The sequence below is a fragment of the Xenopus tropicalis genome, chromosome 2 (genome assembly GCF_000004195.4).
Source record: "Xenopus tropicalis strain Nigerian chromosome 2, UCB_Xtro_10.0, whole genome shotgun sequence".
Taxonomy (NCBI): domain Eukaryota; kingdom Metazoa; phylum Chordata; class Amphibia; order Anura; family Pipidae; genus Xenopus; species Xenopus tropicalis.
This window is the reverse complement of record NC_030678.2, coordinates 180326868-180398956: the sequence shown is the minus strand read 5'-3', so window position 1 is coordinate 180398956 and position 72089 is coordinate 180326868. Positions and strand designations below refer to the sequence as shown.

At 53.2% G+C, this 72089-nt stretch overlaps 2 protein-coding genes across 6 annotated transcripts; one reads left to right on the top strand and one right to left on the bottom strand.

Annotated features, from left to right (window-relative positions):
• Positions 1-19553: 19553 nt before the first annotated feature.
• On the bottom strand, positions 19554-36838 carry timm10b (translocase of inner mitochondrial membrane 10 homolog B). Its single transcript, NM_001102846.2, is given in 4 exon segments — positions 19554-20232; positions 27132-27227; positions 28243-28501; positions 36817-36838. Coding segments are annotated over 3 exon segments (345 nt in total). The 5' UTR covers positions 28273-28501; positions 36817-36838; the 3' UTR covers positions 19554-20013.
• On the top strand, positions 28532-64809 carry arfip2 (ADP ribosylation factor interacting protein 2). Of its 5 annotated transcripts, none has more exons than XM_031897456.1 (9): positions 28532-28860; positions 41210-41315; positions 49196-49304; positions 50760-50822; positions 58667-58782; positions 58972-59193; positions 60415-60572; positions 60753-60927; positions 63907-64809. In XM_031897456.1, exons 2-9 carry the CDS (start codon positions 41217-41219, stop codon positions 64060-64062), a joined length of 1098 nt encoding a protein of 365 aa, XP_031753316.1. In that variant the 5' UTR covers positions 28532-28860; positions 41210-41216; the 3' UTR covers positions 64063-64809. The 5 variants fall into 5 exon arrangements, with proteins under 5 accessions (XP_031753316.1, XP_031753317.1, XP_031753318.1 ...); XM_031897457.1 differs by lacking the exon at positions 28532-28860 and adding an exon at positions 36896-36974; XM_031897455.1 differs by lacking the exon at positions 28532-28860 and adding an exon at positions 36933-37034.
• The last annotated feature ends 7280 nt before the right edge of the window (positions 64810-72089 follow it).

Here is a 72089-nt window from a genome sequence, read left to right as displayed (position 1 = left end):
GGACTGATATGGTTCCCTAGGGTTAGGGTTAGGGACTGATATGGTTCCCTAGGGTTAGGGTTAGGGATTGATATGGTTCCCTAGGGTTAGGGTAAGGGATTCATATGGTTCCCTAGGGTTAGGGTTAGGGATTGATATGGTTCCCTAGGGTTAGGGTAAGGGATTCATATGGTTCCCTAGGGTTAGGGTTAGGGATTCATATGGTTCCCTAGGGTTAGGGATTGATATGGTTCCCTAGGGTTAGGGATTGATATGGTTCCCTAGGGTTAGGGATTGATATGGTTCCCTAGGGTTAGGGACTGATATGGTTCCCTAGGGTTAGGGTTAGGGACTGATATGGTTCCCTAGGGTTAGGGATTGATATGGTTCCCTAGGGTTAGGGTTAGGGATTGATATGGTTCCCTAGGGTTAGGGTTAGGGACTGATATGGTTCCCTAGGGTTAGGGATTGATATGGTTCCCTAGGGTTAGGGTTAGGGACTGATATGGTTCCCTAGGGTTAGGGATTGATATGGTTCCCTAGGGTTAGGGTTAGGGATTGATATGGTTCCCTAGGGTTAGGGTTAGGGATTGATATGGTTCCCTAGGGTTAGGGATTGATATGGTTCCCTAGGGTTAGGGATTGATATGTTCCCTAGGGTTAGGGTTAGGGATTGATATGGTTCCCTAGGGTTAGGGATTGATATTGTTCCCTAGGGTTAGGGTTAGGGACTGATATGGTTCCCTAGGGTTAGGGTTAGGGACTGATATGGTTCCCTAGGGTTAGGGTTAGGGATTGATATGGTTCCCTAGGGTTAGGGATTGATATGGTTCCCTAGGGTTAGGGTTAGGGATTGATATGGTTCCCTAGGGTTAGGGACTGATATGGTTCCCTAGGGTTAGGGTTAGGGATTGATATGGTTCCCTAGGGTTAGGGATTGATATGGTTCCCTAGGGTTAGGGATTGATATGGTTCCCTAGGGTTAGGGTTAGGGATTGATATGGTTCCCTAGGGTTAGGGATTGATATGGTTCCCTAGGGTTAGGGTTAGGGATTGATATGGTTCCCTAGGGTTAGGGTTAGGGATTGATATGGTTCCCTAGGGTTAGGGTTAGGGATTGATATGGTTCCCTAGGGTTAGGGTTAGGGATTGATATGGTTCCCTAGGGTTAGGGATTGATATGGTTCCCTAGGGTTAGGGTTAGGGATTGATATGGTTCCCTAGGGTTAGGGTTAGGGATTGATATGGTTCCCTAGGGTTAGGGATTGATATGGTTCCCTAGGGTTAGGGTTAGGGATTGATATGGTTCCCTAGGGTTAGGGTTAGGGATGATATGGTTCCCTAGGGTTAGGGATTGATATGGTTCCCTAGGGTTAGGGTTAGGGATTGATATGGTTCCCTAGGGTTAGGGATTGATATGGTTCCCTAGGGTTAGGGATTGATACGGTTCCCTAGGGTTAGGGTAAGGGATTCATATGGTTCCCTAGGGTTAGGGATTGATATGGTTCCCTAGGGTTAGGGTTAGGGATTGATATGGTTCCCTAGGGTTAGGGTTAGGGATTGATATGGTTCCCTAGGGTTAGGGATTGATATGGTTCCCTAGGGTTAGGGTAAGGGATTGATATGGTTCCCTAGGGTTAGGGTTAGGGATTGATATGGTTCCCTAGGGTTAGGGTTAGGGATTGATATGGTTCCCTAGGGTTAGGGTTAGGGATTGATATGGTTCCCTAGGGTTAGGGATTGATATGGTTCCCTAGGGTTAGGGATTGATATGGTTCCCTAGGGTTAGGGATTGATATGGTTCCCTAGGGTTAGGGTTAGGGATTGATATGGTTCCCTAGGGTTAGGGTTAGGGATTGATATGGTTCCCTAGGGTTAGGGTTAGGGACTGATATGGTTCCCTAGGGTTAGGGTTAGGGATTGATATGGTTCCCTAGGGTTAGGGATTGATATGGTTCCCTAGGGTTAGGGTTAGGGATTGATATGGTTCCCTAGGGTTAGGTTAGGGATTGATATGGTTCCCTAGGGTTAGGGATTGATATGGTTCCCTAGGGTTAGGGATTGATATGGTTCCCTAGGGTTAGGGTTAGGGTTAGGGATTGATATGGTTCCCTAGGGTTAGGGATTGATATGGTTCCCTAGGGTTAGGGTTAGGGACTGATATGGTTCCCTAGGGTTAGGGTTAGGGATTGATATGGTTCCCTAGGGTTAGGGTTAGGGATTGATATGGTTCCCTAGGGTTAGGGATTGATATGGTTCCCTAGGGTTAGGGTTAGGGATTGATATGGTTCCCTAGGGTTAGGGTTAGGGATTGATATGGTTCCCTAGGGTTAGGGATTCATATGGTTCCCTAGGGTTAGGGATTGATATGGTTCCCTAGGGTTAGGGTAAGGGATTCATATGGTTCCCTAGGGTTAGGGATTCATATGGTTCCCTAGGGTTAGGGATTCATATGGTTCCCTAGGGTTAGGGATTGATATGGTTCCCTAGGGTTAGGGATTCATATGGTTCCCTAGGGTTAGGGATTGATATGGTTCCCTAGGGTTAGGGTAAGGGATTCATATGGTTCCCTAGGGTTAGGGTTAGGGATTGATATGGTTCCCTAGGGTTAGGGTTAGGGATTGATATGGTTCCCTAGGGTTAGGGTTAGGGATTGATATGGTTCCCTAGGGTTAGGGTAAGGGATTCATATGGTTCCCTAGGGTTAGGGTAAGGGATTCATATGGTTCCCTAGGGTTAGGGTTAGGGATTGATATGGTTCCCTAGGGTTAGGGATTGATATGGTTCCCTAGGGTTAGGGATTGATATGTTCCCTAGGGTTAGGGTTAGGGATTGATATGGTTCCCTAGGGTTAGGGATTGATATTGTTCCCTAGGGTTAGGGTTAGGGACTGATATGGTTCCCTAGGGTTAGGGTTAGGGACTGATATGGTTCCCTAGGGTTAGGGTTAGGGATTGATATGGTTCCCTAGGGTTAGGGACTGATATGGTTCCCTAGGGTTAGGGTTAGGGATTGATATGGTTCCCTAGGGTTAGGGTTAGGGACTGATATGGTTCCCTAGGGTTAGGGATTGATATGGTTCCCTAGGGTTAGGGTTAGGGATTGATATGGTTCCCTAGGGTTAGGGATTGATATGGTTCCCTAGGGTTAGGGTAAGGGATTCATATGGTTCCCTAGGGTTAGGGATTGATATGGTTTCCTAGGGTTAGGGTTAGGGATTGATATGGTTCCCTAGGGTTAGGATTGATATGGTTCCCTAGGGTTAGGGATTGATATGGTTCCCTAGGGTTAGGGTAAGGGATTCATATGGTTCCCTAGGGTTAGGGTTAGGGATTGATATGGTTCCCTAGGGTTAGGGTAAGGGATTCATATGGTTCCCTAGGGTTAGGGTTAGGGATTGATATGGTTCCCTAGGGTTAGGGATTGATATGGTTCCCTAGGGTTAGGGATTGATATGGTTCCCTAGGTTAGGGTTAGGGACTGATATGGTTCCCTAGGGTTAGGGTTAGGGATTGATATGGTTCCCTAGGGTTAGGGATTGATATGGTTCCCTAGGGTTAGGGTTAGGGATTGATATGGTTCCCTAGGGTTAGGGTTAGGGATTGATATGGTTCCCTAGGGTTAGGGATTGATATGGTTCCCTAGGGTTAGGGATTGATATGGTTCCCTAGGTTAGGGTTAGGGTAAGGGATTGATATGGTTCCCTAGGGTTAGGGATTGATATGGTTCCCTAGGGTTAGGGTTAGGATTGATATGGTTCCCTAGGGTTAGGGTTAGGGATTGATATGGTTCCCTAGGGTTAGGGATTGATATGGTTCCCTAGGGTTAGGGTTAGGGATTGATATGGTTCCCTAGGGTTAGGGATTGATATGGTTCCCTAGGGTTAGGGATTGATATGGTTCCCTAGGGTTAGGGTTAGGGATTGATATGGTTCCCTAGGGTTAGGGATTGATATGGTTCCCTAGGGTTAGGGATTGATATGGTTCCCTAGGGTTAGGGTTAGGGATTGATATGGTTCCTTAGGGTTAGGGATTGATATGGTTCCCTAGGTTAGGGATTGATATGGTTCCCTAGGGTTAGGGATTGATATGGTTCCTAGGGTTAGGGTTAGGGATTGATATGGTTCCTAGGGTTAGGGATTGATATGGTTCCCTAGGGTTAGGGATTGATATGGTTCCCTAGGGTTAGGGTTAGGGATTGATATGGTTCCCTAGGGTTAGGGACTGATATGGTTCCCTAGGGTTAGGGTTAGGGATTGATATGGTTCCTAGGGTTAGGGGATTGATATGGTTCCCTAGGGTTAGGTTAGGGATTGATATGGTTCCCTAGGGTTAGGGATTGATATGGTTCCCTAGGGTTAGGGATTGATATGGTTCCCTAGGGTAGGTTAGGGATTGATATGGTTCCCTAAGGTTAGGGACTGATATGGTTCCCTAGGTTAGGGTTAGGGATTGATATGGTTCCCTAAGGTTTAGGGATTGATATGGTTCCCTAGGGTTAGGGATTGATATGGTTCCCTAGGGTTAGGGATTGATATGGTTCCCTAGGGTTAGGGATTGATATGGTTCCCTAGGGTTAGGGTTGGGATTGATATGGTTCCCTAGGGTTAGGGATTGATATGGTTCCCTAGGGTTAGGGATTGATATGGTTCCTTAGGGTTAGGGATTGATATGGTTCCCTAGGGTTATGGTTAGGGATTGATATGGTTCCCTAGGGTTAGGGTTAGGGATTGATATGGTTCCCTAGGGTTAGGGATTGATATGGGTCCTTAGGGTTAGGGATTGATATGGTTCCCTAGGGTTATGGTTAGGGATTGATATGGTTCCGGTGTCATATGACTCCCACCTGATACTGGTGTCTGATACTCCCCACTCTGATACTGGGTGTCCTATACTCCCGTACCTGGCGATCTATTACTCCCCGTACTGGCCTGTATACTCCCCCTTCCGATACTGGCCGTCTATACCTCCCCAACGATACTGGGACGTCTATACTAACCCCTAGATTACTGGTGTATTATATACCCCCCCATAAACAGCTCAGTATACTCTCCCGCCGGGATACTGGCCTGTATAACTCCCTCCCGGAATAATGTAGGTTGGGTCGTCTATACTCCCCCCAAACCCGGATACTGTGTGCGGTCTATACTCCCCCCTCGATACGGGCTGTCTATAAGCTCCCCCCGAGTACTGGCGTCTATACTCACCCCCGAACAGGCGTCCTATACTCCCCCCCCCATACTATTGAGTGCCTATACTCCCCCCAATACTGCGCCTATAGACTCCCCCCCCCAGTACTGGCCGAGCCCTATAGACTCCCCCCCCCCGATACTGGCCTCTATACTCCCCCCCCCATACGGCGCCATATACTCCCCCCCCCCATACTGATGCCCTATACCCCCCAGAGTACTAAGTGGCCTATACAAGTGGCAAAGAATATAAGGCAGTAAGAGGTGGCCTATGACACCTGGGCTATTAGGTCTATACCCCCCCCTATACTGGGCGCCTATACCCCCCCCATACTGGTTATTTTGTTTCTGCCTAAACTTCCCCCCCCCCGCGAACGCCTGCGTCTATTACTCGCCCCCCGATACTGAGATGTCTATACTCCACCCCCCTCCATACTCGCGAGTCGCCTATACCCCCCCCCCATAATAACCGGCGCTATACTTCCCATCCATCGATCACGGGCGCCATATACTCCCCCCCATTACTGGCGCCTATACATCCCCCCCATCATACTGAGCGCCTATACTCCACACCGTCCATCATACTGCGTGCCTATACCCCCCCATTACTGGCGCCTAACTCACCGCCCATACTGGTGCCTTATACCCCCCCCCATATAGCCGCCTATACCCCCCCCCATCGATTACTGGCGCCTATTTACTCCCCCCCCATTATGGTTGGCGCTTATATCCCCCCCCAATTACTGAGTGGATTGTGTCGCTAAATATATCCCCCGCCCGACTAACTAGGCGCCTATACAAACGGCTAGAAGCAGGAGGGGCCACTGACACCTGGGCTAATTATGTATATACTTGGGGGCCTATACACCCCCCCCATACGGGCCCTATACCCCCCCATATGTGTCCGTCTCAAATCTGTATACTCCCCCGATAACTAGTGCACTATACCCCCACCCCCCATACTGGTTGCCATATACTCCCCCCATACTGAGGTGCCTAATACCCCCCTACTGGAATGAGACCCTATAACCCCCCCCATACTACTTAGGTCTGGTTTTTGCCTAGTACTCCCCCAATTACTGCTGTATACCCCCCCATACTGGTTGCCATTACTCCCCCCATACTAGGTGCCCTATACCCCCCCATATACTAATGCGCCTATACTCCCCCACATACTGGCGCTAACCCCCATAACTGGCGCAATAGACTTCCCCCCCCCCTAATAGCTAGAGCGCCTATACTCCCCCCATACTTGTGGTGCCTACTACCCCCCCCCCCATACTGGCTCGCTTACTCCCCCATACTGGTCTACCCCCCCATAACTGTGCCTATACCCCCCCCCTACGGCCTAACTGCCCCGATATGTGCCATTCCCCATAGGCTTACCCCCCCCCTACTGGTGCTATTCCCCTCTCCTATACCCCGCCCCCATATACTGGCGCCTATACTCCCCCCCCATACTGGCGCCCAATACCACCCCATCACTGGCGCATCCCCTACCCCTATCCCCATACCGTTCCCCCCCCTACTGGCGCTAACCCCCGCCATTATGGGCTTATACTCCCCCCATAACTGGTGCCTACCCTACCCCTAAGACCCCCCCCCCATACGTGGCGCACCTAGTACTCCCCCGCCCCCATACATGGGCGCCTAATAACCCCACCCATACTGGTGCATACGCCCGCCTATGCGTATATCGCCCACCCCAACTCGCGCTACCCGCCCCATACTGGTGCCTATAACATAGTCCCCCCCCCATACTGGTGCCTATACCACCCCCCCATACTGGTGCCTATACCCCCCCCTACTGGTGCCTATACCCCCGAGGCCCCATACTGGCGCCAATACCCGAACTCCCCCCGCCCCAATACTGGCGCCTATAGTAGTGCATTGTGGGTAATATAAGATGGCAGAAGGCGTGTAAATGAGCCCCACAGCACTGCTCCCCCCCCCAACTCCCTAAATCCCCACCCCAGTCCCACACCCCACGCATTATACTCACAAGCACATACCCACATACCCACCAATACCCACATACCCACATACCCACATACCCACATACCCACATACCCACATACCCACATACCCACATACCCACATACCCACATACCCACATACCCACATACCCACATACCCACATACCCACATACCCACATACCCACATACCCACATACTCACATACCCACATACCCACATACCCACATACCCACAAACCCACATACCCACATACCCACATACTCACATCACACCCACATATACCACATACCCATTACCACATACCCACATACCCACATACCCACATACCCACATACCCCACATACCCACAATACCACATACCCACATGATACCCACATACCCACATACCCACATTATCCACATACTCACATACCCACATACCCACATCCCACGATACCCCACATACTCACATAACTCACCACATACCCACATACCGCACCATACCCACATACCCACATACCCACATACCCAAACATCCACATTACCACATACCCCAACCAATACCCACACCCACATACTCACATTACCCACATACCCACATACCCACATACCCACAACCCACATAACCCAATACTCACATACCCACATACTCACATACCCACATACCCACATACCCACATACCCACAACACATTCCACAGTACCATACCACACATACCCACACCACCCACATAACATACCCAATACCATACTCACATACCCACATACCCACATACCCACATACCCACATACCCACATACCCACATACTCACATACCCACATACCCACATACCCACATACCACATACCCACAACCACTACCCACATACCCACATACCCACATACTCACATACCCCACATACCCACATACCCACATAACCACATACCCACATAACTTCACATACCCACATACCCACATACTCACATACCCACATACCCACATACCCACATCCCCCATACCCACATACCCACATACCCACATACCATCCACATACCCACATACCCACATACCCACATACCCACATACCCACATACATCCACATACCCATCCACACAATACTCCACTATCCACATACTCACATACCACATACCCACATACCCACATACCCACATACCCCAGACCAATACCCACATACTCACATACCCACATAACCACATACCCACATACCCACATTTACCACATACCCACATACCCACAATACCCACATACCCACATACTCACATACCCACATACCCACATACTCACATACTACATACCCACATACCCACATACCCACATACCCACATACCCACATACCCACATACCCACATACCCACATACCCACTGGCCGGGCCCACACTGGCCGGTATCTGAGTGAATCTCCGGGTTCTGTGCGGATAAACTCCCGTCAGTTCGGTACCGAGAGGCGCAGCCGCGCAAATCTTACTCGCACCCAACTGTTGCTATGGAAGCGCCGGCAGTAACTATGGGCGGGGCCAGAGCGGCAGCGGGCGGAGTCTTAGTGACGTGTTAGAGGGAAGAGCGGGGATCGGGGGGAGTTGGGGTCTCTGCTGTCAGGCAGCGGGGGGGCTTCTCTTATAGGGGAACCTGTTCCGATACATCATATGGGCAGCTGGGGGGGGCCCTGGGGGGGAATTATGGGGGGGGCCCGGGGTGAGGGAATTATGGGGGGCCCTGGGGGGAGGGAATTATGGGGGCCCGGGGGAGGGAATTATGGGGGGCCTGGGGGAGGGAATTTATGGGGGGCCTGGGGGAAGGAATTATGGGGGGCCCCGGGGGGAGGGAATTATGGGGGGCCTGGGGGAGGGAATTATGGGGGGGGGGGGGGCGGAGGCCGCCTCCCCTTCCCCCCCTTTAGGGGGGGGGTGAGGGGGGGGGGGGGGGGGGGGGGGGGGGGTGGGGGAATGGGGGCCGAGGGGGGGGGAATATAAACTTGGGTGGGGGGGGGGGGGGGGGGGGGGGGGGGGGGGGGGGGGGGGGGGGGGGGGGGGGGGGGGGGGGGGGGGGGGGGGGGGGGGGGGGGGGGGGGGGGGGCCTGGGGTGGGGTAGGGCCCGGGGGAATTATGGGGGGCCCTGGGGTGAGGGAAAATTATGGGGGGGCCCTGGGGGCTGAAGAAATTATGGGGGGGCCTGGGGGAAGGAATTATTGGGGGGCCCTGGGGGGAGGGGGGCCCTGGAGATATGGGGGCCCTTGGGGGGAAGGGAATTTATGGGGGCCTGGGTGGAGGGAATTATGGGGGGGCCCTGGGGGGAGGGAATTATGGGGGCCCGCCGGATGGCGGGGGAGGGAATTAAATCTGGGGGGGCCCTGAGGTGAGGGAATTATCAGGGGGGGCCCTGGGGGAAGGGAATTATGGGGGGCCCCTGTGGGGAAGGAATTATGGGGGCCCCTGGTGGGAGGAATTATTGGGGGGCCCCTGGGGGGAGCGGATTATGGGGCCCCGGGGGGATTATGGGGCCCGGGAGAGAATTATGGGGGCCCTGGGGTGAGGGAATTAATGCGGGGGCCCTGGGGTGAGGGGAATGATGGGGGGCCCTGGGGGAAGGAATTATGGGGGGCCCGCCTGTGGGGAAGGTATTATGGGGGGCCCGCCTGTGGGAAGTAATTATGGGGGGGCCCCCCTGGGGGGAGGGAATATATGGGGGGCCCGGGGGGAGGGATTAATGGGGGCCGCTGAGGGAGGGAATTATGGGGGGCCCTGGGGGGAGGGAATTATGGGGGGCCCTGGGGGGAGGGAATTAGGGGGGGCCCTGGGGGAGGGAATTATGGGGGCCCCTGGGGGAGAGGAATTAATGGGGGCCCTAGAGGGAGGGAATTATGGGGGGCCCTGGGGGAAGGGAATTTGGGGGGCCCTGGGGGAAGGAATTATGGGGGCCCTGGGGTTGAGGAATCTATGGGCGGGGCCCTGGGGGAGGAATTATGGGAGCGGCCCCACTGTGGGGAAGGAATTATGGGGGCCCCCTGGGGAAGGGAAATTATGGGGGCCGGGGGGAGGGAATTATGGGGGCCCCTGGGGGGAGGGAATTATGGGGGGCCCTGGGGGGAGGGAATTAATAGGGGGGGCCCTGGGGGAAGGAATTATGGGGGGCCCCCTGTGGGGAAGGAATATGGGGGGCCCCGGAGAATGTGGGCGGGCCTGGGAGGAATTATGGGGGGCCCCGGTGGTGCGAGGGAATTATGCCCGGGGGGAAGGGGCCGCGGGGGGAGGAATTATGGGGGGCCTGGGGTGAGGGAATTATGGGGGGCCCCGGGGGGAGGGAATTATGGGGGGCCCTGGGGGTGGGAGGGAATTATGGGGGGCCCTGGGTGATGGGAATTATGGGGGGCCCTGGGGGGAAGGAATATGGGGGGCGCCCCTGTTGGGGAAGAATGTATGGGGGCCCGCCGTGGGGGGGGGGAGGGAATATATGGGGGGCCCTGTGGGGAGGGATTATGGGGGCCCCGGGGGGAGAAAATTGAATGGGGGCCTGGGGTGAGGGAATTATTCGGGGGGCCCTGGGGTGGAGGGAATTATGGGGGGGCCTGGGGGGAAGGAATGTATGGGGGCCCCTGTGGGGAAGGGAACTTATGGGGCCCCCTGTGGGAAGGAATTATGGGGGGCCCCCTGGGGGAGGGAATTTATGGGGGGCCCTGGGGGAGGGAATATGGGGGGCCCTGGGGGAGGGGATTATGGGGGGCCCTGGGGGGGGAATTATGGGGGGCCCTGGGGGAGGAATTATGGGGGGGCCTGTGGGGGAAGGAATTATGGGGGCCCTGAGGGAGAGGGAATTATGGAGGCCCTGGGGGGAAGGATTAGGGGGGCCCCCTGTGGGGAAGGAATATGGGGGCCCGCCTGGGGGGAGGGAATTATGGGGGGCCCTGGGGGAGGGAATTATGGGGGGCCCCGGGGGGAGGGAATTATTGGGGGGGGCCCTGGGGGTGAGGGAATTTATGGGGGGCCCCGGGGGGGAGGGAATTAAGGTGGGGGGGGGGGGCCTCGGGGGGGGCGGCGGCGGGCTGGGGGGAGGAAATTATGGGGGGGCCCTTGGGGTGAGGGAATTATGGGGGGCCCTGGGGGGAAGGAATTATGGGGCCCCCTGTGGGGAAGGAATTATGGGGGGCCCCCTGTGGGGAAGGAATTATGGGGGGCCCCCTGGGGGAGGAATTATTGGGGGGCCCTGGGGGGAGGGAATTATGGGGGGGCCTGGGGGGAGGGAATTAATGGGGGGCCCTGGGGGGAGGGAATTACTGGGGCCTGGGGGGAGGGGAATTATTGGGGGGCCCTGGGTGGAGGGATTATGGGGGGCCACTGGGGTGAGGGAACTTATGGCCTGGAGGTTTGGGGGCCCCGGGGAAGAATTGGGCTGGGGAACAGGAATTTATGGGCCCCCTGTGGGGAAAGGAATTATGGGGGCCCCCCTGGGGGAAGGAATTATGGGGGGGCCCCGTGGGGAAGGAATATGGGGGCCGGGGGGGATTATGGGGGGCCTGGGGGGGGAATTATGGGGGCCTGGGGCAGGTGGGGGCCGGGGGAGGAATTAGGGGGGCCCTGGGGGGAGGGAATTATGGGGGGGCCTGGGGGAGGGAACTTATGGGTGCGCCTGGGGGAGGGAATTATGGGGGGCCTGGGGGAGGGAATTATGGGGGCCCTGAGGGGAGGGAATTTATGGAGGGGCCCTGGGGGAGGGAATTATGGGGGGGCCCTGGGGAGGGAATTATTGGGGGGCCCTGGGGGAGGGATTATGGGGGCCCTGGGGGGAAAGGAATATGGGGGGCCCTGTGGGGAAGGATTATGGGGGCCGCCCGTGGGAAGGAATAATGGGGGGCCCCTGGGGGGAGGAATTATGGGGGGCCCTGGGGGAGGGAATATTATGGGGCCTGAGGGGAGCGGATTATTGGGGGTGCCCTGGGGGGAGGGGAATTATGGGGGCCCTGGGGGAGGGAATTCATGGGGGGGCCTGGGGGGAGGGAATTAATGGGGGGCCCTGAGGGGAGGGAATTATGGGGGCCCTGGGGGTAAGGAATTAATGGGGTGGCCCCCTGTGGGGAAGGAATTATGTGGGGCCCCCTGGTGGGGAGGGAATTATGGGGGCCCTGGCGGGGAGGGAATTATGGGGGACCCCCTGTGGGAAGGAATTATGGGGGGCCCCTTGGGGGGAGGGAATTAGGTGGGGGGCCCATGGGGGAGGGAATTATGGGGGTGCCCGCTGTGGGGAAGGAATTATGGGGGCCCACTGGGGGAGGGAATTATGGGGGCCCTGGGGGAGGAATTATGGGGGCCCAATGGGGGAGGGAATTATGGGGGTCCTGAGGGGAGGAATTATCAGGGTGCCCTGGGGGGAGGGAATTATGGGGGGCCTGGGAGGGAGGGAATTATGGGGGGGGCCCCGGGGGGAATGAATTTGGGGGGGTCCGAGGGGAGGGCAATTATAGGGTGTCCCCTGGGGGGAGGGAATTATGGGGGGCCCTGGGGGGAAGGAATTATGGGGGGGGGCCTGGGGGAAGGAAATTATGGGGACCCCTGGGGGGAGGGAATTATGGGGGGCCTCTTGGGGGGAATGAATTTATGGGCGGGCCCCTGAACGGGAGGGAATTTAATGGGGGCCTGAGGGGAGGAATTATGGGGCGGCCCCCTGGGAGAAGGAATTATGGGGGGGGGCCCTGGGGGGAAGGAATTATGGGGGGGGGGCCTGGGGGGGAATTTATGGGGGGACCCTGGGGGAGGGAATTAGGGGGGGCCCTGTTGGGGAGGGGATTATGGGGGGGCCAGTGGTGGACTGTTCCATAGCGGAGAGGAATAATGGGGGGGCAGTGTTGGACTGTTCCCATAGGGAGAGGAATTATGGGGGGCAGTGTGGACTGTTCCATAGGGATGGGGAATTAATGGGGGGGCCAGTGTTGGACTCTTCCATAGGAGAGGAATTATGGGGGCAGTGTTGACTGTTCCATAGGGATGGGGAATTACGGGGGGCAGTGTTGGACGGTTCCATAGGGAGCAGGGAATTATGGGGCAGTGTTAGACTGTTCCATATGGAGAAGGAATAATGGGGGGGGGGGGGGGAGTGTTGGACTGTCCCATAGGGGGAGGGAATTATGGGGGGGGGCAGTGTTGGACTGTTCCATAGGGAGAGGGAATTATGGGGGGGGGGCAGTGTTGGACTGTTCCATAGGAGGAGGGAATTATGGGGGGGGGCAGTGTTGGACTGTTCAATTGGGAGAGGGAATTATGGGGGGGGCAGTGTTGGACTGTTCCATAAGGAGAGGGAATTATGGGGGGCAGTGTTGGACTGTTCCTTAGGGAGAGGGAATTATGGGGGGGCAGTGTTGGACTGTTCCAAAGGGAGAGGGAATAATGGGGGGGCAGTGTTGGACTGTTCCATAGGGCGAGGGAATTACAGGGGGCAGTGTTGGACTGTTCCATAGGGAGAAGGAATAATGGGGGGGGTAGTGTTGGACTGTCCCATAGGGAGAGGGAATTATGGGGGGGGGGTAGTGTTGGACTGTCCCATAGGGAGAGGGAATTATGGGGGGGGGGCAGTGTTGGACTGTTCCATAGGGAAAGGAATTATGGGGGGGGGCAGTGTTGGACTGTTCCATATGGAGAAGGAATAATGGGGGGGGTAGTGTTGGACTGTCCCATAGGGGGAGGGAATTATGGGGGGGGGCAGTGTTGGACTGTTCCATAGGGAGAGGGAATTATGGGGGGGGGGGGCCAGGAGGTTGGGGGTTGGACTGTTCCATAGGGAGAGGGAATTATGGGGGGGGGGGCAGTGTTGGACTGTTCCATAGGGAGAGGGAATTATGGGGGGGGGGGCAGTGTTGGACTGTTCCATAGGGAGAGGGAATTATGGGGGGGGGGGCAGTGTGACTGTTCCATAGGGAAGGGAATTATGGGGGGGCAGTGTTGACTGTTCCATAAGGAGAGGGAATTATGGGGGGCAGTGTTGGACTGTTCCATAGGGAGAGGGAATTATGGGGGGCAGTGTTTGACTGTTCCATATGGAGAAGGAATAATGGGGGGGTAGTGTTGGACTGTCCCATAGGGGGAAGGGAATTATGGGGGGGGGGGCAGTGTTGGACTGTTCCATAGGGAGAGGGAATTATGGGGGGGGGCATGTTGGACTGTTCCATAGGGAGAGGGAATTATGGGGGGGGGGCAGTGTTGGACTGTTCCATAGGGAGAGGGAATTACGGGGGGGGCAGTGTTGGACTGTTCCATAGGGAGAAGGAATTATGGCGGGCAGTGTTTGCACTGTTCCATAGGGAGAGGGAATTATGGGGGCAGTGTTGGATGTTTCATAGGGAGAGGGATTATGGGGGGGCAGTGTTGGACTGTTCCATAGGGAGAGGGAATTATGGGGGGCAGTGTTGGACTGTTCCATAGGGAGAGGAAATTATGGGGGGCTGTGTTTGACTGTTTCATAGGGAGAGGGAATTTTGGGGGGGCAGTGTTGGACTGTTCCATAGGGAGAGGGAATAATGGGGGGGGCAGTTTTGGACTGTTTCCATAGGGAGAGGGAATTATGGGGGGGCAGTGTTGGACTGTTCCATAGGGATGGAGAATTATGGGGGGGCGGTGTTGGACTGTTCCATAAAGAGAGGGAATTATGGGGAGCAGTGTTGGACTGTTCCATAGGAATGGGGAATTATGGGGGGGCAGTGTTGGACTGTTCCATAGGGAGAGGGAATTATTGGGGGCAGTGTTGGACTGTTCCTTAGGGATGGGGAATATGGGGGGGCAGTGTTGGACTGTTCCATAGGGAGAGGGAATAATGGGGGGGGGCAGTGTTGGACTGTTCCATAGGGAGAGGGAATTATGGGGGGCAGGGTTGGACTGTTCCATAGGGGATGGGGAATTACGGGGGGGCAGTGTTGGACTGTTCCATAGGGATGGGGAATTATGGGGGGGCAATGTTGGACTGTTCCATAGGGAGAAGGAATAATGGGGGGGGTAGTGTTGGACTGTCCCATAGGGAGAGGGAATTATGGGGGGGGGGCAGTGTTGGACTGTTCCATAGGGAGAGGGAATTACGGGGGGGGGCAGTGTTGGACTGTTCCATAGGGAGAGGGAATTATGGGGGGGTGGTGTTGGACTGTTCCATAGGGAGAGGGAATTATGGGGGGCAGTGTTGGACTGTTTCATAGGGAGAGGGAATTATGGGGGGCAGTGTTGGACTGTTCCATAGGGAGAGGGAATTATGGGGGGGCAGTGTTGGACTGTCCCATAGGGAGAGGAAATTATGGGGGGCTGTGTTGGACTGTTTCATAGGGAGAGGGAATTATGGGGGCAGTGTTGGACTGTTCCATAGGGAGAGGGAATAATGGGGGGGCAGTTTTGGACTGTTCCATAGGGAGAGGGAATTATGGGGGGCAGTTGTTGGACTGTTCCATAGGGATGGGGAATTATGGGGGGGGCAGTGTTGGACTGTTCCATAGGGAGAGGGAATTATGGAGGGCAGTGTTGGACTGTTCCATAGGGATGGGGAATTAAGGGGGGGCAGTGTTGGACTGTTCCATAGGGAGAGGTAATTATGGGGGGCAGTGATGGACTGTTCCATAGAGAGAGGGAATTATGGGGGGCAGTGTTGGACTGTTCCATAGAGAGAGGGAATTATGGGGGGCAGTGTTGGACTGTTCCATAGAGAGAGGGAATTATGGGGGGCAGTGTTGGACTGTTCCATAGAGAGAGGGAATAATGGGGGGGGGTAGTGTTGGACTGTTCCATAGAGAGAGGGAATTATGGGGGGGCAGTGTTGGACTGTTCCATAGGGAGAGGGAATTATGGGGGGGGTAGTGTTGGACTGTTCCATAGAGAGAGGGAATTATGGGGGGGCAGTGTTGGACTGTTCCATAGGGAGAGGGAATTATGGGGGGGGGGGTAGTGTTGGACTGTTCCATAGAGAGAGGGAATTATGGGGGGGTAGTGTTGGACTGTTCCATAGAGAGAGGGAATTATGGGGGGGCAGTGTTGGACTGTTCCATAGAGAGAGGGAATTATGGGGGGGTAGTGTTGGACTGTTCCATAGAGAGAGGGAATTATGGGGGGGGCAGTGTTGGACTGTTCCATAGGGAGAGGGAATTATGGGGGGGGTAGTGTTGGACTGTTCCATAGGGAGAGGAAATTATGGGGGGGCAGTGTTGGACTGTTCCATAGGGAGAGGGAATTATGGGGGGGGTAGTATTGGACTGTTCCATAGGGAGAGGGAATTATGGGGGGGGGTAGTGTTGGACTGTTCCATAGGAGAGGGAATTATGGGGGGGCAGTGTTGGACTGTTCCATAGGGAGAGGAATTATGGGGGGGGTAGTGTTGGACTGTTCCATAGGGAGAGGGAATTATGGGGGGCAGTGTTGGACTGTTCCATAGAGAGAGGGAGTTATGGGGGGCAGTGTTGGACTGTTCCATAGAGAGAGGTAAATTATGGGGGCAGTGATGGACTGTTCCATAGAGAGAGGGAATTATGGGGGGCAGTGTTGGACTGTTCCATAGAGAGAGGGAATTATGGGGGGGCAGTGTTGGACTGTTCCATAGAGAGAGGGAATTATGGGGGGCAGTGTTGGACTGTTCCATAGAGAGAGGGAATTATGGGGGTGCAGTGTTGGACTGTTCCATAGGGAGAGGGAATTATGGGGGGGGTAGTGTTGGACTGTTCCATAGGGAGAGGGAATTATGGGGGGGGTAGTGTTGGACTGTTCCATAGGGAGAGGGAATTATGGGTGGGGTAGTGTTGGACTGTTCCATAGAGAGAGGGAATTATGGGGGGCAGTGTTGGACTGTTCCATAGAGAGAGGGAATTATGGGGGGCAGTGTTGGACTGTTCCATAGAGAGAGGGAATTATGGGGGGCAGTGTTGGACTGTTCCATAGAGAGAGGGAATTATGGGGGGGGCAGTGTTGGACTGTTCCATAGAGAGAGGGAATTATGGGGGGCAGTGTTGGACTGTTCCATAGAGAGAGGGAATTATGGGGGTGCAGTGTTGGACTGTTCCATAGGGAGAGGGAATTATGGGGGGGTAGTGTTGGACTGTTCCATAGGGAGAGGGAATTATGGGGGGGGGCAGTGTTGGACTGTTCCATAGGGAGAGGGAATTATGGGTGGGGTAGTGTTGGACTGTTCCATAGGGAGAGGGAATTATGGGTGGGGTAGTGTTGGACTGTTCCATAGGGAGAGGGAATTATGGGTGGGGTAGTGTTGGACTGTTCCATAGGGAGAGGGAATTATGGGGGGGGCACTGTTGGATGGAGAAGAGATGACATGGAGACCACGTAACTGGGCGCAAACCTCTCCTTCCCTCTGAGGTGACCCCACAGCCGGTGGGGGGGTCTGGGGTTGCAGCTCCGGGTATTTATGTTCTAATTAGCAAAAAGCGGGTGCACAGGGTGATTGGGGGGTAATTGAACTCAGGACATCCCAGTAATTGTGCTAGGGGGGGTAATTTGGCTCCCACAGTGCGGCTCTGCTATTGGCTACGTAGGAGGTTGGTTGGAATTAATTAGCAGTCACATGACATCAATATCCCGATGGGGTTCTGTGCGGATCGTCCCGAGTTCCAGACTCTTCTCTCCTCCATGTTCTGTTCTGCCCAGATCTACACGTCAGTCAGTGGGTATATGGGCGCTAATATCCACTATATACCCCTCCCCATATCCAGTCTGTATCCACTATATACCCCTCCCCATATCCACTATATACCCCTCCCCATATCCAGTCTGTATCCACTATATACCCCTCCCATATCCACTATATACCCCTCCCCATATCCACTATATACCCCTCCCCATATCCACTATATACCCCTCCCCATATCCAGTCTGTATCCACTATATACCCCTCCCCATATCCACTATATACCCCTCCCCATATCCAGTCTGTATCCACTATATACCCCTCCCCATATCCACTATATACCCCTCCCCATATCCAGTCTGTATCCACTATATACCCCTCCCCATATCCACTATATACCCCTCCCCATATCCACTATATACCCTCCCCATATCCAGTCTGTATCACTATATACCCCTCCCCATATCCAGTCTGTATCCACTATATACCCCTCCCCATATCCAGTCTGTATCCACTATATACCCCTCCCCATATCCAGTCTGTATCCACTATATACCCCCTCCCCATATCCACTATATACCCCTCCCCATATCCAGTCTGTATCCACTATATACCCCTCCCCATATCCACTATATACCCCTCCCCATATCCAGTCTGTATCCACTATATACCCCTCCCCATATCCACTAATACCCTCCCATATCCACTATATACCCCTCCCCATATCCACTATATACCCCTCCCATATCCAGTCTGTATCCACTATATACCCTCCCCATATCCACTATATACCCCTCCCCATATCCACTATATACCCCTCCCCATATCCAGTCTGTATCCACTATATACCCCTCCCCATATCCACTATATACCCCTCCCCATATCCAGTCTGTATCCACTATATACCCCTCCCCATATCCAGTCTGTATCCACTATATACCCCTCCCCATATCCAGTCTGTATCCACTATATACCCCTCCCCATATCCAGTCTGTATCCACTATATACCCCTCCCCATATCCACTATATACCCCTCCTCACATCCACTATATACCCCTCCCCATATCCACTATATACCCCTCCCCATATCCAGTCTGTATCCACTATATACCCCTCCTCACATCGTCTGTATCCACTATATACCCCTCCCCATATCCACTATATACCCCTCCCCATATCCAGTCTGTATCCACTATATACCCCTCCCCATATCCACTATATACCCCTCCCCATATCCACTATGTACCCCTCCCCATATCCAGTCTGTATCCACTATATACCCCTCCCCATATCCAGTCTGTATCCACTATATACCCCTCCCCATATCCACTATATACCCCTCCCCATATCCACTATATACCCCTCCCCATATCCACTATATACCCCTCCCCATATCCAGTCTGTATCCACTATATACCCCTCCCCATATCCAGTCTGTATCCACTATATACCCCTCCCCATATCCAGTCTGTATCCACTATATACCCCTCCCCATATCCAGTCTGTATCCACTATATACCCCTCCCCATATCCACTATATACCCCTCCCCATATCCACTATATACCCCTCCCCATATCCAGTCTGTATCCACTATATACCCCTCCCCATATCCACTATATACCCCTCCCCATATCCAGTCTGTATCCACTATATACCCCTCCCCATATCCACTATATACCCCTCCCCATATCCAGTCTGTATCCACTATATACCCCTCCCCCCAGCTGATACTGAATGGGGGGTGGGACCCTGGGGGTAGAGGCTGCTCTGCATGGGCGGGCCTATAGAGTAGGAGGAGCTATACACATTGTATGCAGTAAGGAAGCAGACACAGCACACAGAGTGTAGAAATAAAAACAAAGGTTTATTGCAATAGTGGCTAAAGCCACAGCCGGTACCGACCCTTCACACTGGGGGGGCCCCACCCCAAAAATAACTGGGGTCACACAACAACCTGGCGCACAGTACGAAGCCCAAGCACAGACTGGAAGCCAAGGGGACACTGGGGGGGTGCCCAAGGCGGCAGTGAGCAAGTTCCATTATATTTTATTGCCCCTTGGTACCTTCTTCTGTTATTGCCCCACAGGTCAGCCTGTTTATTGCCCCACAGGTCTGTTATTGCCCCACAGGTCAGCCTGTTATTGCCCCACAGGTCAGCCTGTTATTGCCCCACAGGTCAGCCTGTTATTGCCCCACAGGTCAGCCTGTTATTGCCCCACAGGTCAGCCTGTTATTGCCCCACAGGTCAGCCTGTTATTGCCCCACAGGTTAGCTTGACATGGAGTCCAGTATTGTCTGTAGGTTGGTTAGTCAGAGCCAGAGCCCAGAGCAGCGGGGGCAGCGGGGGGCAAGTCATTGGCACTTAGCTCCGCCTCCTGTGAAGGCAGCTCTGGCACACTACTGGCGGCCCCCTCATACTCAGCCAATCGGCGCTGCACAACGCTGGGCATCAGGGACACGTAGGCGCCCATCAGGCGGTGGTTGGAGCGGATGAATTTGGATGCGCAGCTGTCAAGGCACTGCTCCTGGGGGGCAACAGGAGTGTTATAGTCAGGGGGGGCAGTACAGTTCAGCAGGACCCCTACACGTGCCCTATAACATGCAATACCCCCTGTACTAGTGATGCCCCCCCCCCCTGTAAGGTGTAAGTGTGAGAGTGCAATACCCCCTGTACTAGTGATGCCCCCCCCCCTGTAAGGTGTAAGTGTGAGAGTGCAATACCCCCTGTACTAGTGATGCCCCCCCCCCTGTAAGGTGTAAGTGTGAGAGTGCAATACCCCCTGTACTAGTGATGCCCCCCCCCCCCTGTAAGGTGTAAGTGTGAGAGTGCAATACCCCCTGTACTAGTGATGCCCCCCCCCCTGTAAGGTGTAAGTGTGAGAGTGCAATACCCCCTGTACTAGTGATGCCCCCCCCCCCCTGTAAGGTGTAAGTGTGAGAGTGCAATACCCCCTGTACTAGTGATGCCCCCCCCCCCTGTAAGGTGTAAGTGTGAGAGTGCAATACCCCCTGTACTAGTGATGCCCCCCCCCTGTAAGGTGTAAGTGTGAGAGTGCAATACCCCCTGTACTAGTGATGCCCCCGCCCCCCTGTAAGGTGTAAGTGTGAGAGTGCAATACCCCCTGTACTAGTGATGCCCCCCCCTGTAAGGTGTAAGTGTGAGAGTGCAATACCCCCTGTACTAGTGATGCCCCCCCCTGTAAGGTGTAAGTGTGAGAGTGCAATACCTCCTGTACTAGTGATGCCCCCCCCCTGTAAGGTGTAAGTGTGAGAGTGCAATACCCCCTGTACTAGTGATGCCCCCCCCTGTAAGGTGTAAGTGTGAGAGTGCAATACCTCCTGTACTAGTGATGCCCCCCCCCTGTAAGGTGTAAGTGTGAGAGTGCAATACCCCCTGTACTAGTGATGCCCCCCCCCTGTAAGGTGTAAGTGTGAGAGTGCAATACCCCCTGTACTAGTGATGCCCCCCCCTGTAAGGTGTAGTGTGAGAGTGCAATACCCCCTGTACTAGTGATGCCCCCCCCCCTGTAAGGTGTAAGTGTGAGAGTGCAATACCCCCTGTACTAGTGATGCCCCCCCCCTGTAAGGTGTAAGTGTGAGAGTGCAATACCCCCTGTACTAGTGATGCCCCCCCCCCTGTAAGGTGTAAGTGTGAGAGTGCAATACCCCCTGTACTAGTGATGCCCCCCCCCCTGTAAGGTGTAAGTGTGAGAGTGCAATACCCCTGTACTAGTGATGCCCCCCCCCTGTAAGGTGTAAGTGTGAGAGTGCAATACCCCCTGTACTAGCGATGCCCCCCCCTGTAAGGTGTAAGTGTGAGAGTGCAATACCCCCTGTACTAGTGATGCCCCCGCCCCCCTGTAAGGTGTAAGTGTGAGAGTGCAATACCCCCTGTACTAGTGATGCCCCCGCCCCCCTGTAAGGTGTAAGTGTGAGAGTGCAATACCCCCTGTACTAGTGATGCCCCCGCCCCCCTGTAAGGTGTAAGTGTGAGAGTGCAATACCCCCTGTACTAGTGATGCCCCCCCCCTGTAAGGTGTAAGTGTGAGAGTGCAATACCCCCTGTACTAGTGATGCCCCCCCCCCCCTGTAAGGTGTAAGTGTGAGAGTGCAATACCCCCTGTACTAGTGATGCCCCCCCCCTGTAAGGTGTAAGTGTGAGAGTGCAATACCCCCTGTACTAGTGATGCCCCCCCCCCTGTAAGGTGTAAGTGTGAGAGTGCAATACCCCCTGTACTAGTGATGCCCCCCCCCCTGTAAGGTGTAAGTGTGAGAGTGCAATACCCCCTGTACTAGTGATGCCCCCCCCCTGTAAGGTGTAAGTGTGAGAGTGCAATACCCCCTGTACTAGCGATGCCCCCCCCTGTAAGGTGTAAGTGTGAGAGTGCAATACCCCCTGTACTAGTGATGCCCCCCCCTGTAAGGTGTAAGTGTGAGAGTGCAATACCCCCTGTACTAGTGATGCCCCCGCCCCCCTGTAAGGTGTAAGTGTGAGAGTGCAATACCCCCTGTACTAGTGATGCCCCCGCCCCCCTGTAAGGTGTAAGTGTGAGAGTGCAATACCCCCTGTACTAGCGATGCCCCCCCCCCCTGTAAGGTGTAAGTGTGAGAGTGCAATACCCCCTGTACTAGTGATGCCCCCCCCTGTAAGGTGTAAGTGTGAGAGTGCAATACCCCCTGTACTAGTGATGCCCCCCCCCCTGTAAGGTGTAAGTGTGAGAGTGCAATACCCCCTGTACTAGTGATGCCCCCCCCCCTGTAAGGTGTAAGTGTGAGAGTGCAATACCCCCTGTACTAGTGATGCCCCCCCCCTGTAAGGTGTAAGTGTGAGAGTGCAATACCCCCTGTACTAGCGATGCCCCCCCCTGTAAGGTGTAAGTGTGAGAGTGCAATACCCCCTGTACTAGTGATGCCCCCGCCCCCCTGTAAGGTGTAAGTGTGAGAGTGCAATACCCCCTGTACTAGTGATGCCCCCGCCCCCCTGTAAGGTGTAAGTGTGAGAGTGCAATACCCCCTGTACTAGCGATGCCCCCCCCCCCCTGTAAGGTGTAAGTGTGAGAGTGCAATACCCCCTGTACTAGCGATGCCCCCCCCCCCCTGTAAGGTGTAAGTGTGAGAGTGCAATACCCCCTGTACTAGTGATGCCCCCCCCGTAAGGTGTAAGTGTGAGAGTGCAATACCCCCTGTACTAGCGATGCCCCCCCCCTGTAAGGTGTAAGTGTGAGAGTGCAATACCCCCTGTACTAGTGATGCCCCCCCCCCCCTGTAAGGTGTAAGTGTGAGAGTGCAATACCCCCTGTACTAGTGATGCCCCCCCCTGTAAGGTGTAAGTGTGAGAGTGCAATACCCCCTGTACTAGTGATGCCCCCCCCCCTGTAAGGTGTAAGTGTGAGAGTGCAATACCCCCTGTACTAGTGATGCCCCCCCCCCCTGTAAGGTGTAAGTGTGAGAGTGCAATACCCCCTGTACTAGTGATGCCCCCCCCCCCCCTGTAAGGTGTAAGTGTGAGAGTGCAATACCCCCTGTACTAGTGATGCCCCCCCCCCCCTGTAAGGTGTAAGTGTGAGAGTGCAATACCCCCTGTACTAGTGATGCCCCCCCCCTGTAAGGTGTAAGTGTGAGAGTGCAATACCCCCTGTACTAGTGATGCCCCCCCCCCCTGTAAGGTGTAAGTGTGAGAGTGCAATACCCCCTGTACTAGTGATGCCCCCCCCTGTAAGGTGTAAGTGTGAGAGTGCAATACCCCCTGTACTAGTGATGCCCCCCCCCCCTGTAAGGTGTAAGTGTGAGAGTGCAATACCCCCTGTACTAGTGATGCCCCCCCCCTGTAAGGTGTAAGTGTGAGAGTGCAATACCCCCTGTACTAGTGATGCCCCCCCCCTGTAAGGTGTAAGTGTGAGAGTGCAATACCCCTGTACTAGTGATGCCCCCCCCCTGTAAGGTGTAAGTGTGAGAGTGCAATACCCCCTGTACTAGTGATGCCCCCCCCTGTAAGGTGTAAGTGTGAGAGTGCAATACCCCCTGTACTAGTGATGCCCCCCCCCTGTAAGGTGTAAGTGTGAGAGTGCAATACCCCCTGTACTAGTGATGCCCCCGCCCCCCTGTAAGGTGTAAGTGTGAGAGTGCAATACCCCCTGTACTAGTGATGCCCCCCCCTGTAAGGTGTAAGTGTGAGAGTGCAATACCCCCTGTACTAGTGATGCCCCCCCCCCTGTAAGGTGTAAGTGTGAGAGTGCAATACCCCCTGTACTAGTGATGCCCCCCCCCCCCTGTAAGGTGTAAGTGTGAGAGTGCAATACCCCCTGTACTAGTGATGCCCCCCCCCTGTAAGGTGTAAGTGTGAGAGTGCAATACCCCCTGTACTAGTGATGCCCCCCCCCCCCTGTAAGGTGTAAGTGTGAGAGTGCAATACCCCCTGTACTAGTGATGCCCCCCCTGTAAGGTGTAAGTGTGAGAGTGCAATACCCCCTGTACTAGTGATGCCCCCCCCCCCTGTAAGGTGTAAGTGTGAGAGTGCAATACCCCCTGTACTAGTGATGCCCCCCCCCTGTAAGGTGTAAGTGTGAGAGTGCAATACCCCCTGTACTAGTGATGCCCCCCCCCTGTAAGGTGTAAGTGTGAGAGTGCAATACCCCCTGTACTAGTGATGCCCCCCCCCTGTAAGGTGTAAGTGTGAGAGTGCAATACCCCCTGTACTAGTGATGCCCCCCCCTGTAAGGTGTAAGTGTGAGAGTGCAATACCCCCTGTACTAGTGATGCCCCCCCCCTGTAAGGTGTAAGTGTGAGAGTGCAATACCCCCTGTACTAGTGATGCCCCCCCCTGTAAGGTGTAAGTGTGAGAGTGCAATACCCCCTGTACTAGTGATGCCCCCCCTCCCCCCTGTAAGGTGTAAGTGTGAGAGTGCAATACCCCCTGTACTAGTGATGCCCCCCCCTGTAAGGTGTAAGTGTGAGAGTGCAATACCCCCTGTACTAGCGATGCCCCCCCCTGTAAGGTGTAAGTGTGAGAGTACAATACCCCCTGTACTAGCGATGCCCCCCCCTGTAAGGTGTAAGTGTGAGAGTGCAATACCCCCTGTACTAGTGATGCCCCCCCCCTGTAAGGTGTAAGTGTGAGAGTGCAATACCCCCTGTACTAGCGATGCCCCCCCCCCTGTAAGGTGTAAGTGTGAGAGTGCAATACCCCCTGTACTAGTGATGCCCCCCCCCCTGTAAGGTGTAAGTGTGAGAGTGCAATACCCCCTGTACTAGTGATGCCCCCCCCCCCTGTAAGGTGTAAGTGTGAGAGTGCAATACCCCCTGTACTAGTGATGCCCCCCCCCCCTGTAAGGTGTAAGTGTGAGAGTGCAATACCCCCTGTACTAGTGATGCCACCCCCCCTGTAAGGTGTAAGTGTGAGAGTGCAATACCCCCTGTACTAGTGATGCCCCCCCCTGTAAGGTGTAAGTGTGAGAGTGCAATACCCCCTGTACTAGTGATGCCCCCCCCCCCTGTAAGGTGTAAGTGTGAGAGTGCAATACCCCCTGTACTAGCGATGCCCCCCCCTGTAAGGTGTAAGTGTGAGAGTGCAATACCCCCTGTACTAGTGATGCCCCCCCCCCCCCCTGTAAGGTGTAAGTGTGAGAGTGCAATACCCCCTGTACTAGTGATGCCCCCCCCCCCTGTAAGGTGTAAGTGTGAGAGTGCAATACCCCCTGTACTAGTGATGCCCCCCCCCCCTGTAAGGTGTAAGTGTGAGAGTGCAATACCCCCTGTACTAGTGATGCCCCCCCCCCTGTAAGGTGTAAGTGTGAGAGTGCAATACCCCCTGTACTAGTGATGCCCCCCCCCCCCCTGTAAGGTGTAAGTGTGAGAGTGCAATACCCCCTGTACTAGTGATGCCCCCCCCCTGTAAGGTGTAAGTGTGAGAGTGCAATACCCCCTGTAATAGTGATGCCCCCCCCTGTAAGGTGTAAGTGTGAGAGTGCAATACCCCCTGTACTAGTGATGCCCCCCCCTGTAAGGTGTAAGTGTGAGAGTGCAATACCCCCTGTACTAGTGATGCCCCCGCCCCCCTGTAAGGTGTAAGTGTGAGAGTGCAATACCCCCTGTACTAGTGATGCCCCCCCCCTGTAAGGTGTAAGTGTGAGAGTGCAATACCCCCTGTACTAGTGATGCCCCCCCCTGTAAGGTGTAAGTGTGAGAGTGCAATACCCCCTGTACTAGTGATGCCCCCCCCCTGTAAGGTGTAAGTGTGAGAGTGCAATACCCCCTGTACTAGTGATGCCCCCCCCTGTAAGGTGTAAGTGTGAGAGTGCAATACCCCCTGTACTAGTGATGCCCCCCCCTGTAAGGTGTAAGTGTGAGAGTGCAATACCCCCTGTACTAGTGATGCCCCCCCCTGTAAGGTGTAAGTGTGAGAGTGCAATACCCCCTGTACTAGTGATGCCCCCCCCCCCTGTAAGGTGTAAGTGTGAGAGTGCAATACCCCCTGTACTAGTGATGCCCCCCCCTGTAAGGTGTAAGTGTGAGAGTGCAATACCCCCTGTACTAGTGATGCCCCCCCCTGTAAGGTGTAAGTGTGAGAGTGCAATACCCCCTGTACTAGTGATGCCCCCCCCTGTAAGGTGTAAGTGTGAGAGTGCAATACCCCCTGTACTAGTGATGCCCCCCCCTGTAAGGTGTAAGTGTGAGAGTGCAATACCCCCTGTACTAGTGATGCCCCCCCCTGTAAGGTGTAAGTGTGAGAGTGCAATACCCCCTGTACTAGTGATGCCCCCCCCTGTAAGGTGTAAGTGTGAGAGTGCAATACCCCCTGTACTAGTGATGCCCCCCCTGTAGGTGTAAGTGTGAGAGTGCAATACCCCCTGTACTAGTGATGCCCCCCCCTGTAAGGTGTAAGTGTGAGAGTGCAATACCCCCTGTACTAGTGATGCCCCCCCTGTAAGGTGTAAGTGTGAGAGTGCAATACCCCCTGTACTAGTGATGCCCCCCCCCTGTAAGGTGTAAGTGTGAGAGTGCAATACCCCTGTACTAGTGATGCCCCCCCCCCCCTGTAAGGTGTAAGTGTGAGAGTGCAATACCCCCTGTACTAGTGATGCCCCCCCCCCTGTAAGGTGTAAGTGTGAGAGTGCAATACCCCCTGTACTAGTGATGCCCCCCTGTAAGGTGTAAGTGTGAGAGTGCAATACCCCCTGTACTAGTGATGCCCCCCCTGTAAGGTGTAAGTGTGAGAGTGCAATACCCCCTGTACTAGTGATGCCCCCCCCCTGTAAGGTGTAAGTGTGAGAGTGCAATACCCCCTGTACTAGTGATGCCCCCCCCCCTGTAAGGTGTAAGTGTGAGAGTGCAATACCCCCTGTACTAGTGATGCCCCCCTCCCAAACTCCTGAGCCAACCAGCCCCCGTCCCACACTCACACTCACACTCGGAGTGGGGGCCATACCTCCTCCATGGTTACTGAGCGGTAGTTGAGATTCTTTGCGCAGCGGCTGAAACACAGTTCCGTCATCTTGTTATAAACGAGCAGGAAGTCCCGTAGCTGCAGGGGTTAATAGCGATACGGGGCGGAGACAAAATAAAGGGTAAGTTAGCTTTACAAATGCAATTAACTGGGCTGACAGCCTGATTAGCCACCCCCAGCCATCCATTCCCTATCCCGGGCCCAGCCATCCATTCCCTATCCCGGGCCCAGCCATCCATTCCCTATCCCGGGCCCAGCCATCCATTCCCTATCCCGGGCCCAGCCGTCTATTCCCTATCCCGGGCCCAGCAGTCTATTCCCTATCCCGGGCCCAGCAGTCCATTCCCTATCCCGGGCCCAGCCGTCCATTCCCTATCCCGGGCCCAGCAGTCTATTCCCTATCCCGGGCCCAGCAGTCTATTCCCTATCCCGGGCCCAGCAGTCTATTCCCTATCCCGGGCCCAGCAGTCTATTCCCTATCCCGGGCCCAGCAGTCTATTCCCTATCCCGGGCCCAGCCATCCATTCCCTATCCCGGGCCCAGCAGTCTATTCCCTATCCCGGGCCCAGCCATCCATTCCCTATCCCGGACCCAGCAGTCTATTCCCTATCCCGGGCCCAGCAGTCTATTCCCTATCCCGGGCCCAGCAGTCTATTCCCTATCCCGGGCCCAGCAGTCTATTCCCTATCCCGGGCCCAGCAGTCTATTCCCTATCCCGGGCCCAGCAGTCTATTCCCTATCCCGGGCCCAGCAGTCTATTCCCTATCCCGGGCCCAGCAGTCTATTCCCTATCCCGGGCCCAGCAGTCTATTCCCCCGGGCCAGCAGTCTATTCCCTATCCCGGGCCCAGCAGTCTATTCCCTATCCCGGGCCAGCAGTCTATTCCCTATCCCGGGCCCAGCAGTCTATTCCCTATCCCGGGCCCAGCAGTCTATTCCCTATCCCAGGCCCAGCAGTCTATTCCCTATCCCGGGCCCAGCAGTCTATTCCCTATCCCGGGCCCAGCAGTCTATTCCCTATCCCAGGCCCAGCCCAGTAAGGGAAGAGAGACGCCCCATTAGAGTGCAATGTGCTAGTGCGTCGGTCTCTTTACATTGCGCAGCTGTTGCTGTTCCGGCTCCATTGGATCGCTGATGGAATTCTGCCTTTCTGGTTTGGGTCACTTGCTTGTGTGGTTATCCAATCATGGGCCGGGAGAGAACGTCAGTGCACCCAATCACACGGTCTGTAGGAGGATCCGGGTGTGTGATTGCAGCAAAGTGACAGTTAATCTCCTTCCCCCGGGGACACAACGCTTCAGCCTGGGGGGGTCTCTGGGGGGGTCTCAGTTGGGTCAGCACCTTCACACGGACCTGGGAATAACAGAGACATTAATGGGAAGAGAGAGAGATGGGGGGCTGTGAGGGAGGGAGGAGTGCCTGTATAGTGCAGGGCATACAGCCCATAATAATAACTGCCCTATGTGAGGGGTAATAGTACAGGGAGGGTAGGTACCATCCATTCAGGCAATACAGAACTGTGAAAGTGACGGCAGTGCCCATATATTACATATAATACAGTAATTAGAAGCTGAGTGCCCGTGCAGCTACAAGTAATACTGCAGGAAGGCGGGCCAGGCAGGTAGAAGTGGGAGGGGCACAGGTGGGGACACAGGTGAGTGCTGACTGTTGACAATCTGATGTGGCCTCTCTGAAGCCTGATCCTTCTCCAGGTAATAAAGTTCCTCTCCTGTCCAACTCTTTCCTCCCCATTAACTGCCCCTGCATTGCCTGTAACTGCCCCTGCATTGTCTGTAACTGCCCCTTCCATTCAGCCATTTATCTGCCCCCTGCATTGCCTGTAACTGCCCCTGCATTGCCTGTAACTGCCCCTGCATTGTCTGTAACTGCCCCTTCCATTCAGCCATTTCCTCCCCATTATCTGCCCCCTGCATTGTCTGTAACTGCCCCTGCATTGTCTGTAACTGCCCCTTCCATTCAGCCATTTCCTCCCCATTATCTGCCCCCTGCATTGCCTGTAACTGCCCCTGCATTGCCTGTAACTGCCCCTGCATTGTCTGTAACTGCCCCTTCCATTCAGCCATTTCCTACCCTTATCTGCCCCCTGCATTGTCTGTAACTGCCCCTGCATTGCCTGTAACTGCCCCTGCATTGTCTGTAACTGCCCCTTCCATTCAGCCATTTCCTCCCCATTATCTGCCCCCTGCATTGTCTGTAACTGCCCCTGCATTGTCTGTAACTGCCCCTTCCATTCAGCCATTTCCTCCCCATTATCTGCCCCCTGCATTGCCTGTAGCTGCCCCTGCATTGCCTGTAACTGCCCCTTCCATTCAGCCATTTCCTACCCTTATCTGCCCCCTGCATTGCCTAGAACTGCCCCTTCCGTTCAGCCGTTTTCTACCCTTATCTGCCCCCTGCATTCTCTGTAACTGCCCCTTCTTTGGTATCCACCCAAGGCATTACATGTAACTGCCCTTCCATTCAGCCATTTCCTACCCTTATCTGCCTCCTGCATTGCCTATAACTGCCCCTTCCGTTCAGCCATTTTCTACCCTTATCTGCCTCCTGCATTGCCTATAACTGCCCTTCCATTCAGCCATTTTCTACCCTTATCTGCCTCCTGCATTGCCTATAACTGCCCCTTCCCTTTAGTCATTTTCTACCCTTATCTGCCCCCTGCATTCTCTGTAACTGCCCCTCCTTTCCTACCCACCCAAGGCACTGTCTATAACTACCCTTATATGCCCTGTACTCTCCTTCCTTTCCTACCCAGCCAGGACATTAACTGCCCCCATTATTGTATAATACTGCCTCTCTTACGGAGTCCTGGGGCAATACCTGAGTATCTCTGTACCCACCTACCCACCTGCAGTGGCCGAGCTGGGCAATTACAAGGTGTGACCCCCACCAGTTCCTCCCATTAAGCAGTTGATAAGTGAGTTGGTTCCTGCTGGGGGGGCAGATACCCAGGGGAGGGTGGGTTAATCATTAATGGGCAGGTATGTGGTTATGCCGGATATCTAGCAACTGTGCTGGGAATTAGCCCCACAGACATCCAGCGTTGCCCCCGGGGGGGGGGGGGGGCAATTAGGGGGTAATGGATCTCAGCAGAGAGAGAAGCATAGGACAAAAGGCAGTGTGGGTGCCCCCCAGGCCCCAGCTTGCCCAATCACCATGCACTAACAGGCTCCTCCCAACCCCCCAATTGTCCCATAAGTGTATCCTGCCCCTTTCATGTCTCACCCCTTGCCCCCAACTCATTCTACTGCCCCGACCCCCAAAATTCTGCACATATCGAGCCATTACCCAGATCTACCCACCCACCCACCCCTGACTCACCCACCCACCCACCCACCCACTCTCACTCACCACTGACTCACTCACCCACCACTGACTCACTCACCCACCCACCCGCTGAAACCCCCTCACTCACCCACCCGCTGAAACCCCCTCACTCACCCACTCACCTGCTGAAACCCCCTCACTCACCCACCCACCCATCCCTGACTCACTCACCCACCCACCCATCCCTGACTCACTCACCCACCCACCCACTCTCACTCACCACTGACTCACTCACCCACCCACCCGCTGAAACCCCCTCACTCACCCACCCACCCGCTGAAACCCCCTCACTCACCCACCCGCTGAAACCCCCTCACTCACCCACCCGCTGAAACCCCCTCACTCACCCACTCACCTGCTGAAACCCCCTCACTCACCCACCTGCTGAAACCCCCTCACTCACCCACCCACTCACCTGCTGAAACCCCCTCACTCACCCACCTGCTGAAACCCCCTCACTCACCCACCCACTCACCTGCTGAAACCCCTCACTCACCCACCCCACTCACCTGCCGAAACCCCCTCACTCACCCACCCACTCACCTGCCGAAACCCCCTCACTCACCCACCCACTCACCTGCCGAAACCCCCTCACTCACCCACCCACTCACCTTCTGAAACCCCCTCACTCACCCACCCACTCACCTGCTGAAACCCCCTCACTCACCCACCCACTCACCTGCTGAAACCCCCTCACTCACCCACCCACTCACCTGCTGAAACCCCCTCACTCACCCACCCACTCACCTGCTGAAACCCCCTCACTCACCCACCCACTCACCTGCTGAAACCCCCTCACTCACCCACCCACTCACCTGCTGAAACCCCCTCACTCACCCACCCACTCACCTGCTGAAACCCCCTCACTCACCCACCCACTCACCTGCTGAAACCCCCTCACTCACCCACCCACTCACCTGCTGAAACCCCCTCACTCACCCACCCACCCACTCACCTGCTGAAACCCCCTCACTCCCTCTCACTATTTGCTGTCCAACCGGTTCTTCTGCTCTCAGCATCCTGGAACTAATCCCACACAGCAAACTTACCCCCCACCCCCCCTGGGCAACAAACAAGGGAGCATTATGTGGCCAACATTATCCTCTCACAGGCACCCTGGGGGGGCACTCTCCCTAATATACAGGCACCGGGCTGGGAGGGGGGCACTCTCCCTAATATACAGGCACCGGGCTGGGGGGGCACTCTCCCTAATATACAGGCACCGGGCTGGGGGGGCACTCTCCCTAATATACAGGCACCGGGCTGGGGGGGGGGCACTCTCCCTAATATACAGGCACCGGGCTGGGGGGGGGCACTCTCCCTAATATACAGGCACCGGGCTGGGAGGGCACTCTCCCTAATATACAGGCACCGGGCTGGGAGGGGGGCACTCTCCCTAATATACAGGCACCGGGCTGGGAGGGGGGCACTCTCCCTAATATACAGGCACCGGGCTGGGAGGGCACTCTCCCTAATATACAGGCACCGGGCTGGGGGGCACTCTCCCTAATATACAGGCACCCTGGGGGGGCACTCTCCCTAATATACAGGCACCGGGCTGGGGGGGGGGCACTCTCCCTAATATACAGGCACCGGGCTGGGGGGGGGGCACTCTCCCTAATATACAGGCACCGGGCTGGGAGGGCACTCTCCCTAATATACAGGCACCGGGCTGGGAGGGGGGCACTCTCCCTAATATACAGGCACCGGGCTGGGAGGGCACTCTCCCTAATATACAGGCACCCTGGGGGGGGGCACTCTCCCTAATATACAGGCACCGGGCTGGGGGGCACTCTCCCTAATATACAGGCACAGGGCTGGGAGGGGGGCACTCTCCCTAATATACAGGCACAGGGCTGGGAGGGGGGCACTCTCCCTAATATACAGGCACAGGGCTGGGAGGGGGGCACTCTCCCTAATATACAGGCACAGGGCTGGGGGGGGGGGGGGCACTCTCCCTAATATACAGGCACAGGGCTGGGAGGGGGGCACTCTCCCTAATATACAGGCACAGGGCTGGGAGGGGGGCACTCTCCCTAATATACAGGCACAGGGCTGGGAGGGGGGCACTCTCCCTAATATACAGGCACAGGGCTGGGAGGGGGGCACTCTCCCTAATATACAGGCACAGGGCTGGGAGGGGGGCACTCTCCCTAATATACAGGCACAGGGCTGGGGGGGGGGGCACTCTCCCTAATATACAGGCACAGGGCTGGGAGGGGGGCACTCTCCCTAATATACAGGCACAGGGCTGGGAGGGGGGCACTCTCCCTAATATACAGGCACAGGGCTGGGGGGGGGGGCACTCTCCCTAATATACAGGCACCGGGCTGGGAGGGGGGCACTCTCCCTAATATACAGGCACCGGGCTGGGGGGGCACTCTCCCTAATATACAGGCACAGGGCTGGGGGGGGGGGCACTCTCCCTAATATACAGGCACCCTGGGGGGGCACTCTCCCTAATATACTGCACCGGGCTGGGGGGGCACTCTCCCTAATATACAGGCACCGGGCTGGGGGGGGGCACTCTCCCTAATATACAGGCACCGGGCTGGGGGGGGGGGCACTCTCCCTAATATACAGGCACCGGGCTGGGGGGGGCACTCTCCCTAATATACAGGCACCGGGCTGGGGGGGGCACTCTCCCTAATATACAGGCACCGGGCTGGGGGGGGGCACTCTCCCTAATATACAGGCACCGGGCTGGGGGGGGGCACTCTCCCTAATATACAGGCACCGGGCCTGGGGGGGGGGGCACTCTCCCTAATATACAGGCACCGGGCTGGGGGGGGGGGGCACTCTCCCTAATATACAGGCACCGGGCTGGGGGGGGGCACTCTCCCTAATATACAGGCACCGGGCCTGGGGGGGGGGCACTCTCCCTAATATACAGGCACAGGGCTGGGAGGGGCACTCTCCCTAATATACAGGCACAGGGCTGGGAGGGGGGCACTCTCCCTAATATACAGGCACCCTGGGGGGGGGGGCACTCTCCCTAATATACAGGCACCGGGCTGGGAGGGGCACTCTCCCTAATATACAGGCACCCTGGGGGGGGGGGGCACTCTCCCTAATATACAGGCACCCTGGGGGGGGCACTCTCCCTAATATACAGGCACCCTGGGGGGGGGGCACTCTCCCTAATATACAGGCACAGGGCTGGGAGGGGCACTCTCCCTAATATACAGGCACCCTGGGGGGGGGGCACTCTCCCTAATATACAGGCACCAGGCTGGGAGGGGGGCACTCTCCCTAATATACAGGCACAGGGCTGGGAGGGGCACTCTCCCTAATATACAGGCACCCTGGGGGGGGGGGGCACTCTCCCTAATATACAGGCACCCTGGGGGGGGGGGCACTCTCCCTAATATACAGGCACCCTGGGGGGGGGGGCACTCTCCCTAATATACAGGCACCCTGGGGGGGGGGGCACTCTCCCTAATATACAGGCACCCTGGGGGGGCACTCTCCCTAATATACAGGCACCCTGGGGGGGGGGCACTCTCCCTAATATACAGGCACAGGGCTGGGAGGGGGGCACTCTCCCTAATATACAGGCACCCTGGGGGGGGCACTCTCCCTAATATACAGGCACAGGGCTGGGAGGGGGGCACTCTCCCTAATATACAGGCACCGGGCTGGGGGGGGGGCACTCTCCCTAATATACAGGCACCGGGCTGGGAGGGGGGCACTCAAACCTCTCCCTAATTGAGGTGCTGGGCTTGGCCAGTTACAGAGAGACCCCCTCTGAGTACTGGAAAGAGGCCAAACCCCCAAGCTTATACACTAAGGAGAGGCACCCCCCCATGCCTGTGACATAATGTTCCTGCTCAGGGGGTGGGGGGGCAAGTTTGTGTGATTAGTTCCAGGATACTGAGAGCACCCAGGGCATGTGATACTGGGCTAATGGCACTGGGAGGGGCCCCGTTATACTGGGCTAATGGCACTGGGAGGGGCCCCGTTATACTGGGCTAATGGCACTGGGAGGGGCCCCGTTATACTGGGCTAATGGCACTGGGAGGGGCCCCGTTATACTGGGCTAATGGCACTGGGAGGGGCCCCGTTATACTGGGCTAATGGCACTGGGAGGGGCCCCGTTATACTGGGCTAATGGCACTGGGAGGGGCCCCGTTATACTGGGCTAATGGCACTGGGAGGGGCCCCGTTATACTGGGCTAATGGCACTGGGAGGGGCCCCGTTATACTGGGCTAATGGCACTGGGAGGGGCCCCGTTATACTGGGCTAATGGCACTGGGAGGGGCCCCGTTATACTGGGCTAATGGCACTGGGAGGGGCCCCGTTATACTGGGCTAATGGCACTGGGAGGGGCCCCGTTATACTGGGCTAATGGCACTGGGAGGGGCCCTGCCCTATATCATTCCACATTACAGAACCACAATCCAGAATTTCAGCAAAGCTCTGTCTCCTGCATCTAACTCCTCCCTCTCCCTCTCCCAATCATCCAATCATGTCCAACACTTTCAATTCCCTGCTACCCCCACCCAACCTTCTGCCCTAACTCCCTGCTGCCCCCACCCACCCACCCTACTGCCCTAACTCCCTGCTGCCCCCACCCACCCACCCTACTGCCCTAACTCCCTGCTGCCCCACCCACCCACCCTACTGCCCTAACTCCCTGCTGCCCCCACCCACCCACCCTACTGCCCTAACTCCCTGCTGCCCCACCCACCCACCCTACTGCCCTAACTCCTGCTGCCCCCACCCACCACCCTACTGCCCTAACTCCCTGCTGCCCCACCCACCCACCCACCCACCCTACTGCCCTAACTCCCTGCTGCCCCCCACCCACCCACCCACCCTACTGCCCTAACTCCCTGCTGCCCCCACCCACCCACCACCCACCCTACTGCCCTAACTCCCTGCTGCCCCCACCCACCCACCCACCCTACTGCCCTAACTCCCTGCTGCCCCCACCCACCCACCCACCCACCCTAACTGCCCTAACTCCTGCTGCCCCCACCCACCCACCCACCCACCCTACTGCCCTAACTCCCTGCTGCCCCCACCCCACCCACCCACCCTACTGCCCTAACTCCCTGCTGCCCCCACCCACCCCCCACCCTACTGCCCTACTCCCTGCTGCCCCCACCCACCCACCCACCCACCCTACTGCCCTAACTCCCTGCTGCCCCACCCACCCACCCACCCACCCTACTGCCCTAACTCCCTGCTGCCCCCACCCACCCACCCACCCACCCTACTGCCCTAACTCCCTGCTGCCCCACCCACCCACCCACCCTACTGGCCCCCACCCACCCTACTGCCCCCACCCACCCACCCTACTGCCCTAACTCCCTGCTGCCCCCACCCACCCACCCACCCTACTGCCCCTAACTCCCTGCTGCCCCCACCCACCCACCCACCCTACTGCCCTAAACTCCCTGCTGCCCCCACCCGCCCGGTACCTGACACACACTCTCACACACACTCTCACACTCTCACACACTCACACTCTCACTCACACACACTCACACACACTCACACACACTCACACACACTCACACACACTCACACACACTCACACACACTCACACTCTCACTCACACACACTCACACACTCACTCACACACACTCACACACACACACTCACACTCACACACACTCTCACACACACACACTCACACACTCACACACACTCACACTCTCACACACACTCACACTCACACACTCACACTCACACTCACACACTCACACACTCACACACACTCACACACACTCACACACTCACACACACTCACACACACTCACACACACTCACACTCTCACTCACACACACTCACACACACTCACACACACTCACACACTCACACACACTCACACTCTCACTCACACACACTCACACACTCACTCACACACACTCACACACACACACTCACACTCACACACACACTCACACACACACACTCACACTCACACACACTCTCACACACACTCACACACTCACACACACTCACACTCTCACACACACTCACACTCACACACTCACACTCACACTCACACACTCACACACTCACACACTCACACACACACTCACACACACACACACACACTCACACACTCACACTCACACTCACACACTCACACACTCACACACTCACACACACACTCACACACTCACACACACACACACACACTCACACACACACACTCACACACACACACTCACACACACACTCACACTCACACACTCACACACACTCACACACACACTCACACTCACACACTCACACTCACACACTCACACACACACACATACTCACACTCACATACTCACACTCACACTCACACAGTACCCCGGTACCTGACACACAGACGCCGCTTCCGGTCACATGGGGGGAAGGTCACAGGGAGATAACGCGAGAGGAGGGGGAGTGGCTCAGGCGGATCATGTGACCTTGCTGGAATCACGTGACCGGGGCAGCTGAGAGAGAGAGAGAGAGGGAGGAGCCGCGGTACCGGGTAACACTGGGGGAACTGGAGGGCACCACGAACCGGAAATACCGGGACCCCGGAGACTATGTAAGGCCCAGGGTATCCCCTGTCCTACCCCCCTGTCCTACCCCCCTGTCCTACCCCCCTGTCCTACCCCCCTGTCCTACCCCCCTGTCCCACCCCCCTGGGGCAATCCCTGTCCTACCCCCCTGTCCTACCCCCCTGTCCTACCCCCCTGTCCTACCCCCCTGGGGCAATCCCTGTCCTACCCCCCTGTCCTACCCCCCTGTCCTACCCCCCTGGGGCAATCCCTGTCCTACCCCCCTGTCCTACCCCCCTGTCCTACCCCCCTGGGGCAATCCCTGTCCTACCCCCCTGTCCCACCCCCCTGTCCCACCCCGGAGACTATGTAAGGCCCAGTGTATCCCCTGTCCCACCCCCTCTGTCCCACCCCCTCTGTCCCACCCCCTCTGTCCCACCCCCTGTCCTACCCCCCTCTGTCCCACCCCCCTGTCCTACCCCTGTCCCACCCCCCCTGTCCTACCCCCCCGTCCCACCCCCCTGTCCTACCCCCCCTGTCCCACCCCCCCTGTCCCACCCCCCCCTGTCCTACCCCCCCCTGTCCTACCCCCCCCTGTTCCACCCCCCTGTCCCACCCCCCTGTCCTACCCCTGTCCCACCCCCCCTGTCCCACCCCCCCTGTCCCACCCCCCCTGTCCCACCCCGGAGACTATGTAAGGCCCAGTGTATCCCCTGTCCCACCCCCTCTGTCCCACCCCCTCTGTCCCACCCCCCTGTCCTACCCCTGTCCCACCCCCCCTGTCCTACCCCCCCGTCCCACCCCCCCTGTCCTACCCCCCCTGTCCTACCCCCCCCTGTTCCACCCCCCTGTCCCACCCCCCTGTCCTACCCCTGTCCCACCCCCCCTGTCCCACCCCCCCTGTCCCACCCCCCCTGTCCCACCCCGGAGACTATGTAAGGCCCAGTGTATCCCCTGTCCCACCCCTCTGTCCCACCCCCTCTGTCCCACCCCCCTGTCCTAACCCCTGTCCCACCCCCCCTGTCCTACCCCCCCCGTCCCACCCCCCCCTGTCCTACCCCCCCCTGTCCTACCCCCCCTGTCCCACCCCCCCTGTTCCACCCCCCTGTCCCACCCCCCTGTCCCACCCCCCTGTCCTACCCCCCCTGTCCTACCCCCCCTGTCCTACCCCCCCCTGTCCTACCCCCCGTCCTACCCCCCGTCCTACCCCCCCGTCCTACCCCCCTGTCCTACCCCCCTGTCCTACCCCCCCTGTCCTACCCCCCCTGTCCTACCCCCCCTGTCCCACCTCCTGTCCTACCCCCCTGTCCTACCCCCTGTCCTACCCCCTGTCCCACCTCCTGTCCTACCCCCTGTCCTACCCCCCCTGTCCTACCCCCCCTGTCCTACCCCCCTGTCCTACCCCCCTGTCCTACCCCCCTGTCCTACCCCCCCGTCCTACCCCCCCGTCCTACCCCCCCGTCCTACCCCCCCGTCCTACCCCCCCTGTCCTACCCCCCCTGTCCTACCCCCCCGTCCTACCCCCCCTGTCCTACCCCCCCTGTCCTACCCCCCTGTCCTACCCCCCTGTCCTACCCCCCCCTGTCCTACCCCCCCTGTCCTACCCCCCCCGTCCTACCCCCCCCCGTCCTACCCCCCCCTGTCCTACCCCCCCTGTCCTACCCCCCCCTGTCCTACCCCCCTGTCCTACCCCCCTGTCCTACCCCCCTGTCCTACCCCCCTTGGGCAATCCCTGTCTGTTACTGTCATTGGTACCTACCCCCACCCCGACAATATCTGCCCGGGGTACCTACCCCCCTAACTATAACTGCCCAGGGTATCTACCCCCCTAACTATAACTGCCCGGGGTACCTACCCCCTAACTATAACTGCCCGGGGTACCTACCCCCTAACTATAACTGCCCAGGGTACCTACCCCCCTAACTATAACTGCCCAGGGTACCCACCCCCCTAACTATAACTGCCCAGGGTACCTACCCCCCTAACTATAACTGCCCAGGGTACCTACCCCCCTAACTATAACTGCCCAGGGTACCTACCCCCCTGCGTGTAATCACTGCCAGTACTAATGAATGGTCTGTGTAATGGCCTGTTACTGTCATTGGTACCTACCCCCCCCCCCCCACCCAAAAAAAAATATCTACCCAGGGTACCTGGGACAGACACAGGGAAAGGGACAGACACAGTGACAGTTACACATAACTATAAACCCAGTGAGAATGAGGAATGAATGGATATTGGGGAGTTGTATCAGGAGTCAGAACCAGCAGTGCAGGGAAGGGAAAGGGACAGACACAGTGACAGTTACACATAACTATAAACCCAGTGAGAATGAGGAATGAATGGATATTGGGGAGTTGTATCAGGAGTCAGAACCAGCAGTGCAGGGAAGGGAAAGGGACAGACACAGTGACAGTTACACATAACTATAAACCCAGTGAGAATGAGGGATGAATGGGTATTGGGGAGTTGTATCAGGAGTCAGAACCAGCAGTGCAGGGAAGGGAAAGGGACAGTGACAGTTACACATAACTATAAACCCAGTGAGAATGAGGGATGAATGGATATTGGGGAGTTGTATCAGGAGTCAGAACCAGCAGTGCAGGGAAGGGAAGGGACAGACACAGTGACAGTTACACATAACTATAAACCCAGTGAGAATGAGGAATGAATGGGTATTGGGGAGTTGTATCAGGAGTCAGAACCAGCAGTGCAGGGAAGGGAAAGGGACAGACACAGTGACAGTTACACATAACTATAAACCCAGTGAGAATGAGGGATGAATGGGTATTGGGGAGTTGTATCAGGAGTCAGAACCAGCAGTGCAGGGAAGGGAAAGGGACAGACACAGTGACAGTTACACATAACTATAAACCCAGTGAGAATGAGGGATGAATGGATATTGGGGAGTTGTATCAGGAGTCAGAACCAGCAGTGCAGGGAAGGGAAAGGGACAGACACAGTGACAGTTACACATAACTATAAACCCAGTGAGAATGAGGAATGAATGGGTATTGGGGAGTTGTATCAGGAGTCAGAACCAGCAGTGCAGGGAAGGGAAAGGGACAGACACAGTGACAGTTACACATAACTATAAACCCAGTGAGAATGAGGAATGAATGGATATTGGGGAGTTGTATCAGGAGTCAGAACCAGCAGTGCAGGGAAGGGAAAGGGACAGACACAGTGGACAGTTACACATAACTATAAACCCAGTGAGAATGAGGAATGAATGGATATTGGGGAGTTGTATCAGGAGTCAGAACCAGCAGTGCAGGGAAGGGAAAGGGACAGACACAGTGACAGTTACACATAACTATAAACCCAGTGAGAATGAGGGATGAATGGATATTGGGGAGTTGTATCAGGAGTCAGAACCAGCAGTGCAGGGAAGGGAAAGGGACAGACACAGTGACAGTTACACATAACTATAAACCCAGTGAGAATGAGGGATGAATGGGTATTGGGGAGTTGTATCAGGAGTCAGAACCAGCAGTGCAGGGAAGGGAAAGGGACAGTGACAGTTACACATAACTATAAACCCAGTGAGAATGAGGGATGAATGGGTATTGGGGAGTTGTATCAGGAGTCAGAACCAGCAGTGCAGGGAAGGGAAAGGGACAGACACAGTGACAGTTACACATAACTATAAACCCAGTGAGAATGAGGAATGAATGGATATTGGGGAGTTGTATCAGGAGTCAGAACCAGCAGTGCAGGGAAGGGAAAGGGACAGACACAGTGACAGTTACACATAACTATAAACCCAGTGAGAATGAGGGATGAATGGGTATTGGGGAGTTGTATCAGGAGTCAGAACCAGCAGTGCAGGGAAGGGAAAGGGACAGACACAGTGACAGTTACACATAACTATAAACCCAGTGAGAATGAGGAATGAATGGATATTGGGGAGTTGTATCAGGAGTCAGAACCAGCAGTGCAGTGAGAATGAGGAATGAATGAATACTGGGAGGTTGCACACAATGACACTCATGCAGGGGTGGGTGCCATTAATACCCCGGGTACCTATTCTGCCCCAGGTAACCTCCCCCTTCCACTTATTGACACCTCTATCACAGCTGTGAGATGTACCTGCCCTTTTTAACTGCCCCAGACACCTTCATCTGTGTTATTGGTGCCGCCTGTATTGTTACTGTGCTCCTGTGGGATTGGCCCCTGTTGGTACCAGTACCAGTGTGTAACAGACTGTGTGTCCCCCCAGGATAACGATGTCTGATGGGATCATGAGCAAAGCTGCCACCATGGAAATTGCCATCAGCAGGAATGGGGTGTCGGGGGCGCTGCACGAGGATGAGAGTCTGGAGCAGGTGGGTCACTATTACTCTGCGTGTAGGTATCATTGGGGGGGTCTTACTCTGCGTGTAGGTATCATTGGGGGGTCTTACTCTGCGTGTAGGTATCATTGGGGGGTCTTACTCTGCGTGTAGGTATCATTGGGGGGTCTTACTCTGCGTGTAGGTATCATTGGGGGGTCTTACTCTGCGTGTAGGTATCATTGGGGGGTCTTACTCTGCGTGTAGGTATCATTGGGGGGTCTTACTCTGCGTGTAGGTATCATTGGGGGGTCTTACTCTGCGTGTAGGTATCATTGGGGGGGTCTTACTCTGCGTGTAGGTATCATTGGGGGGTCTTACTCTGTGTGTAGGTATCATTGGGGGATCTTACTCTGCGTGTAGGTATCATTGGGGGGTCTTACTCTGCGTGTAGGTATCATTGGGTGGGTCATGAGTATATAGGTAGGTTTGGGTATATATGAGTATATAGGTAGGTATGGGCATATATTAGTATATACAGTAGGTAGGTATGGGTATATATGAGTATATAGGTAGGTGTGGGTATATATGAGTATATAGGTAGGTGTGGGTGTACATGAGTATATAGGTGGGTGTGGGTATATATGAGTATATAGGTTGGTGTGGGTATATATGAGTATATAGGTAGGTTTGGGTATATATGAGTATATAGGTAGGTATGGGTATATATGAGTATATAGGTAGGTGTGGGAATATATGAGTATATAGGTAGGTATGGGTATATATGAGTATATAGGTAGGTATGGGTATATATGAGTATATAGGTAGGTGTGGGTATATATGAGTATATAGGTAGGTATGGGTATATATGAGTATATAGGTAGGTTTGGGTATATATGAGTATATAGGTAGGTATGGGTATATATTAGTATATACAGTAGGTAGGTATGGGTATATATGAGTATATGGGTAGGTATGGGTGTATATGAGTATATAGGTAGGTATGGGTATATATGAGTATATAGGTAGGTATGGGTGTATATGAGTATATAGGTAGGTATGGGTGTATATGAGTATATAGGTAGGTATGGGTGTATATGAGTATATAGGTAGGTGTGGGTGTATATGAGTATATAGGTAGGTGTGGGTATATATGAGTATATAGGTAGGTGTGGGTATATATGAGTATATAGGTAGGTATGGGTATATATGAGTATATAGGTAGGTATGGGTATATATGAGTATATAGGTAGGTGTGGGTATATATGAGTATATAGGTAGGTGTGGGTATATATGAGTATATAGGTAGGTATGGGTATATATGAGTATATAGGTAGGTGTGGGAATATATGAGTATATAGGTAGGTATGGGTATATATGAGTATATAGGTAGGTTTGGGTATATATGAGTATATAGGTAGGTATGGGTATATATGAGTATATAGGTAGGTATGGGTATATATTAGTATATACAGTAGGTAGGTATGGGTATATATGAGTATATAGGTAGGTATGGGTGTATATGAGTATATAGGTAGGTATGGGTGTATATGAGTATATAGGTAGGTATGGGTATATATGAGTATATAGGTAGGTATGGGTGTATATGAGTATATAGGTAGGTGTGGGTGTATATGAGTATATAGGTAGGTGTGGGTGTATATGAGTATATAGGTAGGTTTGGGTATATATGAGTATATAGGTAGGTGTGGGTGTATATGAGTATATAGGTAGGTTTGGGTATATATGAGTATATAGGTAGGTATGGGTATATATGAGTATATAGGTAGGTATGGGTATATATGAGTATATAGGTAGGTATGGGTATATATTAGTATATACAGTAGGTAGGTATGGGTATATTTGAGTATATAGATAGGTATGGGTGTATATGAGTATATAGGTAGGTATGGGTGTATATGAGTATATAGGTAGGTGTGGGTATATATGAGTATATAGGTAGGTATGGGTATATATGAGTATATAGGTAGGTATGGGTATATATTAGTATATACAGTAGGTAGGTATGGGTATATTTGAGTATATAGATAGGTATGGGTGTATATGAGTATATAGGTAGGTATGGGTGTATATGAGTATATAGGTAGGTATGGGTATATATGAGTATATAGGTAGGTATGGGTATATATGAGTATATAGGTAGGTATGGGTATATATTAGTATATACAGTAGGTAGGTATGGGTATATTTGAGTATATAGATAGGTATGGGTGTATATGAGTATATAGGTAGGTATGGGTGTATATGAGTATATAGGTAGGTATGGGTGTATATGAGTATATAGGTAGGTATGGGTGTATATGAGTATATAGGTAGGTATGGGTGTATATGAGTATATACAGTGGCTTGCAAAAGTATTCGGCCCCCTTGAACTTTTCCACATTTTGTCACATTACAGCCACAAACATGAATCAATTTTATTGGAATTCCACGGGAAAGCCCAATACAAAGTGGGGTACACGGGAAAGCCCAATACAAAGTGGGGTACACGGGAAAGCCCAATACAAAGTGGGGTACACGGGAAAGCCCAATACAAAGTGGGGTACACGGGAGAGACCAATACAAAGTGGGGTACACGGGAGAGACCAATACAAAGTGGGGTACACGGGAAAGCCCAATACAAAGTGGGGTACACGGGAAAGCCCAATACAAAGTGGGGTACACGGGAGAGACCAATACAAAGTGGGGTACACGGGAAAGCCCAATACAAAGTGGGGTACACGGGAGAGACCAATACAAAGTGGGGTACACGTGAGAAGTGGAAGGAAAATCATACATGATTCCAAACATTTGTTACAAATAAATAAGCGCAAAGTGGGGTGTGCGTAATTATTCAGCCCCCTTGGGTCTGAGTGCAGTCAGTTGCCCATAGACATTGCCTGATGAGTGCTAATGACTAAATAGAGTGCCCCTGTGTGTAATCTAATGTCAGTACAAATACAGCTGCTCTGTGACGGCCTCAGAGGTTGCTAAGGGAATATTGGGAGCAACAACACCATGAAGCCCAAAGAACACACCAGACAGGTCAGGGATAAAGTTATTGAGAAATATAAAGCAGGCTTAGGCTACAAACAGATTCCCAAAGCCTTGAACCTCCCACGGAGCCCTGTTCCACCGATCATTCAGAAATGGCAGGAGTATGGCACAACTGTAACCCTACCCAGGCACGGCCCCCCCCCCTAAACTCACAGGCCCAACAAGCGCTGATCAGAAATGCAGCCAAGGGGCCCATGGTGACTCTGGGGGGGCTGCAGGGATCTACAGCTCAGGGGGGGGAATCTGTCCGACAACTATTAGTCGGGCACTGCACAAAGTTGGCCTTAATGGAAGAGTGGCAAGAAGAAAGCCATTGGTAACAGAAAACCATAAGAAGTCCCGTTTGCAGTTTGCCACAAGCCATGTGGGGGGGGGGGGGGGCAGCAAACATGTGGGAGAAGGGGCTCTGGTCAGATGAGACCAAAATGGAACTTTTTGGCCAAAATGCAAAACGCTATGTGTGGCGGAAAACTAACCCTGCACATCACTCTGAACTCACCATCCCCACTGTCACATATGGGGGGGCAGCATCATGCTCTGGGGGGGCTTCAGCAGGGACAGGGAAGCTGCTCAGAGTTGGTGGGAAGATGGATGGAGCCAAATACAGGGCAATCTTGGAAGAAAACCTCTTGGAGTCTGCAAAAGACTTGAGACTGGGGCGGAGGTTCCCCTTCCAGCAGGGCAACGACCCTAAACATAAAGCCAGGGCAACAATGGGTTAAACATATCCATGTGTTAGACTGGCCCAATCACAGCCCAGATCTAAATCCAATGGAGAATCTGTGGCAAGATCTGAAAACTGCTGTTCCCAAAGGCTGACCATCTAATCTGACTGAGCTGGAGCTGTTTTGCAAAGAAGAATGGGCAAGGATTTCAGTCTGTAGATGGGCAAAGCGGGTAGAGACATACCCTAAAGCCTGGCAGCTGGAATTGCAGCAAAAGGGGGTTCTACAGAGTATTGGGGGGCTGAATAATTACGCACACCCCACTTTGCACTTATTTATTTGTAAAAAATGTTTGGAATCATGTATGATTTTCCTTCCACTTCTCATGTGTACCCCACTTTGTATTGGGCTTTCCCGTGTACCCCACTTTGTATTGGGCTTTCCCGTGTACCCCACTTTGTATTGGTCTTTCCCGTGTACCCCACTTTGTATTGGTCTCTCCCGTGTACCCCACTTTGTATTGGGCTTTCCCGTGTACCCCACTTTGTATTGGGCTTTCCCGTGTACCCCACTTTGTATTGGGCTTTCCCGTGGAATTCCAATAAAATGGATTCATGTTTGTGGCTGTAATGTGACAAAATGTGGGAAAGTTCAAGGGGGCTGAATACTTTTGCAAGCCACTGTAGGTAGGTATGGGTATATATGAGTATATAGGTAGGTGTGGGTATATATGAGTATATAGGTAGGTATGGGTGTATATGAGTATATAGGTAGGTATGGGTATATATGAGTATATAGGTAGGTATGGGTATATATGAGTATATAGGTAGGTATGGGTGTATATGAGTATATAGGTAGGTGTGGGTATATATGAGTATATAGGTAGGTGTGGGTATATATGAGTATATAGGTAGGTATGGGTGTATATGAGTATATAGGTAGGTATGGGTATATATGAGTATATAGGTAGGTATGGGTATATATGAGTATATAGGTAGGTATGGGTGTATATGAGTATATAGGTAGGTATGGGTATATATGAGTATATAGGTAGGTGTGGGTGTATATGAGTATATAGGTTGGTGTGGGTATATATGAGTATATAGGTAGGTATGGGTATATATGAGTATATAGGTGGGTGTGGGTATATATGAGTATATAGGTAGGTGTGGGTGTATATGAGTATATAGGTAGGTGTGGGTGTATATGAGTATATAGGTAGGTGTGGGTGTATATGAGTATATAGGTAGGTGTGGGTGTATATGAGTATATAGGTAGGTGTGGGTATATATGAGTATATAGGTAGGTATGGGTATATATGAGTATATAGGTAGGTATGGGTATATATGAGTATATAGGTAGGTATGGGTATATATGAGTATATAGGTAGGTATGGGTATATATGAGTATATAGGTAGGTATGGGTATATATGAGTATATAGGTAGGTATGGGTATATATGAGTATATAGGTAGAAACAACAACAAGAGATCCTCTGCACTCACCCATTATCAATATATAGGACATTAAGACATTCTGTGCATTGAGCTACTAAGAAATGCCCTTCCCTTTAAGCAAAACAGGGATTGTTTGTCCACATACAGTGGAGGAAATAATGATTTGACCCCTCACTGATTTTGTAAGTTTGTCCAATGACAAAGAAATGAAAAGTCTCAGAACAGTATCATTTCAATGGTAGGTGTAACAGTGGCAGATAGCACATCAAAAGGAAAATTGAAAAAATAACTTTAAATAAAAGATAGCAACTGATTTGCATTTCATTGAGTGAAATAAGTTTTTGAACCCCTACCAACCATTAAGAGTTCTGGCTCCCACAGAGTGGTTAGACACTTCTACTCAATTAGTCAACCTCATTAAGGCACCTGTCTTAACTAGTCACCTGTATAAAAGACACCTGTCCACAGAATCAATCAATCAAGCAGACTCCAAACTCTCCAACATGGGAAAGACCAAAGAGCTGCCCAAGGATGTCAGAGACAAAATTGTAGACCTGCACAAGGCTGGAATGGGCTACAAAACCATTAGCAAGAAGCTGGGAGAGAAGGTGACAACTGTTGGTGCGATTGTTGGAAAATGGAAGGAGCACAAAATGACCATCAATCGACCTCGCTCTGGGGCTCCACGCAAGATCTCACCTCGTGGGGTGTCAATGATTCTGAGAAAGGTGAAAAAGCATCCTAGAACTACACGGGAGGAGTTAGTTACTGACCTCAAATTAGCAGGGACCACAGTCACCAAGAAAACCATTGGAAACACATTACACCGCAATGGATTAAAATCCTGCAGGGCTCGCAAGGTCCCCCTGCTCAAGAAGGCACATGTGCAGGCCTGAAGTTTGCCAATGAACACCTGAATGATTCTGTGAGTGACTGGGAGAAGGTGCTGTGGTCTGATGAGACCAAAATAGAGCTCTTTGGCATTAACTCAACTCGCTGTGTTTGGAGGAAGAAAAATGCTGCCTATGACCCCCAAAACACCGTCCCCACCGTCAAGCATGGGGGTGGAAACATTTTGCTTTGGGGGTGTTTTTCTGCTAAGGGCACAGGACAACTTATTCGCATTAATGGGAAAATGGACGGAGCCATGTATCGTGAAATCCTGAACGACAACCTCCTTCCCTCTGCCAGGAAACAGAAAAGGGGTCGTGGATGGGTGTTCCAGCACGACAATGACCCAAAACATACAGCAAAGGCAACAAAGGAGTGGCTCAAGAAGAAGCACATTAAGGTCATGGAGTGGCCTAGTCAGTCTCCGGACCTTAATCCAATAGAAAACCTATGGAGGGAGCTCAAGCTCAGAGTTGCACAGAGACAGAAACCTTAGGGATTTAGAGATGATCTGCAAAGAGGAGTGGGACCAACATTCCTCCTAAAATGGGCGCAAACTTGCTCATCAATTACAAGAAACGTTTGGCCTCTGTGCTTGCAAACAAGGGCTTTTCCACTAAGTATTAAGTCTTTTTTTGTTAGAGGGTTCAAAAACTTATTTCACTCAATGAAATGCAAATCAGTTGCTATCTTTTATTTCAAGTTCTTTTTTCCATTTTCCTTTTGATGTGCTATCTGCCACTGTTACACCTACCATTGAAATGATACTGTTCTGAGACTTTTCATTTCTTTGTCATTGGACAAACTTGCACAATCAGTGAGGGGTCAAATCATTATTTCCTCCACTGTATTGCAATATACTTCAAGCTGGCCAACTGTGTCAGTCATCCCTTTTGACCAGTTCCTACACTGACTTATGCGATTCATTAGGAATTCTGCTGCTTCAATATACATTTAGCCAAGGGACTAAGTTTTACCTGCAACTTTCTTGCTTTCAAGGTTAAAACTCCCATATGCTAGCCCTTTTATTGGCTCCACTGGGATCACCTGACTGGAGCTGGGAAGGGTGGGAGCTGGCCACTGCTCCTGTATAAGCTATAGCAAAAAAAGGGAAAGTTGTAAGAGTATATAGGTAGGTATGGGTATATATGAGTATATAGGTAGGTATGGGTATATAGGTTGGTATGGGTATATATGAGTATATAGGTAGGTATGGGTATATATGAGTATATAGGTAGGTATGGGTGTATATGAGTATATAGGTAGGTATGGGTATATATGAGTATATAGGTAGGTGTGGGTGTATATGAGTATACAGGTAGGTGTGGGTATATATGAGTATATAGGTAGGTATGGGTATATATGAGTATATAGGTAGGTGTGGGTGTATATGAGTATACAGGTAGGTGTGGGTATATATGAGTATATAGGTAGGTATGGGTATATATGAGTATATAGGTAGGTGTGGGTGTATATGAGTATACAGGTAGGTGTGGGTATATATGAGTATATAGGTAGGTATGGGTATATATGAGTATATAGGTAGGTGTGGGTGTATATGAGTATACAGGTAGGTGTGGGTATATATGAGTATATAGGTAGGTATGGGTATATATGAGTATATAGGTAGGTGTGGGTGTATATGAGTATACAGGTAGGTGTGGGTATATATGAGTATATAGGTAGGTATGGGTATATATGAGTATATAGGTAGGTGTGGGTGTATATGAGTATACAGGTAGGTGTGGGTGTATATGAGTATACAGGTAGGTGTGGGTGTATATGAGTATATAGGTAGGTGTGGGTGTATATGAGTATACAGGTAGGTATATACACAGGTAACGGTGTCCCCGCTCTGCTCACAGGACCTACAGCAGGTGATGGTTTCGGGGCCGAATCTCAATGAGACGAGTATCGTGTCGGGCGGATATGGGGGCACCGCAGAGGGGATCATTCCCACCGGCACCATTAAAGGTAACTGTAATTATATCGGGGCCCCCCCAAGCGCAAGTACTTACCTGCCCCTCCCCATTGCCATGTACCCCTGCCATTTAGATAAAGGTACCCCCGCCATTGAGACAGAGGTACCCCCGCCATTGAGACAGAGGTACCCCCGCCATTGAGACAGAGGTACCCCCGCCATTGAGACAGAGGTACCCCCACCATTGAGACAGAGGTACCCCCGCCATTGAGACAGAGGTACCCCCGCCATTGAGACAGAGGTACCCCCGCCATTGAGACAGAGGTACCCCCGCCATGAGACAGAGGTACCCCCGCCATTGAGACAGAGGTACCCCCGCCATTGAGACAGAGGTACCCCCGCCATTGAGACAGAGGTACCCCCGCCATTGAGACAGAGGTACCCCCGCCATTGAGACAGAGGTACCCCCGCCATTGAGACAGAGGTACCCCCGCCATTGAGACAGAGGTACCCCCGCCATTGAGACAGAGGTACCCCCGCCATTGAGACAGAGGTACCCCCGCCATTGAGACAGAGGTACCCCCGCCATTGAGACAAAGGTACCCCCGCCATTGAGATAAAGGTACCCCCGCCATTTAGATAAAGGTACCCCCGCCATTTAGATAAAGGTACCCTAGCCGTTGAGACAGAGGTACCCCGGCAGTTGAGGCAGAGGTACCCCCGCCATTTAGATAAAGGTACCCCCGCCATTTAGATAAAGGTACCCCCGCCATTTAGATAAAGGTACCCCAGCCGTTGAGGCAGAGGTACCCCGGCAGTTGAGGCAGAGGTACCCCGGCAGTTGAGGCAGAGGTACCCCGGCAGTTGAGGCAGAGGTACCCCGGCAGTTGAGGCAGAGGTACCCCGGCAGTTGAGGCAGAGGTACCCCGGCAGTTGAGGCAGAGGTACCCCGGCAGCTGAGGCAGAGGTACCCCGGCAGTTGAGGCAGAGGTACCCCGGCAGTTGAGGCAGAGGTACCCCGTCAGTTGAGGCAGAGGTACCCCGGCAGCTGAGGCAGAGGTACCCCGGCAGCTGAGGCAGAGGTACCCCGGCAGCTGAGGCAGAGGTACCCCGGCAGCTGAGGCAGAGGTACCCCGGCAGCTGAGGCAGAGGTACCCCGGCAGCTGAGGCAGAGGTACCCCGGCAGCTGAGGCAGAGGTACCCCGGCAGCTGAGGCAGAGGTACCCCCGCCATTGAGACAGAGGTACCCCGCGATTTCGCTTTAATATAGTATTTCATTCCGTACCAGTTATGGCGCTGATGTGAGTGCGAGAGAGAGACATGATTCTGCCTCACAGGGGGGTAACTCAGCAGAACTTTGCCTAATTGGCTATTTTATTTGGGTTGCAGTAGTCACGGGGGGGCGGGCTGTAGGTAGCCTATATTGTGTGTATGTGAATAGGCCCCACAGCGCCCCGTGTTCCACCTTCCTATTGGATCTCACAGCCTGGTTATCTGGTTCTGTTTAGGGCCGGCGGTGCAGTTTAACCCCAACTACATTGGAGTGCGGCCCCCACATGCGCAGACGCAAGGTTTTCACTCTTTGTTTTCTTTATTCTTTGGCAAAACTTGGCTTCTGGCCTGTGGGGTCTCCGGCACTTTCCTATTTCCCTCTGCTTCAATGTGGAACCTTTTCTATTATTCCTCCTACAATAACGGGCCTTCTCCTTACAGTCACTAGCCTCTTTGGCTTCCTGCTCCTCCCAATGGCACGGGCCTTCTCCTTACAGTCACTAGCCTCTTTGGTTTCCTTCTCCTCCCAATGGCATGGGCCTTCTCCTTACAGTCACTAGCCTCTTTGGCTTCCTGCTCCTCCCAATGCCATGGGCCTTCTCCTTACAGTCACTAGCCTCTTTGGCTTCCTGCTCCTCCCAGTGGCATGGGCCTTCTCCTTACAGTCACTAGCCTCTTTGGCTTCCTGCTCCTCCCAATGGTATGGGCCTTCTCCTTACATTCACTAGCCTCTTTGGTTTCCTGCTCCTCCCATTGACATGGGCCTTCTCCTTACAGTCACTAGCCTCTTTGGTTTCCTTCTCCTCCCAATGGCATGGGCCTTCTCCTTACAGTCACTAGCCTCTTTGGTTTCCTTCTCCTCCCAATGGCATGGGCCTTCTCCTTACAGTCACTAGCCTCTTTGGCTTCCTGCTCCTCCCAATGGCATGGGCCTTCTCCTTACAGCCACTAGCCTCTTTGGTTTCCTTCTCCTCCCAATGACATGGGCCTTCTCCTTACAGTCACTAGCCTCTTTGGTTTCCTTCTCCTCCCAATGGCATGGGCCTTCTCCTTACATTCACTAGCCTCTTTGGCTTCCTGTTCCTCCCAATGGCATGGGCCTTCTCCTTACAGCCACTAGCCTCTTTGGTTTCCTTCTCCTCCCAATGACATGGGCCTTCTCCTTACAGTCACTAGCCTCTTTGGTTTCCTTCTCCTCCCAATGGCATGGGCCTTCTCCTTACAGTCACTAGCCTCTTTGGCTTCCTGCTCCTCCCAATGGCATGGGCCTTCTCCTTACAGCCACTAGCCTCTTTGGTTTCCTTCTCCTCCCAATGACATGGGCCTTCTCCTTACAGTCACTAGCCTCTTTGGCTTCCTGCTCCTCCCAATGGCATGGGCCTTCTCCTTACAGTCACTAGCCTCTTTGGTTTCCTGCTCCTCCCAATGGCATGGGCCTTCTCCTTACAGTCACTAGCCTCTTTGGTTTCCTTCTCCTCCCAATGGCATGGGCCTTCTCCTTACATTCACTAGCCTCTTTGGCTTCCTGTTCCTCCCAATGGCATGGGCCTTCTCCTTACAGCCACTAGCCTCTTTGGTTTCCTTCTCCTCCCAATGACATGGGCCTTCTCCTTACAGTCACTAGCCTCTTTGGTTTCCTTCTCCTCCCAATGGCATGGGCCTTCTCCTTACATTCACTAGCCTCTTCGGTTTCCTAGGATGTGTGCGAGTATATGGATAGGATGTGTGCTTGTATATGGATAGGATGTATGCGCGTATATGGATAGGATGTGTGCGTGTGTATATGGATAGGATGTGTGTATGTGTATATATGGAAAGGATATGTGCGCGTGTATATGGATAGGATGTGTGCGTATATATGGATAGGATGTGTGTATGTGTATATATGGAAAGGATATGTGCGCTTGTATATGGATAGGATGTTTGCTCGTATATGGATAGGATGTGTGCGTGTGTATGGATAGGATGTGTGCGTGTGTATGGATAGGATGTGTGCGTGTGTATATATTGAAAGGATATGTGCGCGTGTATATGGATAGGATGTGTGCGCGTATATGGATAGGATGTGTGCGCGTATATGGATAGGATGTGTGCGCGTATATGGATAGGATGTGTGCGCGTATATGGATAGGATGTGTGCGCGTATATGGATAGGATGTGTGCGCGTGTATATGGATAGGATGTGTGCGCGTGTATATGGATAGGATGTGTGCGCGTATATGGATAGGATGTGTGCGCGTATATGGATATGTCTATGAAGATTCTCATTCATCCAGGTCATGATATACACTATCTAGAAGAATTAAGTCTAAAACAACTGGACTTTTTCTGAGTTTTTTCTTGAAAACGTTTCCCCACTCATCCGAGTGGCTTCTTCAGTTCAAATGACTGGTAGGGAATTCCCCGGTATTTAAACCCTTGATGGTAGTAGAGTCACAGGCATCCAATCACAATGGTTCCACTGAACTTGTTCAGTTAGGTGTTAGCTGAAACTGTCCCTACCAGTCATTTGAACTGAAGAAGCCACTCGGATGAGTGGGGAAACGTTTTCAAGAAAAAACTCAGAAAAAGTCCAGTTGTTTTAGACTTAATTCTTCTAGATAGTGTATATGGATAGAATGTGTGTGTATATATAATATATGGATAGGATGTGTGTGTATATATAATATATGGATAGGATGTGTGTGTATATGGATAGGATGTGTGTGTATATATAATATATGGATAGGATGTGTGTATATGGATAGGATGTGTGTGTATATATAATATATGGATAGGATGTGTGTGTATATATAATATATGGATAGGATGTGTGTGTATATATAATATATGGATAGGATGTGTGTGTATATATAATATATGGATAGGATGTGTGTGTATATATAATATATGGATAGGATGTGTGTGTATATATAATATATGGATAGGATGTGTGTGTGTATATAATATATGGATAGGATGTGTGTGTGTATATATATAATATATGGATAGGATGTGTGTGTATATATAATATATGGATAGGATGTGTGTGTATATATAATATATGGATAGGATGTGTGTGTATATATAATATATGGATAGGATGTGTGTGTATATATAATATATGGATAGGATGTGTGTGTATATATAATATATGGATAGGATGTGTGTGTATATATAATATATGGATAGGATGTGTGTGTGTATATATATAATATATGGATAGGATGTGTGTGTATATATAATATATGGATAGGATGTGTGTGTATATATAATATATGGATAGGATGTGTGTACGTGACGTCAGTACGCACGGGCGCACCCCTGTTCAAATGCCACCCTGAAGAGTTTCCCACCATGGATCATGGCAGAAGCTCCCCCGATATAAAAGTCAGAAGAGGTGAATAAACCCCCAGTCATGTTACCCGAGTCATTGGCTACACTTTTATTTCTCTGGTCATAAATCTGCAGATGAACTTGTGTGGTGTTCACACCGCCACTAGCTGTCAGTTTGCTTCTCTTGCCTTGACCTCCTGTGCTCAGACCAACTGGGCCAGCCAGAGAATCGCATTGGCCTAAGGTCAAATTGACTTTTAGGGGCATTGGCCACCAATGTTAATTGGAAAAAAAAATACCGTCAAATACCGTGACAGCACTAGGGTATAGAACCGCCACTCCCTTCTGACCTCTCTGAGCAAACTGCTTCCTGGCCATGGGACCTCCCTGCCCCTCCCCCTGAGGCAGTAGCCACTCCCACGTGCCATTCTTGCAGGGGGGCTTTAGCAGTCAATGGAGAGACCTTGTGGCACTTTAGCAGGGGCAGCAGTGCTCTCTTTATTATCAATGCAACCCCTTCTTGTGAGGGGGGGCATTCTGTGCTCTGGGGTGTATTGCCCCAGCAGGAGTCAGTGGGGTATTCCCCCATAGGGTTATTTAGTGCCTGGTGTAGCTCCTCCTTCCGGGCAGTACCATTAAAGGGCACAGGGGGAGACTCAGTGGACTGTTGTGCTCTGGACTGTAACAGTTTATTTACAGAACTATGTCATTGTGCTCATGATGTCATTGTGCTCATGATGTCATTGTGCTCATGATGTCATTGTGTTCATGATGTCATTGTGCTCATGATGTCATTGTGTTCATGATGTCATTGTGCTCATGATGTCATTGTGCTCATGATGTCATTGTGTTCATGATGTCTTTGTGTTCATGATGTCATCGTATTCATGATTCATTGTTTTCATTTTGTAACATATTCCATTCTGACCAATCATTTTGCTCTGTATCTCTTGCCTTCCAATACTCCCCTTGTCTTAACCCCCCTTTCCATCTCTCCAATGTATATTGCCCCTTATATTGCCCCTCTCCCAATGGCTCCTACTTGCTCACCCTTTCCCATCTCTCTGGCTGCCTCACCCTAATGCCATCTCTCCTTTCTCTCCGGTTCCGACCCATTCTCCTGCTTCTGGTGTCACTGGGCCATTCCATGATATAATGTTATTCTCTAATATAAACCTGTAACCAGAACCACATGCTTGCTTCGGCACCGCCCCATATCCAAGGGCTCCAATCATCTCTCCCTCCTCATCCGCTGCATTCAGGATAGCCAATCAGGAGAGGGACTCAGGTAGCGTGAGTGTAGAGAGTGAGTCTGGGTGTGTGTGAGTGAGTCTGGGAGTGTGTGTGTGAGTGAGAGTCTGGGAGTGTGTGTGGGAGTGTGTGTATGTGTCTGGGAGTGTGTGAGTGTGTGTGTGAGTGAGTCTGGGAGTGTGTGTGTGTGTGTGTGTGAGTGAGAGTCTGGGAGTGTGTGTGTGTGTGTGTGTGTGTGTGAGTGAGAGTGTGGGAGTGTGTGTATGTGTCTGGGAGTGTGTGAGTGTGTGTGTGTGAGTGAGTCTGGGAGTGTTTGTGTGTGTGTGTGTGTGTGTGAGAGTGAGTCTGGGAGTGTGTGTGTGAGTCTGGGAGCGTGTGTGTGAGTCTGGGAGCGTGTGTGTGAGTCTGGGAGCGTGTGTGTGAGTCTGGGAGCGTGTGTGTGAGTCTGGGAGCGTGTGTGTGAGTCTGGGAGTGTGTGTGTGAGTCTGGGAGTGTGTGTGTGTGAGTCTGGGAGTGTGTGTGTGTGTGTGTGTGTGAGTCTGGGAGTGTGTGTGTGAGTCTGGGAGTGTGTGTGTGAGTCTGGGAGTGTGTGTGTGTGTGAGTCTGGGAGTGTGTGTGTGTGTGAGTCTGGGAGTGTGTGTGTGAGTGAGTCTGGGAGTGTGTGTGTGTGTGTGAGTGTGTGAGTCTGGGAGTGTGTGTGTGAGTGTGTGAGTCTGGGAGTGTGTGTGTGAGTGTGTGAGTCTGGGAGTGTGTGTGTGAGTGTGTGAGTCTGGGAGTGTGTGTGTGAGTCTGGGAGTGTGTGTGTGAGTGTGTGAGTCTGGGAGTGTGTGTGTGAGTGTGTGAGTCTGGGAGTGTGTGTGTGAGTCTGGGAGTGTGTGTGTGAGTGTGTGAGTCTGGGAGTGTGTGTGTGAGTGTGAGTGAATGTGTCTTGGGGCCGGGCTGGCTGCTTTATGGGCTCTCATGGGGGCTCCGTAGGTTCCCATTAGGAATGTACCGAATCCACTTTTCCAGATTTGGCTTTGTCCGACCCCCCGAATCCTTCATAAAGGCTTTGTCCGACCCCCCGAATCCTTCATAAAGGCTTTGTCCGACCCCCCGAATCCTTCATAAAGGCTTTGTCCAACCCCCCGAATCCTTCATAAAGGCTTTGTCCGACCCCCCGAATCCTTCATAAAGGCTTTGTCCGACCCCCCGAATCCTTCATAAAGGCTTTGTCCGACCCCCCGAATCCTTCATAAAGGCTTTGTCCGACCCCCCGAATCCTTCATAAAGGCTTTGTCCGACCCCCCGAATCCTTCATAAAGGCTTTGTCCGACCCCCCGAATCCTTCATAAAGGCTTTGTCCGACCCCCCGAATCCTTCGTAAAGGCTTTGTCCGACCCCCCGAATCCTTCATAAAGGCTTTGTCCGACCCCCCGAATCCTTCATAAAGGCTTTGTCCGACCCCCCGAATCCTTCATAAAGGCTTTGTCCGACCCCCCGAATCCTTCATAAAGGCTTTGTCCGACCCCCCGAATCCTTCATAAAGGCTTTGTCCGACCCCCCGAATCCTTCATAAAGGCTTTGTCCGACCCCCCGAATCCTTCGTAAAGGCTTTGTCCGACCCCCCGAATCCTTCGTAAAGGCTTTGTCCGACCCCCCGAATCCTTCGTAAAGGCTTTGTCCGACCCCCCGAATCCTTCGTAAAGGCTTTGTCCGACCCCCCGAATCCTTCGTAAAGGCTTTGTCCGACCCCCCGAATCCTTCGTAAAGGCTTTGTCCGACCCCCCGAATCCTTCGTAAAGGCTTTGTCCGACCCCCCGAATCCTTCGTAAAGGCTTTGTCCGACCCCCCGAATCCTTCGTAAAGGCTTTGTCCGACCCCCCGAATCCTTCGTAAAGGCTTTGTCCGACCCCCCGAATCCTTCGTAAAGGCTTTGTCCGACCCCCCGAATCCTTCGTAAAGGCTTTGTCCGACCCCCCGAATCCTTCGTAAAGGCTTTGTCCGACCCCCCGAATCCTTCGTAAAGGCTTTGTCCGACCCCCCGAATCCTTCGTAAAGGCTTTGTCCGACCCCCCGAATCCTTCGTAAAGGCTTTGTCCGACCCCCCGAATCCTTCGTAAAGGCTTTGTCCGACCCCCCGAATCCTTCGTAAAGGCTTTGTCCGAATACCGACCCGAATCTAATTACATAGCAAAGGGGTAAAAGAGTTGAAAAATTTTCAACTTCCGTGTTTACCTGACAAAAAGTTGTGTGATTTTTAGGATTTAGATTCAGGTTGGCCAGGATGAACCCCAAACCCATTCCTGGTGTCAGTGCGCCCCTAGTGCCCATATATGTGGGTGATGGTGTGTACGTGGGGTTTAGTACCCAGCTATGAGTCCCCCCCTTTCAAAAGGAACAGCATTCATTCCCGCGGAACCCTCGGCCCATTCATTCCCACTGAATCCTCGGCCCATTCATTCCCACTGAATCCTCGGCCCATTCATTCCCACTGAAGTCTCGGCCCATTCATTCCCACTGAAGTCTCGGCCCATTCATTCCCACTGAAGTCTCGGCCAATTCATTCCCACTGAAGTCTCGGCCCATTCATTCCCCACTGAATCCTCGGCCCATTCATTCCCCACTGAATCCTCGGCCCATTCATTCCCCACTGAATCCTCGGCCCATTCATTCCCACTGAAGTCTCGGCCCATTCATTCCCCACTGAATCCTCGGCCCATTCATTCCCACTGAAGTCTCGGCCCATTCATTCCCACTGAAGTCTCGGCCCATTCATTCCCCACTGAATCCTCGGCCCATTCATTCCCCACTGAATCCTCGGCCCATTCATTCCCACTGAAGTCCCCATTCATTCCCCACTGAATCCTCGGCCCATTCATTCCCACTGAATCCTCGGCCCATTCATTCCCACTGAATCCTCGGCCCATTCATTCCCACTGAATCCTCGGCCCATTCATTCCCACTGAATCCTCGGCCCATTCATTCCCACTGAATCCTCGGCCCATTCATTCCCACTGAATCCTCGGCCCATTCATTCCCACTGAATCCTCGGCCCATTCATTCCCACTGAATCCTCGGCCCATTCATTCCCACTGAATCCTCGGCCCATTCATTCCCACTGAAGTCTCGGCCCATTCATTCCCACTGAAGTCTCGGCCCATTCATTCCCCACTGAATCCTCGGCCCATTCATTCCCACTGACCCTCGGCCCATTCATTCCCACTGAAGTCTCGGCCCATTCATTCCCCACTGAATCCTCGGCCCATTCATTCCCACTGAATCCTCGGCCCATTCATTCCCACTGAATCCTCGGCCCATTCATTCCCCACTGACCCTCGGCCCATTCATTCCCACTGACCCTCGGCCCATTCATTCCCACTGAATCCTCGGCCCGTTCAGGTCAGTTTCCAGACTGTGCCCTCTAGTGGCAGCACAGGATACTGCAGCACCCAGTCCGCTCAGTAAGCAAATATTAAAGGAGCCTTTGCTGATTGGATATCGGGGCCCCCCGGCCGCAGGACATTTGGGGGCCCGGAGGAGTTGTAGAGCCACTTTGGGCCACAGCTGATGACGTTTGGGCTTTTTCTGTTCCTAGGGGGCATGTCCCAGCAGTGCTCCTCCCACAACGCGCTCACCTCAGAGGAACTCAGCAGAGGTTTAGCTGTGGAGAAATTTGATCTGGTGAAGAAATGGGGAATAAACACTTATAAAGTAAGAGCCCGAATCCTGGTTCTGACCCGGTCCTCACTATGTCTGTATATCCCTTTCCCATGATCCTCTCTGCTCCACTAACCCTGCCTGAATTCAGTATTCCCTACCCCCCCCCCTGCCCCCAGTGCTTCTGTGCTGCCTGTGCTCTCAGCCCCCCTGTATCATCCTGTCCCTCTCGCCCAATCCCAGTGCACAAAGCAGATGATCTCTGAGCGCTTTGGGCGGGGCACTCGCACCGTCGACCTGGAGCTGGAAACGCAGATTGAGCTTCTGAGGGACACCAAGCGCAAGTACGAGGGGGTCCTCCAGCTGGCACGGGCCCTCACTGCCCACTTCTACAGCCTGGTACAGACTCAGCGGGCCCTCGGCGACGCCTTCTCCGACCTCAGCCAGAAGTCCCCCGAACTGCAGGTGAGTGTGAGCATTCACTTACTGAGTCTGCCCTCACTCAGTCATACTGTGTGTGTGTGTGATATTAAAGGGGAAATATCCCTCCCCTGTGTGATAGGAACCCCGATACTGTGTCTGTGTGATATTAAAGGGGAAATATCCCTCCCCTGTGTGATAGGAACCCCGATACTGTGTCTGTGTGTGATATTAAAGGGGAAATATCCCTCCCCTGTGTGATAGGAACCCCGATACTGTGTGTGTGTGATATTAAAGGGGAAATATCCCTCCCCTGTGTGATAGGAACCCCGATACTGTGTCTGTGTGATATTAAAGGGGAAATATCCCTCCCCTGTGTGATAGGAACCCCGATACTGTGTCTGTGTGATATTAAAGGGGAAATATCCCTCCCCTGTGTGATAGGAACCCCGATACTGTGTGTGTGTGATATTAAAGGGGAAATATCCCTCCCCTGTGTGATAGGAACCCTGATACTGTGTCTGTGTGATATTAAAGGGGAAATATCCCTCCCCCCCTGTGTGATAGGAACCCTGATACTGTGTCTGTGTGATATTAAAGGGGAAATATCCCTCCCCCCCTGTGTGATAGGAACCCCGATACTGTGTGTGTGTGATATTAAAGGGGAAATATCCCTCCCCTGTGTGATAGGAACCCCGATACTGTGTCTGTGTGATATTAAAGGGGAAATATCCCTCCCCTGTGTGATAGGAACCCCGATACTGTGTCTGTGTGATATTAAAGGGGAAATATCCCTCCCCTGTGTGATAGGAACCCCGATACTGTGTCTGTGTGATATTAAAGGGGAAATATCCCTCCCCTGTGTGATAGGAACCCCGATACTGTGTCTGTGTGATATTAAAGGGGAAATATCCCTCCCCTGTGTGATAGGAACCCCGATACTGTGTGTGTGTGATATTAAAGGGGAAATATCCCTCCCCTGTGTGATAGGAACCCCGATACTGTGTGATATTAAAGGGGAAATATTCCTCCCCTGTGGGACATGGGCTCAGTCAGTTGGGGGGGGGGGGGTAAGTAGATATAAATATACAGGTATTATTGTTACACACAGAGCTGATCCCTCAGATTGATAGGAACCCCGATACTGTGTGTGTGTGTGTGATATTAAAGGGGAAATATCCCTCCCCCATGAAGTCTCCAGTTGGTCCCTTCCCACACTGAGAGCCCCCCCCTCTGAGTGGTTTCCTTTAACCCTTACAATGACAGGAGGAGTTTGGGTACAACGCTGAGACCCAGAAGCTGCTGTGTAAGAACGGGGAGACGCTCCTCGGGGCGGTCAATTTCTTTGTGTCCAGCATCAACACTCTCATTAATAAAACCATGGAGGACACACTCATGACTGTCAAACAGTACGAGACTGCGCGGTGAGTAGCACTGTCACATGACCGCCCTTGTGCATCACTATTGTGTGAGTGTGTGAGTGTGTGTGAGTGTGTGTGTGTGTGTGTGTGAGTGTGTGAGTGTGTGAGTGTGTGAGTGTGTGAGTATCTGAGTGTATGTGAGTGTGTGAGTGTGAGTAACGGTGCCGTACCTTCCGGTTCCAGGCTGGAGTTTGACGCTTACCGGGCCGACCTGGAGGAGCTGAGTCTGGGCCCGCGGGACGCGGCCACTCTGTGCCGTATGGAGACCGCGCAGCAGAACTTCCAGTCGCACCGCGTCAAATACGAGAAACTGAGGGGGGACGTCACTATCAAACTGCGCTTCCTACAGGAGAACAAGGTGGGAACTTCTCTGCCCCCAACCCGCCCATCCCGCAGCCCCAAGTGAGTGGGCACAGACTATAGGGGCAGTGGCTGTATGGGTACCAGCGAGAGGGCACAGACTGTATCAGTACCAGCGAGAGGGCACAGACTATAGGGGCAGTGGCTGTATCGGTACCAGCGAGAGGGCACAGACTATAGGGGCAGTGGCTGTATCGGTACCAGCGAGAGGGCACAGACTATAGGGGCACAGACTGTATCGGTACCAGCGAGAGGGCACAGACTATAGGGGCACAGACTGTATCGGTACCAGCGAGAGGGCACAGACTATAGGGGCACAGACTGTATCAGTACCAGCGAGAGGGCACAGACTATAGGGGCAGCGGCTGTATCGGTACCAGCGAGAGGGCACAGACTATAGGGGCACAGACTGTATCGGTACCAGCGAGAGGGCACAGACTATAGGGGCACAGACTGTATCGGTACCAGCGAGAGGGCACAGACTATAGGGGCACAGACTGTATCGGTACCAGCGAGAGGGCACAGACTATAGGGGCACCGGCTGTATCAGTACCAGCGAGAGGGCACAGACTATAGGGGCAGCAGCTGTATGGGTACCAGTGAGAGGGCACAGACTATAGGGGCAGTGGCTGTATGGGTACCAGTGAGAGGGCACAGACTGTATCAGTACCAGCGAGAGGGCACAGACTATAGGGGCACCGGCTGTATCGGTACCAGCGAGAGGGCACAGGCTATAGGGGCAGTGACTGTATCGGTACCAGCGAGAGGGCACAGACTATAGGGGCACAGACTGTATCGGTACCAGTGAGAGGGCACAGACTATAGGGGCACAGACTGTATCGGTACCAGCGAGAGGGCACAGACTATAGGGGCAGCAGCTGTATCGGTCCCAGCGAGAGGGCACAGACTATAGGGGCACAGACTGTATTGGTACCAGCGAGAGGGCACAGACTGTATCGGTACCAGCGAGAGGGCACAGACTGTATCGGTACCAGCGAGAGGGCACAGACTGTATCGGTACCAGCGAGAGGGCACAGACTGTATCGGTACCAGCGAGAGGGCACAGACTGTATCGGTACCAGCGAGAGGGCACAGACTGTATCGGTACCAGCGAGAGGGCACAGACTATAGGGGCACAGACTGTATCGGTACCAGCGAGAGGGCCACAGACTGTATCGGTACCAGCGAGAGGGCACAGACTGTATCGGTACCAGCGAGAGGGCACAGACTGTATCGGTACCAGCGAGAGGGCACAGACTGTATCGGTACCAGCGAGAGGGCACAGACTGTATCGGTACCAGCGAGAGGGCACAGACTGTATCGGTACCAGCGAGAGGGCACAGACTGTATCGGTACCAGCGAGAGGGCACAGACTATAGGGGCACAGACTGTATCGGTACCAGCGAGAGGGCACAGACTGTATCGGTACCAGCGAGAGGGCACAGACTATAGGGGCACAGACTGTATCGGTACCAGCGAGAGGGCACAGACTGTATCGGTACCAGCGAGAGGGCACAGACTGTATCGGTACCAGCGAGAGGGCACAGACTGTATCGGTACCAGCGAGAGGGCACAGACTGTATCGGTACCAGCGAGAGGGCACAGACTGTATCGGTACCAGCGAGAGGGCACAGACTGTATCGGTACCAGCGAGAGGGCACAGACTATAGGGGCACAGACTGTATCGGTACCAGCGAGAGGGCACAGACTGTATCGGTACCAGCGAGAGGGCACAGACTATAGGGGCACAGACTGTATCGGTACCAGCGAGAGGGCACAGACTATAGGGGCACCGGCTGTATCAGTACCAGCGAGAGGGCACAGACTATAGGGGCAGCAGCTGTATGGGTACCAGTGAGAGGGCACAGACTGTATCAGTACCAGCGAGAGGGCACAGACTATAGGGGCACCGGCTGTATCGGTACCAGCGAGAGGGCACAGGCTATAGGGGCAGTGACTGTATCGGTACCAGCGAGAGGGCACAGACTATAGGGGCACAGACTGTATCGGTACCAGTGAGAGGGCACAGACTATAGGGGCACAGACTGTATCGGTACCAGCGAGAGGGCACAGACTATAGGGGCACAGACTGTATCGGTACCAGCGAGAGGGCACAGACTATAGGGGCAGCAGCTGTATCGGTCCCAGCGAGAGGGCACAGACTATAGGGGCACAGACTGTATTGGTACCAGCGAGAGGGCACAGACTGTATCGGTACCAGCGAGAGGGCACAGACTGTATCGGTACCAGCGAGAGGGCACAGACTGTATCGGTACCAGCGAGAGGGCACAGACTGTATCGGTACCAGCGAGAGGGCACAGACTGTATCGGTACCAGCGAGAGGGCACAGACTATAGGGGCACAGACTGTATCGGTACCAGCGAGAGGGCACAGACTGTATCGGTACCAGCGAGAGGGCACAGACTATAGGGGCACAGACTGTATCGGTACCAGCGAGAGGGCACAGACTATAGGGGCACAGACTGTATCGGTACCAGCGAGAGGGCACAGACTATAGGGGCACAGACTGTATCGGTACCAGCGAGAGGGCACAGACTATAGGGGCACAGACTGTGTCGGTACCAGCGAGAGGGCACAGACTGTATCGGTACCAGCGAGAGGGCACAGACTATAGGGGCACAGACTGTATCGGTACCCAGCGAGAGGGCACAGACTGTATCGGTACCAGTGAGAGGGCACAGACTGTATCGGTACCAGCGAGAGGGCACAGACTGTATCGGTACCAGCGAGAGGGCACAGACTATAGGGGCACAGACTGTATCGGTACCAGTGAGAGGGCACAGACTGTATCGGTACCAGCGAGAGGGCACAGACTGTATCGGTACCAGCGAGAGGGCACAGACTATAGGGGCACAGACTGTATCGGTACCAGCGAGAGGGCACAGACTGTGTCGGTACCAGCGAGAGGGCACAGACTGTCGGTACCAGGAAGGTTCTGACCCGTTTCTCCCCGCAGGTGAAGGTGATGCGCAAGCAGCTGCTGCTGTTCCATAACGCCATCTCCTCGTACTTCGCTGGGAATCAGCAGCAGCTGGAGGCCTCCCTGCAACAGTTCAACATCAAGCTGAGCAGTCGGGGCAGCGACAAGCCCTCCTGGCTGGAGGAACAGTGACCGGGGCAGCGGGAGGGGTGTCTATTTATATGTCTGGGGGGGGGGGCGTGTTTGTACATACGTGTGTGTGTGGGACACTCCGTACATGTGTCTGGCCTTCAGTGAGTCTGGGGAGTGCATGTATCTGGGCCTGTGAGGGAGACTCGGTGAGTGTGGGCATGTGAGTGAGACTCAGTGTGGGCATGTGAGTGAGACTCATGAGTGTGGGCATGTAAGGGAGACTCGGTGAGTGTGGGCATGTGAGTGAGACTCGTGAGTGTGGGCATGTAAGGGAGACTCGGTGAGTGTGGGCATGTGAGTGAGACTCGTGAGTGTGGGCATGTAAGGGAGACTCGGTGAGTGTGGGCATGTGAGTGAGACTCGTGAGTGTGGGCATGTAAGGGAGACTCGGTGAGTGTGGGCATGTGAGTGAGACTCAGTGTGGGCATGTGAGTGAGACTCGTGAGTGTGGGCATGTAAGGGAGACTCGGTGAGTGTGGGCATGTGAGTGAGGCTCGTGAGTGTGGGCATGTAAAGGAGACTCGGTGAGTGGGCTTGTGAGGGAGTTCAGTGAGTGGGCATGTGAGTCTCTGTACAAATGCCTGAGTATGAGTGGGAGTAGGTTCCATATCTACTTTCTTCCTGCCCCGCCCCAACCCTAAAGCTCCTCCTGTTCTATATCTACTTGCTTCCTGCCCCACCCCCAACCCTAAAGCTCCTCCTGTTCCATATCTACTTGCTTCCTGCCCCGCCCCCAACCCTAAAGCTCCTCCTGTTCCATATCTACTTGCTTCCTGCCCCACCCCCAACCCTAAAGCTCCTCCTGTTCCATATCTACTTGCTTCCTTCCCCTCCCCCAACCCTAAAGCTCCTCCTGTTCCATATCTACTTGCTTCCTTCCCCTCCCCCAACCCTAAAGCTCCTCCTGTTCCATATCTACTTGCTTCCTGCCCGCCCCCAACCCTAAAGCTCCTCCTGTTCCATATCTACTTGCTTCCTGCCCCACCCCCAACCCTAAAGCTCCTCCTGTTCCATATCTACTTTCTTCCTGCCCCACCCCCAACCCTAAAGCTCCTCCTGTTCCATATCTACTTTCTTCCTGCCCCGCACCCAACCCTAAAGCTCCTCCTGTTCCATATCTACTTGCTTCCTTCCCCTCCCCCAACCCTAAAGCTCCTCCTGTTTCATATCTACTTGCTTCCTTCCCCTCCCCCAACCCTAAAGCTCCTCCTGTTCCATATCTACTTGCTTCCTGCCCCGCCCCCAACCCTAAAGCTCCTCCTGTTCCATATCTACTTGCTTCCTTCCCCTCCCCCAACCCTAAAGCTCCTCCTGTTCCATATCTACTTGCTTCCTTCCCCTCCCCCAACCCTAAAGCTCCTCCTGTTCCATATCTACTTCCTTCCCCGCCCCCAACCCTAAAGCGCCTCCTGTTCCATATCTACTTGCTTCCTTCCCCGCCCCCAACCCTAAAGCTCCTCCTGTTCCATATCTACTTGCTTCCTTCCCCGCCCCCAACCCTAAAGCTCCTCCTGTTTCATATCTACTTTCTTCCTGCCCCGCCCCCAACCCTAAAGCTCCTCCTTTTGCATATCTACTTGCTTCCTGCCCCACCCCCAACCCTAAAGCTCCTCCTGTTCCATATCTACTTGCTTCCTGCCCCGCCCCAACCCTAAAGCTCCTCCTTTTGCATATCTACTTGCTTCCTGCCCCACCCCCAACCCTAAAGCTCCTCCTGTTCCATATCTACTTGCTTCCTGCCCCGCCCCCAACCCTAAAGCTCCTCCTGTTCCATATCTACTTGCTTCCTGCCCCGCCCCCAACCCTAAAGCTCCTCCTGTTCCATATCTACTTGCTTCCTGCCCCGCCCCCAACCCTAAAGCTCCTCCTTTTGCATATCTACTTGCTTCCTGCCCCACCCCCAACCCTAAAGCTCCTCCTGTTCCATATCTACTTTCTTCCTGCCCCGCACCCAACCCTAAAGCTCCTCCTGTTCCATATCTACTTGCTTCCTTCCCCTCCCCCAACCCTAAAGCTCCTCCTGTTCCATATCTACTTGCTTCCTTCCCCTCCCCCAACCCTAAAGCGCCTCCTGTTCCATATCTACTTGCTTCCTGCCCCGCCCCCAACCCTAAAGCGCCTCCTGTTTCATATCTACTTTCTTCCTGCCCCGCCCCCAACCCTAAAGCTCCTCCTTTTGCATATCTACTTGCTTCCTGCCCCACCCCCAACCCTAAAGCTCCTCCTGTTCCATATCTACTTGCTTCCTGCCCCGCCCCAACCCTAAAGCTCCTCCTTTTGCATATCTACTTGCTTCCTGCCCCACCCCCAACCCTAAAGCTCCTCCTGTTCCATATCTACTTGCTTCCTGCCCCGCCCCCAACCCTAAAGCTCCTCCTGTTCCATATCTACTTGCTTCCTTCCCCGCCCCCAACCCTAAAGCTCCTCCTGTTTCATATCTACTTTCTTCCTGCCCCGCCCCCAACCCTAAAGCTCCTCCTTTTTGCATATCTACTTGCTTCCTGCCCCACCCCCAACCCTAAAGCTCCTCCTGTTCCATATCTACTTGCTTCCTGCCCCGCCCCAACCCTAAAGCTCCTCCTTTTGCATATCTACTTGCTTCCTGCCCCACCCCCAACCCTAAAGCTCCTCCTGTTCCATATCTACTTGCTTCCTGCCCCGCCCCCAACCCTAAAGCTCCTCCTGTTCCATATCTACTTGCTTCCTGCCCCGCCCCCAACCCTAAAGCTCCTCCTGTTCCATATCTACTTGCTTCCTGCCCCGCCCCCAACCCTAAAGCTCCTCCTTTTGCATATCTACTTGCTTCCTGCCCCACCCCCAACCCTAAAGCTCCTCCTGTTCCATATCTACTTGCTTCCTGCCCCACCCCCAACCCTAAAGCTCCTACTGTTCCATATCTACTTTCTTCCTGCCCCGCACCCAACCCTAAAGCTCCTCCTGTTCCATATCTACTTGCTTCCTTCCCCTCCCCCAACCCTAAAGCTCCTCCTGTTCCATATCTACTTGCTTCCTTCCCCTCCCCCAACCCTAAAGCGCCTCCTGTTCCATATCTACTTGCTTCCTGCCCCGCCCCCAACCCTAAAGCGCCTCCTGTTTCATATCTACTTTCTTCCTGCCCCGCCCCCAACCCTAAAGCTCCTCCTTTTGCATATCTACTTGCTTCCTGCCCCACCCCCAACCCTAAAGCTCCTCCTGTTCCATATCTACTTGCTTCCTGCCCCGCCCCAACCCTAAAGCTCCTCCTTTTGCATATCTACTTGCTTCCTGCCCCACCCCCAACCCTAAAGCTCCTCCTTTTGCATATCTACTTGCTTCCTGCCCCACCCCCAACCCTAAAGCTCCTCCTGTTCCATATCTACTTGCTTCCTGCCCCACCCCCAACCCTAAAGCTCCTCCTGTTCCATATCTACTTGCTTCCTGCCCCGCCCCCAACCCTCCTCCTGTTTCATAGTCCTAGCATTATACACCGGGGTAAATAGAGTTCCATGGGTTTCCAGGACCCTCCCTCCCCCCCCAGGCTGGTGTATGGCGGCTGTGGGCAGTACTTACCCCCCACTCAGTGCTTGATATTACAGTGAGGGCAAATCCTTTCCTGCTGGGCCCTTATTGTCCGTGCCGGTACCTGGAGTTGAACTTGGAAACCCCGCAGACAATCGAGAAGAATTCTGTAGCTCCTCCCACCCTCCATGCCGGCCTAGTAAGCCTGGCCCCTCCCTAGAGAGCTTGTTGGCTTCTCCGTTGCACTCCGTGAATATTTGGGGGCCAGTTGGAATTATTGGGGCTGAGAGGGCCTGGGGCGTTGGTGCCGGGGCAGCCAATGGAATCCCACGGAAGGGTCCGTGTTCCTGCCCGGGCTCAGCCATGACTGGGCGCTGCTTGTTCTGAAAGGGAAGAAGTGATTGGAGGAATTCAGGGGCCAATTAGACTCAATAAAACAAAATGAATGTATTTGCCCTGACCTGCTATTTATTTGTGCCCCGTGCAACCGTGCGCTTTCCCTCTAGGCACAAACCCCATCGGTATTATTATTATTACCGTGTATTTATATATAGCGCCGGCGTATCCCGCAGCGTTGTACAGTACCAATAACCCAGAGCAATCCCCAGAAGAGCTTACAATCTAAAAGAAGAAGAGGTTGAGACAGAAGGAGAAGGTCTGGATTGCAGTGGGCTTGCCTAAACAAAGCCCCGCCCAGTCTGTTGTATAATTTGCCCCCCCCCCAACAGCATTACTGGCCCTTTAAGAACAAACGGTAATTCCACAGCTTGGTCTTACTTGCCCTTTGACTGCCCCCACAAAGTGTGTGAGTGTGTGTATATGTGAGGGAGTGTGAGTGTATGTGAATGGCCAGAGGGAGTGTGTATGTGAGTGTGAGCACACGTGTGTGAGGCCAGTGATATACTGTATGTGTGAGTGTGAGCGCACCTGAGGCCAGTGATACACTGTGTGTGTGTGTGTATGTATGTGAGTGTGAGTGAGGCCAGTGATACACTGTGTGTGTGTGTGTATGTATGTTAGTGTGAGTGAGGCCAGTGATACACTGTGTGTGTGTACGTGTGTGTGTATGTATGTGAGTGTGAGCGCACCTGAGGCCAGTGATACACTGTGTGTGTGTGTGTGTATGTGAGTGTGAGTGAGGCCAGTGATACACTGTGTGTGTGTGTGTATGTATGTGAGTGTGAGTGAGGCCAGTGATACACTGTGTGTGTGTGTGTATGTATGTGAGTGTGAGTGAGGCCAGTGATACACTGTGTGTGTGTACGTGTGTGTGTATGTATGTGAGTGTGAGTGAGGCCAGTGATACACTGTGTGTGTGTGTATGTATGTTAGTGTGAGTGAGGCCAGTGATGCACTGTGCGTGTGAATGTGAGTGCACGTGAGGCCAGTGATACACTGTGTGTGAGTGCACGTGAGGCCAGTGATACACTGTGTGTATGTGAATGTGAGTGCACGTGAGGCCAGTGATACACTGTGTGTGAGTGTGAGTGCACGTGAGGCCAGTGATACACTGTGTGTGAGTGTGAGTGCACGTGAGGCCAGTGATACACTGTGTGTGAGTGTGAGTGCACGTGAGGCCAGTGATACACTGTGTGTGAGTCCCGTGGGGGTAATAGGATTATGTTGTGGGTAACGAGGAGGGAGGCGGAGTAATGTAGTTGATGATTAGGGAGAGTTAATTTGGGATCGTCAGTAATTAGTCGCTCTAATCCCTTCCCTTCCTGCTAATTATCATCATTCGCCTCCTCTGGGAGTCACTTCCACGCGCTTCCTACTCCTAGCAGTTTTATAGAGAGCATTCCACAGCTTTGGGGCATTTCTCTCCATGTACAGAGAGGCCTCTGCTGCCCCCTGTGGTGGGGTTAGGGCAATAAAGGTGGGGTTAGGGTTAGGCTCCTCCCCATTGCTTATTTATTGATTATTACAAACAAAGGAACGAGGCTCCCCGGTGTGTGTGTGTGAAGTTCCCGTGCATTGTGACACACACAGCCATCCTGATTGGAGGATAAATAGGGTGTGGCTGAATGTTCTGGAAAATCCTGTTCTTTAATTATTCACTAATTGGTGGAATAACATTGTGTGTGTGTGTTGCCAAGTGCAGCACTCCTTGTGTGTATGTGTAATGCTTTGTGTTTATATTGTGTGTAACACTCCTTGGGGGCTTGTGGTGGCGGCAAACACTCCGAGTGTGCACATTGCATTGTGGGAATGTGCGATGGTGTTACACTGCCACGTGTTTGTGTCGTTTGTGTGGGAACACTCCACTGAGCACTGGTACCGGGCAGTGTGTAACTCTGTGTTTGTGCACGGGGCAGTGTGTAACTCTGTGTTTGTGCACGGGGCAGTGTGTAACTCTGTGTTTGTGCACGGGGCAGTGTGTAACTCTGTGTTTGTGCACGGGGCAGTGTGTAACTCTGTGTTTGTGCACGGGGCAGTGTGTAACTCTGTGTTTGTGCACGGGGCAGTGTGTAACTCTGTGTTTGTGCACGGGGCAGTGTGTAACTCTGTGTTTGTGCACGGGGCAGTGTGTAACTCTGTGTTTGTGCACGGGGCAGTGTGTAACTCTGTGTTTGTGCACGGGGCAGTGTGTAACTCTGTGTTTGTGCACGGGGCAGTGTGTAACTCTGTGTTTGTGCACGGGGCAGTGTGTAACTCTGTGTTTGTGCACGGGGCAGTGTGTAACTCTGTGTTTGTGCACGGGGCAGTGTGTAACTCTGTGTTTGTGCACGGGGCAGTGTGTAACTCTGTGTTTGTGCACGGGGCAGTGTGTAACTCTGTGTTTGTGCGCGGGTACCGGGAGTAGCTGCTGTGCGAGTGCATAAGGACACTACTTGCCACGTATGGACGAGAAGCGCTAGAACTTTATGAAAATATCTGTCTTTAGGGAACACTACAGTGCCCCAGAATAATGCCCCAGGGAGTGTTGGGTAGGAACCGTGGCACTGCCAACAAGGGGCCCTAACAGGTCCCAGGGAATGAGGGAAGAACATTCGGTCACCCCGGGGGAGACCTACAAGGGACCACACTCACTAGAGCGTTGGCGAAGTTTATCCGTACTTACCTTGTACTCACTGGAAACATCCGTTGGCATGACCTGCGGGGCAGTTCTCCTTGGGGCAGATTTGGCTGGTTCTGCAAGGGTCTGGGCAGTAGAACTGCGGTACTGTTGGGCAGAGAAAGGACTGGACTCAATGAGAGGATCTGGATTCTCACTGGTGGAGGATGGAGGGAGATCGTCCTGTGTCCTGTTGTACTGAAGGAAAGACTGGGGGTGGGGCATCACATGGGGTAAAGAGCATCTGATTATGGAAATATTTCATTAAATTGATGAAACCGTAAATAAATGAATCCTGTACGATGCCCGGAATGAGATGTTTGGGCAGGGTGAGCCCGTTGGAAGGAGTCATGAACAGTAGGGGGAGTCCTGCTGGCTTCTAACCACCCTCACCATTTCCTCTTCCTGCGAAATCCCCCAAGTCTGACAGGGGATCATGGGAATGTGGAGATGCACGCCTAGGTTTGGTCACGGCCCCACTTGGGTATGATCGTCAGATTGCAGTTTGTCTACACTTCTTGGCCAATGGGTATGTTCTAAAGATACTGAGGAACCAGAACTTCCAAGGTAACAATTCAACTGCCATCTACTCAGGCACAAATCTTAATGGAAATGGCACCAACATCAACCTAGTGCTGCACTCGTACAGCTGCTGCAAACAAAGCCGGGTTTATGGACTGTCCTAGGAGGAAATAAAATACGGGTGGGGGTACCAAAGTGAAGAGTAACCGTGGGCAGATAGGGAGAAATGTTACAAGAGAAGTAATTCAGAGAATAAGAAAACACACAATAGATAAAAAGGCTATAGAAAAACAGGCTGAAGACAAGCCTTGGAAGGTCTATAAGGCAGAGTCCGGAGAAGACAATTGGTAGAGGGGCTATAGATAAAAACACGGACAGAAGACAAGCCTTGGCAGGTCTATAACGCAGAGCCAGGAGAAGACAGTTGGTAGAAGGGCTATAGATAAAAAAATGCACAGAAGACAAGTGATAGAAGGTCTGTAGGACAGAGACATGAGAAGACAGTTTGTAGAAGGGCTATAGAAAAACATGGACAGAAGACAAACTATAGAAGGTCTGTAGGACAGAGCCAGGAGAAGACAATTGGCGGAAGGGCTATAGAAAAACACGGACAGAAGACAAACTATAGAAGGTCTGTAGCACAGAGCCAGGTGAAGACAGTTGGTAGAAGGGCTATAAATAAGAACAGACAGAAGACAAGTGATAGAAGGTCTGTAGGGCAGAGACATGAGAAGACAGTTGGTAGAAGGGCTATAGAAAAACATGGACAGAAGACAAACTATAGAAGGTCTGTAGGACAGAGCCAGGAGAAGACAATTGGTAGAAGGGCTATAGATAAAAACAGACAGAAGACAAGTGATAGAAGGTCTATAGGGCAGAGTCGGGAGAAGACAATTGGTGGAAGGGCTATAGAAAAACAAGGAAATCAGAGAAAATGGAGGGCAGTGTGGGC

Bases quoted from the DNA above. Each gene is read 5' to 3' on its own strand.
- arfip2 (XM_031897455.1), top strand. The intron at 41,316-49,195 runs GTGGGTCACTAT...CTCTGCTCACAG, and splicing joins AGGATGAGAGTCTGGAGCAG to GACCTACAGCAGGTGATGGT. The intron at 59,194-60,414 runs GTGAGTGTGAGC...TTACAATGACAG, and splicing joins AGAAGTCCCCCGAACTGCAG to GAGGAGTTTGGGTACAACGC.